Raw genomic sequence first — 52829 nt, 5'->3', positions numbered from 1 at the left:
AGCCCCCAGGAAGCATGGCCAAAGGCACTCCCAAGCAACGCTTCCTGATCCTAGGAACCTAGAAACGACTCAGGCCAATATCAGGAAAGCGGATCAAATGCAAAGCTATACAGTGTAACGTCACACAACCATGAGAACGTATCAGCTCGGGCTACATGCATCGTGTGGATGAATCAGGAAGGATGCTGAGTGAAGAAAGTCTCAGTACCATACCATGGGGTCAAAAGCAACTGTGTTTAGGTATTCGCATGTATGTGGTAAACCCAGCGTTCAAGATAGGAGTCAGTCTGGGGAAAGCAGGGGACGGGATGGGGTGGAAGGACAGTTAGACCACAGCCATCCACCAAACATTCAAAGTGAACCAGATCCATCCATCTAAGAGCCATATTAAAAAAAAAAAAAAAAAAACATATTTTTTTAAAAAGGTTAAAATACAAGAGCATTGTTTGACATCACAAAAGCACAGGCATAAGGAAATTTGCTACTGTCAAAAAGTGAAAAACAATGACCAAAACACCCTAAGAAATGGCAAGGTGATAAAATACAAGAAGACTGCAACATATGTTGCATGAGGATTAGTGTTGAGAATAGTACATCCAATTGAAAATGGGCAAAGGATATGAACAGGCAGTTCACAGAGGATGCAACCTGAGAAGCAAAAAATATGTTCCCCTTTACTGGAAATCAAGGAAATGCAAAATAAAGCCACAGAGACGCCATTTTGGACCAGACTGGCGGATGTCATTGAGAGGTCATGACCCCAGGAAAGAGCTGAATCTCTTACATTGCACGTGTTGGAGGGATGTCAGACTAATAAAACCACCTCAGAGAGCAATCCGGCAGGTACTCAGGTGAAGATACGTGTAGCCTGTGACCCCAAATTCCATTTCTAAGGATCTACCCTAGAGAAACTTGTACATGTGCACAAGGTGACAAGTTACAAGGGCAGTTTCATGAAAAAGTCCAGAAAACTAATAACGTCAATGTCCTTCGGGGAAAAAAAACGGTTAATTACAGTGTGTGCCGCATGCAGTGAGATAATATGCCACAGTTACAGGGCGCCCGGCTGGCTCAGTCCCAAGAGCATGTGACTCTTGATCTCAGGGTTGTGAGTTCGAGCCCCAGGTTGGGTGTAGAGATTACTTAAATAAAAACTTATAAAGGTTTTATTCATTTATTTGAGAGGAGGGAGAGAGAACAGGAGCAGGGGAGAGGGAGAAGCAGACTCCCTGCTAAGCAGGGAGCCCGATGTGGGGCTCCATCCCAGGACCCCAGGATCATGACCCGAGCCGAAGGCAGACACTTAACTGACTGAGCCACCCAGGCGCCCCTAAAAAATTTTTTTAAATGCAGCCGTTAAAGTGAACACAGGAGATGCAGGAGCTTTCTTCATTCATGTGAATAAACCTTGAAAATGTTGAGTGAAAAAAACAAGTTTGCAAAGCAGTATGTACAGTTGATAGTTTAAAATTGTTAATGCCATATATTACAGTGAAGTTATACTACCTCGGGAAAGTGGTTGCCTCTGGGAGGAGACAGAGGGAAGAGAATGAGACAAGGTGGAGGAAAGGGGGCTTCCCACTGCCTGCACTCCCACTTCCGGTGCGTGTGAACCCAAAAGAAGGGAATGGGGGGACCCCAGCAAATACCTGTATGTCCATGTGCACAGCAGCTTTACGAGAGCCAAGAGGTGCAAGCAGCCTAGTGTCCATTAACAGGTGAACAGATGAAATGTGATCAATATACATATTCGGGGTGGCGCAGTCGGTTGAGCGTCCGACTCTTGGTTTCAGCTCAGATCTGATCTCAGGGTCATGAGATCGAGCCCCGTGTTGAGCTCCACACTCAGCAGGGAGTCTGCCTGAGTTTCTCTCTCTCCCTCTTCCTCTGCCCAACCCCCTGCTTTCTCTCTCTCACTAAAATAAATATAAATAAATCTTTAAAAATACACACACACACAGTGGAGTACTGTTCATTCATAAAAAGGAGTGAACTTCGGACACATGCTACAACATGGATGAACCTTGAAGCAATGTGCTCAGTGAAAGAAGCCAGACATGAAAGGACAAGTAGTATGTGATTGCACAGATAAGAGGTAGCTCGAAGAGAGGTTACTAGGGGCTGGGTGAAGACAGGAGAGTTACTGTGTCTTGGGTGTAAAATTTTTGTTTGGGATGACAACAAGGTTCTGGAAATGGATTGTGGTAATGGTTTGCACAGCAATGTGAATGCACTTAATGCCACGGAATTGTACACTTACAGGGTTAAGATTGTAAATCTTATGTAATGTACATTTTAGCACAATTTAAAAAATCCTAAATGTAAAAGCCAAAACTACTGATCTTTCAGGAGATCGTGTGTCGGTGAATATCTTAAAGACCTTCCTTAGTTTGCCATTATAGGGTATTGACACAATGGATACTGTGTAGCAGTGAGAACAGGATTTTGTTTATCAAAAGGTCTCATGGGGGGCGTCTGGGTGGCACAGTTGGTTAAGCGTCTGACTCTTGGTGTCTGCTCAGGTCATGATCTCAGGGTCCTGAGATCGAGCCCCACATTGGGCTCTGCGCTCAGTATGGAGTTGGCTTGAGATTCTCTCTCCCTCTCCCTCTCCCCCTCCTGCTCCTGCTCTCATTCACTCGCTCGCTCTCTAAAATAAATAAATCTTAAAAAAAAAAAAAAAAAGGCATCGTAGGGGCTCCTGGCTGGCTCAGTCGGTAGAGCATGCCACTCTTGGTCTTGGGGTCATGAGTTCGAGCCCCCCATTAGGTGTAGAGATTACTTAAAAATAAAATCAACTCATTAGAAAAATGAACAAAAATGTTCGAATGGGGACTTCACAAAAAGCATATGAAAAGATGCTTACTTTTTTTTTTTTTTAAGATTTTATTTATTATTATTAGAATGGCAAAAGTGCAAAACAGTTGATACCAAGCATTGGTGAGAATGGAGCAATGGAGCTCCCACACTGCTGGGGAAAGTGTAATTTGGTACAAACACTCGGACAAACTGTTTGGCAATATCCATTGAAGCTGAAAATAAGCACATTCTATGGCCAGCAGTTCCACCCATAGGTCTACCCCGACAGAGATGGGTTCTGCTATGTTCTCCAAAAGACGTGCAAACAGGGGCGCCCGGGTGGCTCAGTTGGTTAAGCATCTGCCTTTGGCTCAGGTCATGATCCCAGGGTCCTGGAATCGAGCCCCACATCAGGCTCCCTGCTCAGCGGAGAGCCTGCTTCTCCCTCTGCCCCCTCCCCCTGCTCGTGCGCGCTGACTCCCTCTTGCTCTCAAAATCTTTAAAAAGAAAACAAAAAATGTGCAAATGTCGTAAGCAGCCCTCTTCATAATAGCCCCAGCCTGGAAACAACCCAAATGTCCATCAAGAGTGGAATGGAGGGGCACCTGGGTGGCTCAGTCGTTAAGCGTCTGCCTTCGGCTCAGGTCATGATCCCGGGGTGCTGGGATCGAGCCCTGCATCGGGCTCCCTGATCGGCAGGAAGCCTGCTTCTCCCTCTCCCACTCCCCCTGCTTGTGTTCCCTCTCGCTGTGTGTCTCTCTCTCTCTCAAAAAAAAAAAGAGTGGAATGGATTAATTGCACCATGTGGTACCAAGAAAGCGGAGGTGAGAACGGTCCACCCAAGCAGGGAGGAATATTTTAGCATCAGTGGTGTTTAGAATCACCAGCACGTGATGACAATAAAAAGCAAACCAACTGGGTCCCCTTGCATTTAAATTCCCTACCAACCACACACCCCCTTGTTGCCTGCATCTGGGGCAGATGGCCCTCCGGTCTCCACACCCCCCCCCCCATGCCACTGCTGTGGGATATTTATGGAATGGAGTGCTGAAATGCTATATAAAAATTAAGCAAATTTTAAAAATATGCATCACAGATGAAGCTCACAAACATAATGTTGAATGGAAAAAAACCGAAGAGTGCACACTCTGTGATGCCACTGACATGAAATTGCTGAGTGAAATAAAGCACAAGCCTGTGGTCCGGCACTATTTCTGGTTTAAAAAAAAAAAGATCCACGCAAACTGAATAACAACAGATGCAAATCCACCAGCAACATGGATCTGAACAATCACAGGATGTATAGAAGTTTGCTATGGTTTACATGAACTGTTGCATTAAAAAAAATTTTTTTTGTTTTGTTTTGTTTAAGTAGGCTCCATGCCCAGTGTGGAGCCCAAGGCAGGGCTTGAACTCACGACCCTGAGATCAAGACCTGAGCTAAGAGTCAGAGGTTTAACTGACTGACCCACCCAGGTGCCCCTGTTGCATTTTTTACTAAATGCACATGTGCCCAGGAAGATAAGTATTTGGATGTTGTTTTGCAATATTATTTGTAATAAAATTTTGGAAGCAAAAAAAAAAAGAGGCAACCAAAATCTCCAAGATTAATGGATAAGTAGAGTTGCCACCTGTACACAATGGAATATTACACAGCCGTTAAAATGAACATGACTAAGAAGAATCAGCCAGGATCACTCGATAATTTGATGTTGAGTGGAAAAAAAAATTGCAGGGGCGCCTGGGTGGCTCAGTTGTTAAGCGTCTGCCTTCGGCTTAGGTCATGGTCCCAGGGTCCTAGGATCGAGCCCCGCATCGGGCTCCCTGCTCAGCAGGGAGCGTGCTTCCCCCTCTCCCTCTGCCTGCAGCTCCCCCTGCTTGTGCTTGCTTTCTCTTTTCTCTCTCTGACAAATAAATAAAGCCTTAAAAAAAATAAAAATAAAAAAAATTGCAGAATATCATCTGTACAGTGTTAAACAATGTACGTAAATGTCTAATAAACAGGACACAGTGAACCATTCTCGAGCACCTACTATGTTCCAGGTGCCTTCCTGGGCCCCCACAGCAACCCCGTGAGCTAGTTACTAATACTGCCCGACAGCCCACAGCTGGGAGGGAGCGCAGGTCTGGGACCCACAGGCTGGCCCCGAGATGCCCCTCCCTGCCAGCCGGCCTGGGACCCAGCTGTCCAGGTTGGGCTCTCAGGCCTGGCCCGCGATCCTGAGCCCTGAGCCGGCGCCGGGCAGGAGGCCCTGTAACTCCAGCCACTCTCCCGCCCCTGCCCGCCCCTCCTTCACCTCAGCCTCGGGCTGGGCTGCCCACAATGCCTCCCATTCAGCCCCGTCCCGGCTGCCAGGCCTGCGGGCCCGACAGGGGGGCTCCCGCCGCATCCAGGCTGGACTGGCAGTGTGAGGCGAGGCGGCATGGAGGGGTGAGTGTGTGGGCCCTGGGAGGGTACCAGGGGGGGCCTACAGAAGCCGAGGGGCTGCAGGCAAGCCCCTGGCCCTCTCTGGGCCTCTGACGGGTTGGGGGACAGGGGCTCTGGGATCTGTTGGGGGAGAGATTCTCCAAGGCTGTCCCCGAAGTGGTTTCTGAGGAAGGTGGTGAATGGCAGGGTGGATGCTCCAGCGAGCCGCCGTGGGCGTGTCCTCAACCTCAGCAGGCCTCAACCCTGGACGCTTGTCCCTGAGGGATCTGTCCCCACGGGCCCCCCTTCCCCGGTCCACCCTGAGCCTCGGGAGGATGCCAGCAGCCCCGGCCTTCAAGGGGACGAGACCTCAAGGAGACTGAACAATAGACGGCGAGGAGCAGTGAGGAGGCTGAGGGTGGGGGCCCAGCCCAGGGCCTGGCACGGGCTGCCCGGAGGCCGAGATGCGGGCTGAGAACAGCAGGAAGAGCCGGGGGACTCAGGAGTCACGGGCGGCGAGGAGGAAACTCTGTCGTGTGTGTTTCTGGTCTGGGAGCCAAGGGTGACCCTGGAGAGTCGGAGCACATTCCAGGTGGGATCAGGAGTCAGGCAGTGGGGAGATGCTGGAGGGCTTCAAGTTGGCGGTGTTAGAGCCCGTCTGTATCTTGGAATACCTTGGAAGGTTGCCTTCGGTTGGTGGTGGTGAGCAGAGTGTGGGGGAGCCAGCAGTCACCCCTAAGAGGCAACAGGCAGCGGTTGCGGTTGTGAGGTGAAGGGGTCCCACTGGCTGATGGATGGATACGCTGGGGGAAGATGGACGGGGAAGGGGATGGAGCCGCCCAAAGCAGAGCCCGGGCCCGTCCCCTCAGCCGTCCCGTTCCGGGCTGGTGGGGTGGCATCAGATGGACGACAGGCCTAAGCCTCCTGCTCACCTGCCAGCATGGCTCTGACCAGCCAGTAAGGCTCCTCGAGCCCCTCGGACCCCGTAACACCTGGTCCCCCGAACCTGGCCTGACACACTCAGGCCCGGCCTGGGTGCCCCTCTGGCTGCAGGCCGTCTTCCTACAGCAGGTGCCACTCTGCTCCCTGCCACCACATCTGGGGACGGGCTGCTTCTGTCTCTGCCACCCTCACGCTGGGAGGTCCAGGCCTCCCCCTGGACCCAGGAGCCTCATCACAGCCTGGGCACACCCGCTGAGCCCTCAGGTCATCCTTGCATTCAGCAAGCCCTCCCTGAGCCGAGGGGCAGGCGGTCGAGGAGACTTGCCAGGTCGCCTTTCTGAGCCTCAGTTTCCCCCAGTGTTAAGGCTAACAATAGAAGCTTTGCTGCATGGAGCGTTGTGAGGCTCAGAGCAATGACGCCTTCCCTGGGGCCAAAGAAGGAAGACATCTCAGGGGCTCCGGAAACAGGAGCTGGGCTCGGTGAGTGGACAGCGTGGGACCCTTGCCCCTGTGAACAACAGACCATTCCTCCCTCTCCCAGGCCCCGGAGAGTCTCCTTGGTGCTGCTGCTTCTTCTGCTGCTGCCACTGGGCCCGGCTTGGCATACAGCTGCCCAACGCTGCCCACAGACGTGCATTTGCGACAGTCCCGGGCGGCACGTGGCCTGTCGGCACCAGAACCTCACGGAGGTGCCAGACGCCATCCCTGAGGTCAGCAGGGTGAGGGGGGCAGGGAGGACGGCAGGAGGAGCCTGGGTTGGCACCAGGGGATCTGCCACTGCCTGGCTGGGAGACCTTGGCATGTCACCTTTCCTCTCTGAGCCTCAGTCTTCACATCTGTAAAATGGGAATAACAACCACCACTAGGGAGAGAATCTATTTAAAATTCTATGTGATTGGAACAAGTAGGTGACCTATAAGATAAATATCGAATTGGGATGCCTGGGTGGCTCAGTCGGTGAAGCGTCGTCTGCCTTCGGCTCAGGTCGTGATCCCAGGGTCCTGGGATCGAGCCCCACATCGGGCTCCCTGCTCAGCACAGAGCCTGCTTCTTCCTCTGCCCCTCCCCGTGCTTGTGCTCTCTCTCTGATAAATAAATAAAAAATCTTAAAAAAATACGGAATTAATTACAAACCCTGTGGGAGAGAACCAGAGAGAACAGGGGATGTACTGGAATAAGATACGGTCTCTGCTCTGTGGAGTCAAGGGCTAGGAGAGAAGAGAGAAAGTAAACAGGCAGCGACAGTTCGATGTGAAAAGTGCCCAGGTGGCTAGGGGGGAAGGCTTCCTGGAGGAGGTGTCGGGGAGCAGGAGGAAGAGAATGAGGAAAAGGTGAGGGGGAGGAGCGTCCAGCTGAGGGAACAGCGCGTGCAAAGGCTGTAGTCCTCACGCTTTCCGGCCTCCCCCTGCCTCTCCCCGCTCAGCTGACCCAGCGGCTGGACCTCCAAGGCAACACGCTGAAGGTGATCCCCCCAGCGGCCTTCCAGGATCTGCCTTATCTGACGCATCTGGACCTGCGGCACTGCCAGGTGGAGCTGGTGGCCGAGGGCGCCTTCCGCGGCCTAGGCCGCCTGCTCCTCCTCAACCTGGCCTCCAACCGCCTGAGCTCGCTGCCCCAGGAGGCCCTGGATGGGCTGGGCTCGCTGCAGCGGCTGGAGCTGGAGGGGAACGTGCTGGAGGAGCTGCGGCCGGGCACGTTCGGGGCGCTGGGGGCGCTGGCCACGCTGAACCTGGCCCACAACGCCCTGGTCTACCTGCCCGCCATGGCCTTCCAGGGGCTGGCGCGCGCGCGCTGGCTGCAGCTGGCCCACAACGCGCTCAGCGTGCTGGCCCCCGAGGCCCTGGCCGGCCTGCCCGCCCTGCGCCGGCTCAGCCTGCACCACAACGAGCTGCAGGCCCTGCCGGGGCCGGCCCTGTCCCAGGCCCGCGTCCTGGCGCGCCTCGAGCTGGGCCACAACCCCTTCACCTACGTGGGCGAGGAGGACGGGCTGGCGCTGCCGGGCCTCCGGGAGCTGCTGCTGGACCACGGCGCCCTGCAGGCGCTGGACGCCAGGGCCTTCGCGCGCTGCCCCCGCCTGCACACCCTGGACCTCCGCGGGAACCAGCTGGCCGCCCTGCCCCCGCTGCAGGGCCCCGGGCGGCTGCGCCGGCTGCGGCTGCAGGGCAACCCTCTGTGGTGCGGCTGCGAGGCCCGGCCGCTGCTCGAGTGGCTGGCGCGCGCGCGCGTGCGCTCGGACGGCACGTGCGGGGGCCCGCGGCGCCTCGGAGGCGAGGCCCTGGGCGCCCTGAGGCCCGCCGACCTGCGCTGCCCCGCAGACGGGGCGGCGGCGGCGGAGGAGGAGGAGTGGCGGGCGGCCGCGCGGCCCCGCGCCCCCCCTGCCGCCCCCGACGAGGCGGACGGGGCAGCCCGGCCCTGCCCGCCGGCCTGCGTGTGCGCCTCCGAGTCCCGGCACAGCGGCTGCGAGGGCCGGGGCCTGCGGGCCGTGCCCCGCGGCTTCCCCGGCGACACCCGGCTCCTGGACCTGAGGCGCAACCACTTCCCGTCGGTGCCGCGAGCCGCCTTCCCGGGCCTGGGCCAGCTGGTGTCGCTGCACCTGCAGCACTGCGGCCTCACGGAGCTGGAGGCGGGCGCCCTGGCCGGGCTGGGCAGCCTCCTCTACCTCTACCTCTCGGACAACCAGCTCGCCGGCCTCCGCGCCGCTGCCCTGGAGGGGGCCTCCCGCCTCGGCTACCTGTACCTGGAGCGCAACCGCTTCCGGCACGTGCCCGGGGCCGCCCTGCGCGCCCTGCCCAGCCTCTTCTCCCTGCACCTGCAGAACAACGCCGTGGACCGCCTGGGGCCTGGGGACCTGGCAGGCCTGCCAGCCCTGCGCTGGCTCTACCTGAGCGGCAACCGCATCACCCAAGTGTCCCCTGGGGCAATAGGCCCAGCGCCCGAGCTGGAGAAGCTGCACCTGGACAGGAACCAGCTGCAAGGGGTGCCCACTGGGGCCTTGGAGGGGCTGCCTGCCCTCCTGGAGCTGCAGCTCTCGGGGAACCCGCTCCAAACCCTGCCAGACGGGGCCTTCCGGCCCGTGGGCCACTCACTGCGGCACCTCTTCCTGAACAGCAGTGGCCTGGAGCAGGTGCGGGGCTGGAGTGTAGGGTGGGGGAGGCAGCGTGAGCCCCATGCAGCAGGCACTCACTGGGCAGGCACCGCTGCCCCTGCAGTTAGGCCTGAGGCTGGGCCGGGTGCCCCTGGGATAGGCCAGACCCTATGCCTGCCCCCAGGGAGCTCAGGTGTGGGGACAGATCAGGTGGACTCCGGTGCCACACAGAGAGGCCATCCAGGGAGGGTGCTGCCAGAGCCCGGAGGAACGAGGAAGTGGGTCCATGGGGTTCTTGTGCACTTTGAGGGCAGGGCTGGAGCCACCAAGGGGATCTGCCGTTATGGGGGCGTGTTCGGGCAGAGCAGAAAGAACCATGAGCTGGGCATCCAGGTGACGTGCAAAGGGCAGGCGCTTTGGGATCAGACCAACCAGGGTCCGCACTGCCCTTTCTTGGGGGGCCACCTTGGGATCTCCACTTCCCTTCTGCTGGGGGAGCATGGGGCTACCTCCCAGGCCTAGGGGTGAGACGGGCCTGGCAGGAGCTCACACCAAGGCTTGGCATCTCCTCGCAGATTTCTCCCAGGGCCTTTTTGGGCCTGGGGCCCTGGCTGCAGAGTCTGCACCTGCAGAAGAACCAGCTGCAGGCCATGCCTGCCCTGGCCCATCTCAGCCAGCTGGAGCTTATCGACCTCAGCGGCAATCCCTTCCACTGTGATTGTCAGCTGCTCCCGCTGCACAGGTAGGCGCCTTCAGCGGGCCCCCCCAGCTGGGGACCCACCAGCTGCTCTCAGTCAAGCCCCACCCTCTCCCCAGGGCACATGGCTGCGCCCGCTGAGCATCTTCGGAGGGGAGGGTCCTGCCAGAGCCAGCTGCCGTTCCTGAGGGAGCCAGAAGGGCATGGGGCTTGGGGTGGACTTCTCTGGGCCTGGATTCCCTCACCCATCACGTGGGAATGCAATCCTCACAGCCTAGTGGGGTGGGACCTAATAAATATTTGTGGGCACTTCATTAATTTCATAAGAAAGCACCAAGAACCCTGGAGTCCAGCAGAGCTGGGCTGCAATCCTGCTCTGCGACTAACTTGGGGCCCCCTGCCTTCTCTGCACCATTCCCTCATCCGTAAAGGGGATGGAAGGAACCGTGTCCACCTCATGGGGCTTCTTCGTGAGGATGACACTGTCAGCTCGCATATATAGATTGATTTGAACAGTGTCTGGAGCACCCTGAGCTCTCTGTCACTATTTATTACTATTACTATCCCCTTTTTACAGAGAAGGGATCTGAGAATTGAAGTGACTCATTCGGAGTCCCCTAATTGGTGAGGGGCTGAGCCGGGCTTCCCTCCAGAGTCTGCCCTCGCCCACCAGGCTCCACTGCCCGCCAGTTCCCAAGGACCTCCTCGCGTCCCCCGGGAAGGCTCAGCACAGCGGGGTCCCTGAACGCTCTCCTCTCCTCAGGTGGCTCATGGGGCTGAACCTGCGTGTGGGGGCCGTCTGTGCCGCCCCTCCCAGCGCCCACGGCCAGAGGGTGAGGGCTGCAACTGCTATCTTTGAAACCTGCCCCGGCAGGGCTGCCAGGAAGGCCAAGCGGATGCCCGCCCCCAGGTCTGGTGCCAGGAGAACCCGCGTGAAGGGATGACGATGACGGTGGACAGCAGACAAGGTTGGCCTGAGGCAGGTCGGGGGGAGGCCTCGGTGGGTGGGTCAGGTTCCAGAGAGCCCAGGCGAGCAGGGATCTGACTTCTCTCGGTCCTAATTCAGGTGGTTCCACATCTGGGCAATGACTCTGTTGCTTCCCTGCCGTAATATCTGTCCCCGCTCCTCACCTCCTGCACCCCTGGCTGGGCCCAGGTGGGTTTATGAGGAAATGACTACGTTCTGTGGGACAGTGGTCTTTCCGAGAAGCCACAGGCTACCTGGCCCCAGCGTGTTCCTAAAAGCAATGCCGCTGTCACCGTATTTGCTGGATCATTGTTGATTCACCCCTTCGTGGCCTCGAGGGCCTGGCTCACCCCCGGGACAGAGCAGAGGCTCAGGCGCTGTTGTCGCCGCCTCCCGGGGCTCGTCAGCCACACGCCGGCCCTGCTCTGCGGTGTCGCATCACCCGCCTGGCGTTTACGTTCGCGTCCTTGAGCCCTCGGCTGTAGCAAAACCGTGCAGCACTCAGTGAAGGGCGAGCAGGATATGGGGGCCTTGCCTGTGGGAACCCCTGCTGTGCGGTGAGGGCACGGGGAGGTGAGGCCAGTCCTGAGAGGGAGGATGAGAACAGAAAAGTGGGTCCTGGTAAGACAGGGACAGTGCTCAGCCTGCCTCTGGACCAGCACTCGCAGGACTTGGGTGCCTGGGGACCATGAGATGGTGTAGAAGCGCCCAGGGGCTGCCGTGAAAAAGGACCACAAACCGGGTGGCTTAGGACGACAGACATTTTTGTCTCACTGTTCTCAGAAGCGGGAGAGCAAGGCGTCCACAGGGCTGTGCTCCCTCTGCAGGCTGTAGCGGAGAGCCTTCTGAGCCCCTTCCAGCTTCTGGTGGACCCAGATATCTGTGCCTTGGCTTGTGGCCGCACAGCGGCAGTCTGCCTGACTTCACATGGCATGTCCCCCCGTCCCATCTTCCTGCTTCCAAATTCCCTCTTTCTAGAAGGACAGGAGTCATATTGCATTAGGGCCCACCCCGATGATCTTGTTCTAACTTGATTACCTCTGTGAAGACCCTTTTTCCGAGTAAGGTCTCATTCTGAGGTGTATCTTCTTTGGGGGGGGCCCAATTCACTTCCTAAGTGTTCCTTGTCCGGTAGGCTGGGAGGAAGGAACCCCTAGAAAGACACCAAGCTGAAGGTGAGCAGTTGTGCCTTAGAGGTCAGATCTGGAACTAGCAGTAATGACAACGGCATTCATCTCCGCGGACGCGTCGTGCTCTCCCCCTGCGGCAGCCCTGGGAGCTCACGTGGCTGCTGAGCGTGGCCCTGATGGCGCCAGCTGCGGGTCAGGGCTTTGGATGAAGGGGAAGACCCCGCACCCTGACTCCCGTGGTATGCTGGCTGCAGCAGGCATTGGGACATCTGAGGCCGTTCCATCCAGCCACCCTTTTGGACGTGGAGATCGTCCACCAAATGCTAGCCCTGGGGTTATAGGTTTTTCATTTTTGTTGAAAGTGGCAGTTTCCTCCCAGGAATACGAAGGAATTGATAGGGGCCCTGGGTTCCTGGCTGGCTCAGTTGGTAGCGTGTGTGACTTTTTTTTTTTGAGCATGAGACTTGATCTCAACTCCACGTTGGGCACGGAGCCTACTTTAAAAAAAAAAAAGAAAAAAAAAAAGGACCCTGACCTCGAGGATCACACAGGGCCCTGAGTCCCGTTCTGGGCGTGCTCACCTGGCTCATGGCCACAGCAGGAGCACCCATGCATTGCAATTTTGAGGCCCAACCTCTAGCGGTGCTGTCTGGCACGTGGAAGATGCTTCAGGAAGGACACTGAATGAAGAGTACCTACTGGTGGTAATACGGCAGACCGCCCTGGGCTTAATCCCGCTGCTGTCATTTAAGTTGTGGATTTAAGCCAATGAGTTACTAAACTCTGATAAGATGAAGTCAACGTGTACCTCAGGGTTCCTGTGAAGCTGAACTGTGTCTAGACTGGGGACCAGTAGAGGAAAGGTGTGTGCATTTGCACTCGGTCTAATCCTGCAGCAGGGAGCCACTGCTGGTCATGGAGCGGCGGGCACAGGGAGTGGAAACGGTTCTTCAGGAGGTCCCATAGCCAGCGGCACCCCCGACCCCCGGCTGGACTCCAAGCTCTCCGGTTCTCTCCAAGGGCAAGTGAGGTACAAAGTTGGTCCTGTGCCTGGAGTGGAAACTTCCCAGAAGCCCCCACTTCCATCTGTGATGAATCAAGATCTTTCGGCCCCAGCAACACAAGTTACGTATTTTCAGGTCACACACTCATGGCTTAGTACCAGGCTGCTGCGGCAGACCAGGCCCGGGCTCGGCCTCTGGGCTCAGGGTCTTGCAGGAGAGGAACGGCAGAGACGCAAATACGGGTAACCCACAGTGTGGTTGCTATGGAGATGGGGCGCTCAAATGAGGCCATTTATTCATTGTGCTCATGTGTGAACCCAGCCTTCACAGGAGGTGACAGATGAGAATACACTCAGCTCTAAGAAATAGAAACCTGACTAACGACTTCAGGAAGTCCGGGGTGGCCAGTCGAGGGCGGGAATGGCAGCTGGCCTGTCCCCCGACCCTGCCATCCTCATCAGGGCACAGGCAGGCCTCACTTCATTCAGGGGGAAGGGACTGAAGGTTACAATGCCGTCCAAGGCCAGTTTTCCCAGAAGCTCCAGTCAGAACGGGATCCCCGAACTGCAAGGGGTCTGGGGATGAGGCACTAGCTTCAGCTGGGAGCAGGAGCCTGGAAGAGCTCCACGGGGACACTGTGAGCCCAAATGCGTACCCAGGCCATCTTCCCTGGGGAGGGGGGGGGCTGCGGTTATTGACCTGTCACTGTCCAGGTCTGGGGTGCGTGTGTGAGCGACAGCAGGGGAAGGCATGGCCCGTCCTTGATCTTCACTATGTTCCAAATCTAGTCACTTTTTGGGGGAGTTCAGGCTGCACCAACTGACCACTTTCTGGGCCTGGTTTCTACACCATGTGGGGCTTTCTAGTGCCTTTAGTAAAGGAGTGAGGATCAAGTTCTCTCTGGAAAAAAATGACTGGAAATCAGCTCCCCTTGGGCTGGTCACCCCATCTCTGGGTAACACCAAACAGCCGGGGTCCTGAGCAAACGCACGCCAGCACCCCACCCAGCAAGCACGGGCAGTGGCAGCCGGACAGACCAGCTCCGAGTGTAGCTGGACGCCCACAGCAGCACAGCTGGACCCCCTAAAGGACGACACGGGGACCCACCTGGCAGTGCGTCTCCACCCAAAGACAAGAAATAAGGGCAGCCTGCCTCCACCTTACGTTCCAGGAAAAGTTACTGAAGAGACGGAAAGAGACAGTTTCCAAGGAGACTAACTGGGAAAAATAAAAGCTACTGAAATTTGGGCAGACACTAGGGGAGCTTCTAGAATGTAATTTCAGAGAGGAGGATGGACAGTAAGGGACAGAGAGCCAGGAAGCATGTCCTGTTATCCTCTTCTCCCTTCCTCCCTTCCTTAGGGCCACCTCAGCCAGCAGGGCTGACCACTCCCCTGCCCCAGGACTCTCAGGCAGGGCTGCACCTGACCCTGGTTAACAGGGAGAAGGGGGTGAAAGGACAGGTCCCGGCCAAGCTGGGCTCAGGGCAGGTTAAGCGCAAAGCTGGCGGTGGTCCCCCGTCCAGCTGGGGCCTCCTCATAGCCCTGGCCTCACCTTCCAGTCCTGCCGCCTCTGCAGCCCCTCGGCCACCAAGCCCCCTAGCCAGGAGCAGACCCCACCTCTATTCCACTGTTCCTTTTAGGAAATACGGGTCAGTCCTCTTGCTAACAAAGAAACCAGGTCAAGGCCACCTCACAAGTCACCAGAACCTGCCTCCTGGTCACTGCTGCTTAGCTGCCTGCCAGAGGTGGGCGCGCGCATGGGGTTCCCTGGCCTCCCTCGGGTGCTGGGAGGAGCGGAGCGCCAAGCCCAGAGGTGAGAGGCTGCTCCACGTGGCTGCTTTCAGGCACGCACCACACCACTCACCACCGACCTGCGGCTGTTACAGGCCTGTTACAGGACTTGCTTGGACACACCCGTACACGCCTCACGGACTCGTCTTCCAGTATGACTGGGGGCAGCCCTCGACCCCACGGCAGTCGAGGGGTATGTGGGTGTGGAGGGAGGTTACTGGGAGGAAGAGCTTCGGGAACTGTAGCTGGAGGAGGAGTCGCTCACAGACAAATCTGGAGGCCTCGGGCAGCCGCAGTCACGCAGGCCTGGCCAGAGGTCCTTCGGTGCCCGGCCCTCACAGCAGCTGGCAGAACTTAGGCAAAAAGGCTCAGTCTCCAAACTAAAGCAGGGGGGAAGGGTGGTAGCAACAGAGGAGCCCCGGGCTGGCAGGGGGGAAGGCTCAGTCGTCTGTCTCCTGTTTGATGTTCTCGAGGGGAACAGGCAGCTCTGGACTCAGGGCTTTGTCCGGCGTGGCCATGTCTAGATGTTCTTCCTTCACGCGCACGGCAATGACTAAAGAGGAAGGGGGGGGTTGGAGAACAGAGTGAGTGTGCGTGAAACCCTGGGAAGGGCGGGGCCTCTGGCTCCCTATGAACGGGGGCCTTCGGGACGTGGCGGGGAGGTGGGAATGGCACCTTCCCCCCGTGGGGCAGGCGGTGAGATGGAGAGGGCCCGGCTGGAGATGTGTGGCTCGGTTCAGAGGTGGGGGTGGGTGTTTGGGAAGCTCTCCAGGCCCAGTGGTCCGAGGAGGACTGCTTGGTGCCCGGAAAAGTCCCTTCACACTGGACTCTCCTCTTCTGTGCCCAGGTGGGGGAGAAGGGCCGCCTCTGAGCACTGGAGCAGGCCGGCCCTGGCCTGACCCCGCCCGGGAGGCTCTTACTCTCTTCAGGAACAGGATCCGATGAGATCTTCTCTGCGGCCTGCAGGTCATCCTCCAGCAGGGGCTTCTTGGACCCCTGTCTGAGGGGCCGAGTCTTGGTTGGTGGTATTCTTTTCCCTTTGAATAAAAACAGAATGAAACCCAGCACAGGGCTGTATCCATGGGAGGCTCAACGGCTGGGGGTCATCCAGCGGTGAGCAGAGGCGGTGTAGTGGAGGGGCAGGTGCCAACGTGGGGGCACAGAGCGTGAACTCTGATACTGCCCCTCGGCGCTGTGTGCCTGAGCCTCAGAGAGCTTGTCTGCCCTGGGTGTGCTTGCTGAGCTTCCTTTCTTCACCTGTGAAGTGCCGTTCCCAGCCCCACCACTGTGGACGACACAGGACCTGCCCACATGATCAACTCAAACCTGATCCTGCCCAGGGACCGCACCTGCTTCCTCCTTGTCCTGTTTCTAGACAACCTCTTCTCTGTGTGGTGCCACCTCATGGAGACCATCTCGCTGCCACAGGCTGGCAGCTCTGAAGGATGGCTTTACCTCCCCCCCTCTCCACCCCACTCCACCTGCCGTCCCCTCAAGCTGAGCCCGCATAGGGCTCAGGATCTGTTAAGACTGGGGCCCCGCCTAAGGAAATGACACCAAAGCTCCCACCCCTGAGGGTCCCAAGGGAAGAACGACAGGCTTGAGGAGAAATTGCCACCCCCCATACATCTTACTTTCAAAGAGCAGTTGTGCACTGCCGATGGGGCCGATGGGGCCGTGCTGACTTCTGACCACAGGACAGCAGGGATGAGGATCCCTCCCCCTTTTCTCTCTTATAAATACCATCTCTTGCCTTTTTTGCTTGGGATCCTGACCACTGCCAGAGACTGAAGACTTCCTATTTGTGCTTGGGTCCCTTAAGACACAGGCTGATAGGCCCGCTGGGGCCGAAGGGCAAAGGAGAGGAGATGGAGGCACCATGAAGAGCGCTACCTACGTGGTGACCCCCCTCTGCTCCCAGAAACACAGGCCCAGCTGATCCCAAGTCCCACATCAGCCTGGCTGCTTGAGAGCATCACTTACTTTTCTTCCCAAACTGTTTCTTTTTCTTCTTTGTGGCCTCTTTGGCCTTCAGAGGTGTGGTCGGCTCTGTTGTTGAAAGACGAGGGACAAAGGTGAGGAGAGCCTGCAGAGGACATGGTACAGGCACACCCCGAGACCCCCTGCCCACACCTCACTAGCCTCCCTTACACACGGGACGCTCCAAGAAGGAAAGCCAAAGTGGGGCAGTGAGAATGGGGGAGGGACTGGGAGCAGCTGTCCCTTCTTCCCACCCTCGTCACCTGGGCTGCTCCGGGGGCCTGGGTGGTTTACCTGGGTGCACAAGGGCACGAGCATATGACAGAGTGGGCAAGATCAAGGAAGGCGCTCTGCAGGCCAGAGGGAGAGGGAGACAGACAAGTAGGAGTGGGAGGCGGGGACACGAGGGCCGCTCTTTCATTAGGAGTGGTCCAGGAGACTTCTGGGTCTCATGCCAAAGAATGAGGTAGGTATGGGGCAGGGGGAGTGGTTGGCAAGAAGGAAAAAGAAAAGGAAAGTCAAGAGTCCCCTGGGGCCGCAAGAGCCCAGACCTGCGGCCACAGGTGGCTGGAGCTGGTAGCCGGTGAGCTCACACCAGCCGACGGGGTAGATGTCCGGGGACTCACAGTCCACCCACTGGTCATACTCGCTGTCCCAGCCATCGAAGTGGATGCTGAGGAGCCTGTGCACCACCCGCTTCACCGTGGCCACGCAGATGAGCCGGGGTTCCATCAGGTCCACGGCCTCCAGCTTCATGCCCACCTTGAAGCCGTGGTTGGGGCAGTCCTGGGGAGGGGGGAGACGCAGTGACCAAGGCAGCCAGCTCCCTGCCCCAGTGGGGCCGAACTGGGGAGAGGGAGTGGACTGGGAGTGCCCAGGGGAAGTGTCCCCTGGCAGTGATCCCACTGCCCTCTGTTCCCAGCACCAGCCCCTCTGGGAAAGGGAGCAGGCTGGACTGTTTGGCAGAATGCCTATGGCAGGGTTTGGGACTTCTCCCCTGAAGCAGCTGGTCTCCACCGTCCAGACTCAAGGAAGGAGAAGGGGGTTGGAGTTAACACCGCTGACAGCGGGCAGGGCCACCCCAGGCCCCATGCTTCCTCGCTCTCCTCACCATGTTAAAGAGTCTCGACGGAGCTACTTTCGACTTGGTCTTCTCCAAGTAGGTGTCCCAGCTGAAAGTGTGTGCCTCGTAGCCTGGAGGAGCAGAAAACATAGACGTGGAGGGAAAGGAGGGAAGGCAGGAGGAAGTCTGGGGGAGGAGCACGGGCCAAACGGGCACCTGTAGCTGGGTCAGGACCCAGCCCGGAGTCTCCCCAGCAGCCTTCTTTCCTCCTCCGCAGGCTGATACCTGCTCTAGGACCCTGGTCCCGTCGTATAGGTTGTTCACTGCCCGAAGGAACAAGTGGGAGCTCTGCTCACGCAGACACCCATTAGCCACGGAGCTAAGTCAGCCCAGTGTAAGGGCTGGTGGTGGTGGCTTGGCTGGTTCTGACAGCTCCCCAATCCACTCTAAGACTCTAAGGCCCAGGGTCTGGCTTGGACAGGAATCTGGGCCTGTGGGCACACTCTGCCATTTCCGACTATGAGGACAGTCTTACCTTTTGGGGGTGTGAGCTCAATGTCATTCTTTTGGCAGAACGTGGCTGGGAAGATGGCGTGGGAGGAAGCATGGTAACAGAACCAGTCTGAGCCATCTGTGGAGGGCCCCCCATCCACACAGATCATCAGGTAGCCATCTAGGAGAACCTGGGGGGCGGGCAGGCAGACACCATGGTATCATGAACTGCACCCCCATCCCAGGGTGAGGTGGCTATGGTGGGGACACGAGGCAAATGGATGCAGCCGGAGTTAGATCTCAGCCTTCCCTGAGCTTCTGCTTCCGAGCACTCGGCACCGCTGGAACCCATACTCATGAGGTTCTTTACTTTCCTCACTAGACAGCAAATGCTGTTCCCGCAGGGACTACATCTGTCTCTTCCAGTGTTTTTGGTGGTGAGCACACAGGCCCAGCCGGGAGAAGATCGGCTGGACGCACAAATCAGCATGTCCCCAGGGGGGCCAAGGTGGAGTCATCTGCTGCTCAGGCCACAGCAATAATGGAGGTGGCGTGCAGAGAAATCAGCACAGCTATGGCTCCTGGCCAGGCCGCCACTCGAAGGAGAGGACGTGTGGCGGTGGGAAGGCCCCCAGGGAGGTTGACAGGGCGGGGCCTATACCCGACACAAGACCAGGCTCAGGCCAGGTGTTCAATAAGCACCCCTCCAACGCGCCTGGGACCTGACACGAAAGCCGATTCTGGGCAAGAAGCAGGTAAGACCCCTACTCTCAAGAGTGTGGCACTCCCAGAGCAGCCAGAGTGGGAAAGGGGGGACGGACGTGAAGGGCTCTGTGCCACCTCACCGGCTCCCGAAAGCCACCCTGGAAGCTGCAGGGCCAGGCCCAGGCTCACCTTGCAGATGGTTGCCACGCAGATGTTGCCCAGATTCAGGGGGTCAATGGCTTCCAGTTTCATCCCCTCCTCAAACCAACCACCTTCCGTGTAGACAGCTCGAACCTTAAAGGAACGGGGCAGCTGGGGAAACTGGGTGGCCCAGGTTGGGGGGGGGGGGCTGGCCTCATCTGCCACAGGCCTGGGAAGGAAACGGGGAGGGAAAGGAACGCCCCGGGGTCGTGAGGCCTGGAATGGGCCTGTGGCCAAGAGGAGAAGTGCCCGAGGGCTGCGCCTCACCTTCTTGAACAGGTAAGGAACAGCGTCACAGTAGATTTTCCGGAAGGTGGGATGGTGGGCCATGTCGCTGCGCCTCTCTTTTGGGGAGATGGCAGAGGGAGCAAGGGAGAGAAGGGAGTTGCAGGCTGCTCACAGGGCCAGCTCCCTCCCCTCCCCAGAAATGTGGGCGCTGCCCCGCATGTGTTCTAATCTGTATCTCGGCACCCCGTGCCCCCCACCTAGACCAGAAGACAGAACACGTCAGGAGCTCTCTGTAGGAACTCCTGAACCCATAAGATCCAGATGCTTCCCCCATCATGTAACCCCCAGGTTCCAATCGGTTTAAAACCCTTACAAACTGAGTGACCTTGGTCAAATCATGCAACCGCTCTGGACCCTGGTACGACCATGCACATGCTGGAGGTGGTCACCCCCACCCCACGGTGGTGGTGTGGGGTGCAGAGGTGCTCCCGCCCCGGCCCCGACAGCAGACCTGACAGCTTGATGCCATGGCCGACTCGCCGTGACCAGCCCACTGGGTGGATCAGGGGGCTCCACATGTGGCACCAGAAGTCGTCATCACTGTCGCCGTCCTCATAGAGGAGCCGAAGGCGACCCCCGATTACTGTGTCCACCACGGCCATGCGGGTCCGGGACACCTGGGCCTTGTCCACCACCTCCAGCCGCATGCCTTGTCGGAAGGGGTACTTCATGCTCTCCACCATCTGCAACATCAGGGCACAGGCCTGCTGTGGTCCTGGGGCTCCCCCCGCCCTCCCTGTGTCATCTCTTACTGCACCCAGCCCTGAGTCAGGGAACGGGCGGATGAGCCCTCCCATCCCACCGGGTTCGACCCTGGCCCCCAATTCCCCAGGATGATGTGGAAGGACAGCACTCAGGTTACAAGGTTGGCACCAAAATGCCAGTCACTCAGTATGATGGAAAGTACAAATACCCCTTGCAGACGAAGGAAACAGGTGCCCCAGAGGGCTCAAGTGACTTGCCTATGCTCACCCAGATTCACTGGTGCCAGAGCTGGACCTTGAAACTGGTCCCAGTGTCCAGCCTTGTGCGCTTTCCCACGCCCCTCCACCTCCCGGCTGATGGCACATACAGCTCTCATGTCCAGAGAGCTGAGGCCCCCGATGCCTCCGTATGTCTAATTACAGCTGTGAACCCACTGGGCTGCAACTTGGAACGGCTATCCACTGACCCAGCAAGGGACAGTGACCAAGATGCCCATAAGCTGTTCTAGAGAGCCCTGATGACAGGCCACGGATGAGGGGTAGGAGAGTTTTTCAGGTCACTGTGACTTCAGTGCTGTCCTGCCTGGGGTAGGGAAATGGGAACAGTGAGCTCTGTAGGGCTTTCACAGCCAGGGAAAACCAGCCCCAGCCTAGGGGACCAAGGTGGGGACTAAGCCATGCTATTTTTTTTCTTTTAAGATTTTATTTGTCAGGGGCGCCTGGGTGGCTCAGTCTTTGGGCACCTGCCTTCAGCTCAGGTCATGATCCCAGGGTCCTGGGATCAAGCCCCGCATCGGGCAGGCTCCCTGCCCTGTGGGGAGTCTGCTTCTCCCTCTCCCACTCCCCCTGCTTGTGTTCCCTCTCTCGCTGTTTCTCTCTCTGTCATATAAATAAATAAATCTTTAAAAAAATTTTTTTTATTTGTCAGAGAGAGCACGCATGATCTGAGCCAAAGGCAGACACTTAACAGACTGAGCCATCCAGGCGTCCCTAAGCCGTGCTATTTCCAAGCCCACCAGGAGGGGGAGCATCTCTATGGTCACAAAGCAGCAACCAGGCAAAGCTGATAAGAGTCCTACACCACAGATGCGTCAGACATCAGCTCAAGGCCTGGAATCAAGTCCAAACCGACTGCCTGATTGGCCCATTTAGGAGAGAGACACAGGGTGAGGCCTGGATTGGGGTCCCTCTGCGCTACCTTCCTCTCCTAGCCTTTCCTGACACACTCCTTTCTTTGACGCCCACCCAGGGCAGCCCACAGCCCACCACCACTTTCATGGCCTCTTTGTTCAGTCACGCCCAGAACCTGAGCTCCGTAGGGGTAGAAGCCAGGTTTGGGAGGATTCATCTCGATCGTCTCAGTTCCAAGCACAGAACTAGGCACAGAGTTAGTGCTCAGTTAACGTTTTTTCTCCTCGACAAACACATAGTACACACCTGACCTTGGCCGGTGGGTCATTCATTCAAAACATTTTACTCAGCACTTACCACATTGTAGGCATCAAAGGAACCAGACTGGATTTGGATTAGAGCTTCCTTCACAAACCCACCCCCTTTTACCTTCCCTACCCCCAATCCTCAGAGGCAGCTGCTTTTGTATCCGCTGCAGGACTGGGTACATGACAGTGAGTCACTGTGTGCTTGCTGACTGGTTCACATGGAACCAGAATCAAGCTCTTTTTTTTTTTCAAAGTAGGCTCCATGCCTAGCGTGGAGGCCAACGTGGGGCTTGAACTCATGACCCTGAGATCAAGAGTTGGATGCTTAACCAACAGAGCCCCCTCGGAATCAAGCTCATTTTAATTTAAGCAGAGGAGAGGCCAGCCTGATAACGCCAGTGGCTGCCCCGCCCACAATCAGCTACCTCATCTTCAGACAAGTGCCAGGGGAGGAGTGAACGCTTGTTTTCAACTGCTCCATCTGTCCACTGTGCAAGGCATTATGAGAAGAGGAGAAAGAGCTTATAGTTTTGTTGGAAAGAGAGTATGGGGCCGCCTGGGTGGCTCAGTCGTTGGGCATCTGCCTTCGGCTCAGGTCATGATCCCAGGGTCCTGGGATTGGGCCCGCATCGGGCTCCCTGCTCAGCAGTGAGTCTGCCCGCTCTCTCCCCACTGCTCATGCTCTATCACTCTCTAATAAATGAAATCTTAAAAAAAGAGAGAGTATGAAAAGATAAATTAGCAAAATACAGAGAAATAAAGAGTAAACGGACAGTACCCAGCAAGTTCAACTAAAGCAAAAATCATTTCTACTTTAGGGAAAAAAGCCAGGGAAAGCTTCCTTGAGGTGCTGGAACCATTCCTTGCCATAGGCCCACTCTCCACCAGCTAAGACTCACGGTGGCAACCTCTTCACCAGGCGTCCGGTGCCTTGGGTGAGATGGCCCCAGCTTCTATTCCATCCTTACTTTCCGAAACTCTTGGCTTCCAGACCACCCACACCCTACCCATCAAGGTAGAATTCAAATGCCATTTTCTCCATGAAGCCTTCCTTGATAGCTGCTCCTCTTCAGGCCACAGGGCCAGTTCAACCATGTGCCACACAGCACCCTCTCTGTGTCCCCTGCCCGCTGCTGTGTCGCTTACGGAGGCAACGTGGGAACCAGACCTGTGCGCATCCGGGTCCGGAGACCTCAGACGCTGTCCAGGCCCCTATGTGAGCGAGCCCCACAACAGAGGGTCTGGTGTACAGAGGTGGGAGAAATGAAGTCTTCACTATGTATCCTTGTGTTCTCTTTGAATTTTTAACCACGTGTGTGATTTTTTAAGTTAAGGAGCTAAATTTTACAAAATTAAAATTAAAAGCCACAGAGATGATTTGGAGACACACCCCTGGTTCAGAACCCAGTCTATTTTATATTCCTGGCGTTTCCTCTGCCAGACTGGAGGGTCCTGAATACAGGGTCTGTATTCCCACAGTTCCTTGTACACAAGTACTTAATAAAATCTATGGGACGGGGGCGCCTGGGTGGCTCAGTCGTTAAGCGTCTGCCTTCGGCTCAGGTCATGGTCCCAGGGTCCTGGGATCGAGCCCCGCATCGGGCTCCCTGCTCCACGGGAAGCCTGCTTCTCCCTCTCCCACTCTGCCTGCTTGTGTTCCCTCTCTAGCTCTCTCTCTCTCTGTCAAATAAATAAAATCTTTAAAAAAAAAAAAAAAAATCTATGGGACGAATGCTCCTGAAAAATGCTATGAGCAAAGGTAAGGCTCTGGAGGAGCAAACAGGAGGCAAAGCAACGTGATCAGCATGGCAGGATCAGAGTCTGGGTTGGGTGGGGGAGGCCGACACTAGGCTGGGAAGGCGGACAGCAACCGACATCCTTCCTGGAGAAACGTGAAGCTGCTAGAAACTGGCAAGCAAGGGAATCTTTGAGAAAATACTCCAGTGAGTAGCAGGGACAGAGAAAATGGAAGAGGGGCAGGAAGGAGATCAGTTAGGACACCCAAAGGGCTCAGTGCCAGACCTTGATATGGAAATCCACGGGAAGTGTCCTGGAGCCCACCAACCGTTTCATGAGGTACCCCTTCCAGTCGGTGAACTTGGCATGGATGGCTGTGGAGACACAGCGGAATCCTGGTTACACAGACTGACAACGCTCCCGCCAACAGGGGGCACCAGAGCAACTTATTTCTGCCTCTTCGGGGCCGCCATCACATCTAATAAAACCCGCTGTACAACTTGGATCTGCCACGGGGCTTCTGAGACCGGAGGGGACAGGAAGCAGGCTGGCAAGTGGGTTCTGCTTGGGCTAACCTAAGACAAAGGGTGCCCCTTCTACCAAGGGCTCTGCACGAACCACAACAGGGAATGTTCTCATCAACTCACTCCGTGGGGGCACCAGAATCTTGCTGTTGATGGCACACCAGCCAATGGGGTGGACGTCCACTGTCCCCAGGTTGCACCAGAAGTCATGGCTGGCGTCATTTTCAAAGCCTTCGTACCGAAGCAGCACCCGGTACCCTGAAAGAAGGAGGGCACCGGTGAGGGTGGGTGGGATGGGGAAAGGTATATTCTCAGGCCTTCCTTCTTCTTGAGCCTAACTAAACCTGACTCCTCTTCCAAGAACTCCTTCTGGGCAAGTGGGGTCCCTGTTGTCCTCAACAGTCACAGCCAAAACAAACCCACGCCGCGTACTCGGAAAGCTGTGTGGCACAGCAGGGAGAATTAATTTTCTGCAGCCTGATCGTTCCTGGAAAAAAACCTTAAAAAGGGGACTTTACAAACTTGTCATACTTTGTGGCCTCTTCGAAGCCAGGGAAGGTAGGAGAATCCCAAGAAGGGACTGGCAGAGCTCCAGGGGGTGGGCTTTTTTGTTTTACGAAGCCAATTTCTGTGTGCGATACTGCCCACCCGTGCGGAGAGGTCCTCCGAACCCGGACCCTGCCTTGGCCAGAGGACTACCCACCTGCGGCCTGGATGACAGAGGCGATCCAGTACACCCGGCTGGGGAGCACGGCGTCGCTGTTGAGCACCTCCACCTTCATTCCCTTCATCACATCCTCCCACTGGTCATAGAGTGGGACCTGTGTGGGCACGAGAGCATTCAGGGGGACGGTGAGCTGCCTGAGTGGACAGGGGAGAGTGGCTGGCCTCACGAGCCCTGGCGTCCTTCTCTGCACCTCAGTGCACATCACTCGCTGCATGTGGCCAGCCAGGCATGGGACTAGGGATGAAGAGAGGAGCAAGACGAGTCCACAGTCCCCAAAGAGCTGAGGCAGGACTGTGGGGGTGGGGGGACGGGACGGGAGGGCGGTGCAACAGCCAGACATCCAGAGTCAGTCAGCCCCGAGTGCTGATCTTACAGGACCCCAGCTCCTCACTCCATCATCCAGCGACTACACCTCACACCGCCTAGTGCTCGCCACGTGCCAGGGACTGTCCTTGGCACAAATACCACCTCTTTCAATCGTCACTCAAGCCTGGGCAGTAGTCTCTCAGCCATCACCATGCCGGCTCTCACGTACTACTTCTGGTACATTCTTTCTCCACTTCTCCAACCGGTCTTCTCTTCAGATGCTCTCCAACAGCAGCGCACCCTTCCTGCATGTCTTCCCTATAGCTAATCCTCACTTTGCACCACCAGCACCTTGATTCTCCTTTGGAGAAACTCACCCTTTTTTTCATTCTCATCCTGGCTTAAGCTCATCGGGGTATCCCATTCCATCTCTCTGGCCAGAGAAGAACCGAGAAATGGTTATGCTACCCGGGCACACCAGGGCCAGCGTGGCAGAGCCTATGGAATCAGGTATGCTGAATGCAAGCTCGATGTAACTCCCCTGCAGTGAAAACTCAGGGCAGAAGAGCTTCCCACTAGGAAAGGTGTGCGCCTTCAACAGCAATGCGGAGAAGAGTCAAACTTCCCAACTTTCCTCTGTCCGCGGCGCTCTCCAGAGTTCAGCAGCTACTAGGATGGGACTCTGGTCAGAGGGCTCCAAGAGTAAAGAGGCCTCCTCTCCTCCACTTCCTGGCTTGAAAGACCAAACAGGAGCACCACTCTAGGCGGCTCCCTGGCCCCCAGACAACTGGCAGCATCTCTGCCCGTCCTTCCACTCCAGGCCCAGCCCCCCAGGACCTCACTCTTCTGTGCTTCTCTGTGCAGAAGTGGGCTCCAGGAGGATCCCCATCTGCCTCCCAGGGCCCAGGGGGCCCAGAGCAGTTCAGAACAAGCTTTCAATGGGAAAACATGGACCAATGGGGAAGACAGAAGAGGATTTCTATAAAAAAGAAAGAAAGAAAAAGGATTTCTAGCACAAAGTTCCATTACATAAATAAGCAGAGTGAGAATGACCTCAGAGGGATGCACGGTGCTAGAAGGCCTCGATGAGGCTTTGTGGGAGGATGCTGAAGAAAGGTGGACAGAAAGGTAAACCAGAGCGAGTGGCAAAGCTGTACTGCGCCCACCCCGACCTCACCACTGCTCTCTCCGGGGTGCCGATGCCCAGCCTGGAACGCTTGGGAGGCTGGCGGGTGAGAGCGGTGGCATGCGCCCCGGTTCCCAGCTCTCCCTCCCCTCATCTCCAGGGCACTCACGTGCTTAAAACAGCTGACGGGAGCAGCTTTGTAACTGTGATCCTTCAGGAACTTCCCCCAGTCGAAACCCAGGACCAGCGCTGCAGAGCAGGAAGAGGAAGAGCTGAAAGTCAGCAGCCCTGCTAGGAACCTGGCCCCCAGGAGTCTGTAGACGCAGGTCCTTCCCCACCCGGGAAGCCCCATACCTGCCCCATCAGTGGCCATCAGAACAGGGCTGGACCTTATCCAAAGGGTGACAGACTCTCAGGAGTGGAGGAAACATTCAAGGGGAGTGTCTGATCTTTCTTCCCCAAGAAGAGAAGGAAATCCAAAGACCTTTGGGCTTAAATTCCTTAGACCTCCCCCAACCTCTCATTGGCCACAGCTTATCTGAATGGGTGGGAGGGGTGCACACCTAGGCCCCTCCAACCCTCCTGCCTGTGGAGTTCAACTGCAGTCAGAAACTCAGACCACCTAAAGCAGAGTTGCTTAATGCTTGTATGTTTAAAAACTGCTATACACACTCAGAGAGAAAGGTTCCTTTCCTTATCCCACGACCCCTTTCCAAACCAGAGAGGGGTCTTCACTGTCCAAGGGAAACAGAAACCAAAGGGCCAAAAGCAATACAAGAGAAAAGAAGCTAATTCTTGGCTTCTGAATTATCAGGAGTAGGGGTCCTGGCACTTTAGGAATGACTAAAGGGATTTTCTGGGGTAATTTCCACACTACCTTCTGATGGGGAAGACGCAATCCACAGTGAGCTTGGACCAGGGCACTCTCTAGCTGCCCCATCTTTCCCATTCCTGGCTCCTAGGCAGGGCCACCCCAGAACGGGCACCCCACTCCCACCGATCCCCAGCAGCTTCCTGAGCACCAGTGCCCTGCTGTCTTACCGTCTTGCCCTGTTGGTGTCCCATCTGCTAGCTGTCCTGTCCCTTGCGAGTGGAGGAAGGCTCCGATTTTGGCAGACCAGGCTGCCTTGTGCAAGACCTTGGCTTTCTTGGTCGGCGGCTTTCCCTGGAGGGAGGAGAACATGTGTGTTACCCAATGGCTGAGAACAGGACTCTCGAGTTGGACTGCCTAGGTTCAAACCCTGGGATTCATCCAGTTACTTAACCTCTCCAGTTTCTTCATTTGTAAATCAAGTGGATAACAATAACAATCTTAACTCAGAGGGGGGTGGCAAGGATGAGAGTTACTGTATTATGCCGGCACTCAGTAAGTGCTTAGCTTTTGTTCAACAAGGGAGGACAGGGTCAGAGGAGCTACAGGGCAGGGAGGGACGCTTGTTCTATCTTTTCTATCTTTTAAGCCTTGGCTTCCTCCAGGAACTTTTCCCTCATGGCTTCAACTCAGCCATCTCCTTCCTCCGGAGCTCCTACAGACTTATTGCAGAGAGTGGGCTTCAGAAAGGTCCGTGAACTGAGTCAGGAGGCAATATTTTGTACACATACATGAATGTTCTGGAGCAGGTCCGTGGCTTTCATCAGGTGCTCCAAGGGGGCATCCCCAAAGGTGAAAGGCCACTAATCTGGTCTATAATTTGTAACTTAAGCACTGCTCAGAAAGACCCAGAGAATTTATTTTTATTTTTATTTTTTAAAGAGGGAGGGAGAGACGGGGAGAATGAGGGTGGGGGAGGGGACAGAGGGAGAGGGAGAATCTTTTTTTTTTTTTGAGAGAGAGAATCTTAAGTATGACTCCACGCTCAGCGCGAAGCCTGACACAGTCCATCTCACGACCCTGAGGATCATGATCTGAGTCCAAATCCAGAGTCAGATGCTTAACTGACTGAGCCACCCAGGCGCCGCCCCTCTCCCCCCTACCAGATAATTTATTTAAAAATACCAGTGAAGTAAAAATGTGAGTTTAAATCCCCCAGAGACCTGGGGTCAAATCCTGGCTCTTCAATTTCATTTGTATACCTCTGAGTAAGTTACTAAAAATATTTGAGCCTTTAAAATAGGAATTTAGGGGCGCCTGGGTGGCTCAGTCGTTAAGCATCTGCCTTCGGCTCAGGTCATGATCCCATGGTCTTGGGATCCAGCCCCACAATGGGCTCCCTACTCGGTTGGAAGCTTGCTTCTCCCTCTCCCACTCCCTCTGCTTTGGTGCTCCCTCTCTCTGTGTCTCTGTCAAATAATAAAAATTAAAAAAAAAAAAAATAGGAATTTAAGGGGCACCTGGCTAATGCAGTCAGTAGAACATGCAACTCTTGATCTTGGGGTTTTAAGTTCAAGCCCCATGTTTGGTGTAGAAATTACTTTAAAAAAAATCTTAAATAAAATAGAAATTAAAAAAAAAATTCATTTTTAAGAGATCACTGGTTGGACTCAGTCCAAACACTTAGCAAGTACTCCCAAATTGTAGCTATTAACAATACTCTTATTAGGGCGCCTGGGTGGCTCAGTTGGTTAAGCGACTGCCTTCGGCTCAGGTCATGATCCTGGAGTCCCTGGATCGAGTCCCGCATCGGGCTCCCTGCTCGGCAAGGAGGCTGCTTCTCCCTCTAATCCTCCCCCCTCTCATGTACTCTCTCTCAAATAAATAAATAAATCTTTATAAAAAAAAAAAAAACCTATTATTTGCTGAGGAGAGATTTTTCTGTGCCCTGACTAAAATCTGCATAAGGGAAACAATTATCTCACAAAAGTGAGAGATAAATTGTATGAAGTACTAAGCAGAAACCTGGCACACTGGGACTTTCAATAAATGTCAGAGCAGTGGGTCTCAAGCTCTGCTATGCATTACAGTCACCTGTGAGGGGACGCGTCTTTATTTTTATTTTTTTTAAGATTTTATTTATTTGATAGAGACACAGCAAGAGAGGGAACACAAGCAGGGGGAGTGGGAGAGGGAGAAGCAGGCTTCCCGCGGAGCAGGGAGCCCAATGCGGGACTCGATCCCAGGACCCTGGGATCATGACCTGGGCTGAAGGCAGAGGCTTACCCAGGTGCCCCGACGCGTCTTTTTTTTTTTTTTTTTAATTTTTTTATTGTTATGTTAATCCCCATACATTATATCATTAGTTTTAGATATAGTGTTCCATGATTCATTGTTTGTGCATAACACCCAGTGCTCCATGCAGAACGTGCCCTCCTCAATACCCATCACCAGGCTAACCCATCCTCCCACCCCCCTCCCCTCCGAAGCGTCTTTTTTAAAGTCCCTATGTCCAGGGGGTACCTGGCTGGCTCAGTCGGTGGAGTATATGTGCCTTTTTTTTTTTTTTTTTAAGACTATTCACTTGAGAGAGAGCGAGCATGAGGGGCTCCCACTGAGCAGGGAATGTGACTCGGGGCTAGATCCCCAGGACCCTGGGATCATGACCTGAGCTGAAGGCAGATACTTAACCAGCTGAGCCACCCAGGTGCCCCGAGTGTGTGACTCTTGATCTCAGAGTTATCAATTCGAGCCCCACGTTGGGTGTAGAGATTACTTAAAAATAAATAGATAATAATAAATAAAGGCCTTGTGTCCAGGCCACACTCCATCCCAGTTAAATCAGAACCTAGGGAGTAAGACCAAGCACTGATATTTTATTATTTTTTAAAAGTTCATATTTTTGGTTTTGTTTGGTTTGGTTTTTGGGTAATCTCTACACCCAACGTGGGGCTCGAACTCATAGCCTAAGATCAAGTCTCACCAAGAGTCACTATTTTAAACTCTCCAGGTGATCCCAACGTGCAGGCGAGTTTGAGAACCAGTGTTGTGGATGGTGGCCATAGTTACCAGGAAACCACAAAGCCAGGCACCTGAGATTACAGTCCAGTCCCAGTTCTGCTGCTCTTCCAACAGAACTACCTAAGGTAAGTCATTCTTCCTCTGGACCTCAGCACACTTCTCAACTAATGTGTGGGTTAGACAACACATCTCTTTAAGAATCCTTCCATTTACAGGGCTGTCTGGGTGGCTCAGTCCATTGAGTGTCCTACTCTTGATATTGGCTCAGGTCATGATCTCAGGGTTGTGAGACTGAGCCCTGAGTCGGGCTCTGGGCTGGGTGTGGAGCCTGCTTAAGATTGTCTCTCTCCCTCTCCACCTCTGCCCCCCCACCCCCGATTGCTCTCTCAAAAAAAAAAAAAAAAAAAAGTAGTAAGACTTTCTAGGTGGCTGTCTATGACATGGAGTCAGAGACAAGGCATCAACTTCCTAAACCCACTGTGGTTGGTGAAACATATGCCTATCTCCTAGCTTCCTTTCAGAGCATTTATAAAAGTACTGGGGGGCAAAGACCAAGGGCATCAGACTCCCCAAAGGCTCTCGTTTAAAACATACTAAACACATCAGACTATGCAGGGGGTGAAGGTGGGGAATGAGGGCAGCTCTAGAAATCTGTCATTTATCAAGCTCCATAAATGGATTCCTCTCCCCTCTAAATTTTAGAGAATAGCAGGAAACTTAAAATCTCAGAACGCCACAAGCAAGCTCCTCCCAAGCCCTCTTGGCCCCTTGCCATCAGCCAATTGGTTGCTCCTGTCTCGGCTCCCAGGACCCCAGGAAGGGTCTTCCAAGTGACTGCCTCTCACCTGTAATCTGGCCAAGATACTGGCTTTCTTGGAGTTGGAGGAGTAGCTCCTGGAACAGGAAACGCTGCAGAATCTCTTAGTCTTGGAGAAGAAGGCTTCCCTTGTACCCACGATACCACACATCTCACAGACAGCTGGGAAGAGAACTTAGCACGTGACCCACCTAATACGATCACCCCAAATCAAACAAAATGATGGGCCCTTCAAAATCTGGAACGGTGCATTAACTAGGTGAGTCCCAGCTCCCTGTAAGACTGACGGGACTGGAACAGGAACAGGTTTGTGTACAATTGAATCCGTTTTGTCCAAGATAAGCTGCCTGGCATCCCCTGGCTATATGTCAACAGTGGAGCTAAAGAAAATCCACAGGGCAACAGCTAAGTGTTGGAAAGTCTGTAAAGAGGAAAACGAGAAGAAAAAAAGTGTCTATACCAACCTAACTTCTGCGGATTTTCTCCTCATCTATAAAGAGACTGAACTAGATCAGTGTTTCCATCCTGACATCATATTAGAATCACCCGTGGAGCTTAAAAAATAGCCAAGCCTGAGCTTCTAATTAACTGGTCTGTGGTGGGACATAGGCATCTGTAGTCTGTTAAAAGCTCCCAGGTGATCCTAATGCACAGCCACGACAGAGGACCCCTGGACTCAACGGTCTTCGATGGTTCTAGTTCCAATGTTCTAAGATTCTAAGAGAATGGATGGAAGAAGACAGAAAGGAGAAAGATTAAGAAAAGGGAGGGGAAGGAGGAAGAGAAGACAGGTAGATGGAAAGGAAGAGTCGAGTGGCAGAGTATTTGCAGGCACTAAGGAATAGGAGTGTCCTCATATACATCTAGCCTGTCCCTCTTCACAGGCAGTCCACACACTGGGGGCCCTGACACAGGGATCTAGCAGCTGTCCAAGCAGCACAGCTCGGAAATTAACTGGCTTCCAGATGCTCTACGGGGACTCTCATCAGTAACCCTCTCCCCAGGAAGTCCCTTTATTCTGTATTTTCCACCCCAGCCTCACATCCAACCCACAAGCTATTTCTTGTCCTTTAAATCAGATAGTAAATCAGAACATTTTAGGTGTCCTTCTCAACATCCAGGCTTAAAAATCAACCGGCTATTCACACAAATGTAAAAGCAGCACCATATTAGTGACTGGCATCTAATGTGTGCCAAATAAGTATTAGTTGTATGAAAGACCAAAGGAAATTGCAGTTTGAAATCAGACTGCAGCAGAGGAAATGCCCCTTGGGGCTACTTGGGGTACTTCTGTCTCTTTCACAGGCCCTTAGACATTAGATCAAACAGCTTTTACACCTGGACAGCTCTGCCCACATGGCCTATATCCCCCTCTTCCTTCATAATCTCCTGAAACCTCCCCGTCTTCAGGGGACACTCTGAAAGCACCTGGCTCAGAACCACTGCCATCCAAGGAGCGGGGAGTCCCAGGGCTGAGCAAATGCAGGGGGGAGGTGGGCAGCTCCCCTGCTTCCCGATCCTCATTTTCTGCTTCACTTGACTCCTCCAGATAGGAGCTGCTCTCGCTGCCCGCACTGCTGTTATAGCTCCGGAAACTGTCATAGCCACCGAAGAGCTCCAAGTCGTCCTCCTCCTCCTCTTCCTCTTCCATAGGTTCTGAAGATGGAGTCTCCTAGTGGAAGGATGACACATACCAGGCAGGAGGAATCAGGTCTGCCTTAGTGTATGGGGAAGAAGGATGCAGGTCTGCTATCAGCTTCCTTTCCAGTTCTTGGTCAACACCTTTGGGCCAAGTGGCAGGCAGAATCAAATACCCCTTTTGCAAACACCAGGATCATTACTCTTGTTTATACAATTCTTAACTGCAACTCATCAGAACAGCTTAACAAGACAGAAAATATGTATTAGGAATTCACCAAGCTCCTCCTGTGGATTTGTAAATGATGACATTTCAACATGATTCACATAGAATACAATGATGTGAAAATACTCTTAAGTTATCTCATGAAGACTTTCTGGGGAAGATGTAAATTAGAAAATCATTCTTCCCCCTTCAGCATATGTACACCAAAACAATCTCAATTGAGAAACAATTTCAGCCACAGAAAAGTTAATGTGGGACACAGACTGCCCTGAGGAGTGTTTGGGAAACAGATGACACACTAGTTAGAGCATAGTGGTATGTACCATAGCTCTGGACTCAGCTTCAATCCTAACTAGCTGTGGGTCTTTGGGCAAGTCATTTAACCCCTCTGGGCCTCAACTTTCTCACCTATGAAATAAGAAAAGTAGTTAGCTCACAGGATGTGAAATGTAAATGAGATACTGTGTATCAATCTACCTGCACTTAGTAGAAAAGGTCCTAGACCAGGGCTCAAATACCATCTCTACCGCTGACTAGCTGTAGGATCTGCAGGAAGTCAATCTCTCCGTGCATCAGTTCCCACATCTTTGGGATACCACCTCTTACAGAAGCTTGGAGGGAGAAATAAGGATTAATACAAATATAGCACTCAAAACAGTAACGCACGTAACAAGTGTTCGATACATGTTGGCAACTATTACTGGTTAAAAGCATGGGCTTTCAAACCAGATTTGCCTCCGTTTGAATCCTCGCTCTACCACTTAACTGCGATTTTGTGCAAGATACTGAAGCTTGCTGCTCTGTTTCTTCATCAGTACAATGGAGATAATAGCAAGCCTTCTTTAGATGACTAGAATGAAGACTGACCTATGTAAAGCCTAGCTCTGTTTCCAGCAGTTAGTGACAGCTCTAAAAGCGTGGGCTATTATTCTCCATTTCCCTTATATTTTTGAGCTACTCCATTTTATGTTTACAACTACACACGCAAATGTAGTAGAAAAGAGACCGAATTTAAATACAAGGTGACCAGAAGCCAAACGACTCAAGGATGAGTGGGTGACAGGCTGTAGGAGAGTGGGGAAAGTTCTGGAGCCTGCAGGACTAAGTGCCCATCTCCTTCACTTTACAGCTGTGTGGCCTTCCTGGGGAGTCACCACCTGTCTGAAAGCCTCAGCTACTTTAACCATAACAACGAAACAGTGACGCAGGATTGTCGTGAGTAAACTGGGCGACAATGCACGTGAACGCTCCAGACACGTAGTTTTATGAAACTTTAATCTCCCTCGTCCCACCAAGTTGTCACTGGCCTCCTAATCCCCAAAGAAACGACCACGAGAGAGGGAGGACAAAGAAGATGCAAGAGCTCTCAGATCCTGAACCCAGGGAGCCCAGGGAGGCTGTTCCGCCCTGAACTACTCGCCGGACGTCGGCCCCAGCAGGATGGGGCAAAAGGCAACGCCAATCGCCTCTGGCCCTGCTCAGCCTAACTACCTCAGTTTATCCATCCTTCCACTCTCCACCCTCCAGGCGTCGCTAAAAGGCCTAAAGAACGGTCCCGCGTGCGACGTTCTCGGGGTTCCCTTCCCCCTTCACGATAAATCCTCTCCCTCTCACCTCGACGCCCCGAGTCTTCTCCATGAGACCTAACACCGTTTCTTCAACCGTCACCAGGTGCAGGAAGCCATATTGGCCTCGCGGCTCTTCCTGAGCGCAGTCATTGGCCGCTTCCCAGAGCTGCGGGCCAATCACGCTGCAGGAAGGAGGAAAAGCCGGTTCCGCGCTCGCCCGCGCCCCTGCCCCCAGGGGCGGGGAAGCCGCGGGTCCTTGTGGGACTTGTAGTTCCCCTGCGGGTGCTCGTGAAAGCGGGCGTTGCTATAGAGATGTGAAAATCCCTGCGCGCCGGCCCTGCCGCCGCCGGGGCATATCTCATTTCTGCACGCTAACCTCCTCTCACTCCTACCCCATTCTTTATCAAATAATTATTGAGCACATACGGTAGGTACTGTTCCAGGTACCAGGAATGACATCGCATTCTCCCTGATTCGAAGAATTTTAAGGTGCCCTTGGGCCAGGATGACTAGCAGAGAGACTCATTTCCAATTCAGGCAGAAACTGGAATTTCTGCCCAGTGGTATAAATGTTTCGCATGCTCAAAATCCCGCAACACTGCCCCTCTATCACCATCTCCTGAATAAAATCTAGAATATGAGGCACTGTGCCTCACTCATTTTGGATGTCCCACAACCTCCGTAAACCTCAGTTCTAGGAGCTCTGGCGGAGCTTTACAAACAGCTCAAATCTGGAGACAGCCAATCACCCTATCAAAGATGAAGCGGTGCCTCTTTCCGAGATCATACAGGATTGGAATTTAAGTCCATATTCTTTCCCCGTGCTATGCTGTGCTCTAATTAAGGATCTAAATGTAGGGGTGCCTGGCTGGCTCAGTCAGAGGAGCGTGGGACTCTTGATCTCAGGGTGGTGGCTTCCAGGCTCATTGGGTGTAGAGATTACTAAAGTAAAATAAACTTAAAAAAATAGACAAAAGAAAAAAAAGAATCTAAATGTAGTAAGTGGGGGCTGAATATATGTTAAAAATATTTCTAAATTTGAGGTCCACCACATAGATGTGGAAGTCTTTGATTTTTCCCTTCTTCAACCCCTTCTACCACCAACCCCATATTCATGCTATCAACCAGTATTGTTGGTTCTACATCCAAAATAGAGCCTGTATTCCTCCACCACTACCACCCGAACAGATGTCACCAGCCCACTGCAACAGCCCTCCAACGGTCCCTGTTTGAGTTTTCCCCTTCTTTAATCCATAGGTGATCTTTTAAATCGTAAGCCAGATCATGTTCATCCTCTTGCTTGAAACCTCTACTAGCTCCCCCTTGCACTTTGAATAAAATTCAAACATTCCACAAGACCCTGAATGACACTCTGCTTTCTCTTCAATCTGCTCCTGTACTACCCTCTCCGGCTTTCCCCACTCACTTCTTGTTCATTTTTTTTTTTTTTTTTTTTAGATTTTTTTTTTTTATTTGACAGAGGGAGACACAGAGAGAGAGCGAACACAAGCAGGGGGAGTGGGAGAGGGAGAAGCTGACTCACCACTGAGCAGGGAGCTGGATGCGGGGCTCGATCCCAGGACTCTGGGATCATGACCTGAGCCGAAGGCAGACACTTAACCAACTGAGCCACCCAGGCACCCCAACTCACTTCTTGTTCTTGACTGCCAAGCTTGACTTTGCCTTAGGGCCTTTGCACTTGATGTTCTTTCTGTGGCTCTTCTCCTGGATGGCTCTTCATTTTTCAAATTTCAGCTCAAAGTCATCTCCTCAGGGACCTTATTTAAAGTAACTTTTCCCTCCCCTCACTCTGTATCCCTTCACCCATTTTATAGTTCTTTATAGTACCTGTTTCTGTCTGAAATTATCTTGTTCACTTGTTTATTTCTTTATTGTCTATCTCCCACCACTGGAATGTAAGTGCCCTAAGGGTGGGGACTTAGACTGTCTTGCTCTCTACTGTATTTCCAGAGCCAAGAACAGAGCCTAGCATATCCTAGGTGCTCAGGGACTAAAGAGATAGATAATAAGACTTTAAGGATTAAACAGGCTACTTCTTAAAGGCAGAACACTGGATTAGGCAGCTTGTTGTTCTGACTCTGGCGAACGGTTTTGTTTTACCACTAACAGGGTTCTAGGCCCCGTTCCCTCATGAGGAGACTACAGCCTTCCTTCTTGGGCCTCACCTTCTTTATCCAGTAAACTGGATTAAGTTACTCTCATTCAACTTGAAAAATTCCATGATTTCAAATGGAATATGGAATCAACAAGATTCATCAAGCTTAAATAGAGAGAATCTAGGTTTTACTTTGTACAGTGGAAATGATAGGGTCACCTCACTGGGTTGTAAGAACTAGAAATAAGAAACGTGCAGGACCTGCCGTAGGCCAGGCAAAGTCAATGGTGGTTATCATCATCCTATTAGACACCAGAAGGGCAGCAACTAGAAGAATAAAACAGCCAAGAAGAATCCCCTTCATATGTTGCTTAATCTTTTATTAATTTTCAAAGTACAACCACAGGGGCACCTGGCTGGCTCAGTTGGTAGAGCATGCAACTCCATCTTGGGGTCATGAGTTCAAGCCTCATGTTGAGCATAGAGCTTACTTAAAAAAAAAAAAAAGTACAACCATAAACTTCACAGGCAGGGAATCTGCTCATAGCAAATCATGCTGTTCATCAAATATTTATTTACTGCATGCCAGGCACAATGCTGGACTCTGGGGAGACACAGGTGAACATCTCTGTCCATCCACATGGATTTCACTGCCTCCTGCAGGAGGACAGTGAAAACTTAACATCTAGTTGAGCTGAGAAGGTACTTGGCAGGGTGCAGTGATGGACGCTAGGGAAGGAAGCACCTAGAAGGGGATATGACTTGCCTGATGAGAAGTAGCCAGTTAGGGTAGGAAGGTTGTTGGGGAAAGCACATTCCAGAGACACAGAAGTTAGGGAGGGTGGCAAACAACTCGTTGGCAGGAGAATGTGATGGGAAACCTTTGAAGGGTTTAAGCAGGGTAGTAAATTGATTTGATTATGCTTTAAAAGACCACTCTCTGGTTGCAGTGTGGAGAATGGATTGGAGATGGGTTGAGAGAAACAGCAGTTAGAAGGCTCTTGTAATGATCCCAATGAAGGATGATGGTGGCTTAGACCAGGGCAGACTCAGAGGGCACGCAGAAAAGTAGAATTTTTGAGAAATGTGTTGGAGGCAGTAATTAATTGTATAGAGTGGGTAGAGTGAGGAATCCAGAATGACTCTGGGAAGACATGTCAAATGGGTAGATGCTGGGAGCATGTTCTCTAATAGTTAAAAACTGTAGGATGAATGAATGAGGTTGGGTGGTTGAATATAAGGTATTAAGGACTCTATTTAGCCTGAGATGCCTGTGGGGAAGAAGGCAAGAAGGCGGGTGGAGTTCATTGGAGGGCTCTGAACTGGAGATCTATATCCTGCATTCTTTGGCACCCTCCCTTTAAGACTGAGTGAGAGTCCTTAATTTTCACATCTTGATGCATACATTTATCAACAGTACAAGAAAGTAGAAATTTGAGCTTTCCATCAGTTTCAGAGCATTTCAACAAGAGTCTGAAGTACCAGACTTTGGGAGAGGGAAAGAAGCAGAGTGCGCACCCCAGTGACAGGAAACGTTAGCATAAGTTGAAATGACCGTTAATTAGGAATTCAGTTGAAACGTCTTACTAAACACAGGTTGCTAAGCAACAGGGGCCACTGGAACCATGTGGTCATTCCTTCTGCCACAGAGCTCCTGGGCCTGGGTCTCATACTGTAGCACAGGTACCCTTTTCGGCTGGTCAGAGTCATGCCTTCATACACGTACTTCATATACCCCTCTCTTTTCAGGGCCTCCCTTCCATGAATCACCGTGTCTCTCTCTCTCTCTCTGGGGTCATTGATCTCTCCTACTCTATTGGATCATTCCCAATAGCAACACAAATGTGCTCTTGTGTCACCCAAACTATACAAATAAATCCCTTGAATCCACCTCCTCTGTCCCCTGCATTCCACCCCCATTTTTTTCAAGCCTTGTCTGCCCATACTACCTCCACTTCTGCTTCTCCTCGCTTCTCCATCTGTCCCCATAGTCCACCAAAACTGCTCTGTCAAGTTCACATACAACTTCTCAGATGTGCAGACACACCTCTCTTCTCTCAGCAGCATCTGACACAACTGATCATTCCACCCTTCCTGAAACACTGTCCTTTCTTGGGATCCCTTTGGTCTTCCTCCTGCCTCTCTGGCCAGTTCTCTCCCCATTGCAGGGCCTGAACCCTGAGTATTGGTGTTCTCCAGGATTCTGCCCTGGGCCTGCTTTGTTTCACTTTACTTCTCACCATAAGTGAGGTCTTTTATTTTTAGCATGGTAAATACCATTTATATGCCCCAAATTCACATCTCCAGCCCATGTGTTTGTCATCTGAGCTCCAGACTCCTATACCCATCCTTATAGAGGACAACTGGACATTGCATCATAAACTACACAACAGAACACTTTATTCCCTTACCCCATACCTATTTCTCTTCTAGTTTCCCCCATTTCAGTACACAGCACTACTAAACCACTCAAGGAACTTCTGGATTCCTCCTTCTCCATCCGTCCTTTCAATCCATCTGCAAATCCCATTAATTCTCCAAAACCTACCTCAAATATTTCCCCTTCGTTCTAGCCCTACTGCCACCACTTAAATCCATCATCCCTCCCCTGGATTCCACTGCAGCCTCCTAGCTGGTCTCCTCTCTTACCCTAGCCCATAAATTAGATGGATTAACTCCCCTGCATCACCGATATGCAGGCTGGGTGCTCTTCCCCATACCAAATCACCCACTTCTGCCTGGCCTTCCCCCAATTATTTTACAAGACCTTTGGGGGAGGGGGCAGAGAGGACGTCACAGTTCCTGTCATCATAGAGCTTCCATGTCAATGTGATCTAAAGGAAAGGAGCCCAACGCTTTCGGACCCCGACCTCAGGCCCGCACGGTGCTAACTGCTTTGACGCCAGCCTGCGACCGGTGACTCTGGGCAGGCCTCAGTTCGCCTCGTCTGCAAAATGGGACGACAGAGGGTAGCTCCGTCCCAGCGCTCCCACGGCAGGCCGTGCAGGTGCAGGCGGAGGGGAGAGGCGGTGGTCGCGGGCGGGGCGGGGCCCGCAGCCACGTGGCCGGGGGCCGCGCGCGGGTTCCGAGCGCCAACCGCCGGCAGCCCCGCCCGCCCCGCCCCGCGGTCCGCCCCGGGCGCGCGCCCGACCCGCCGGCCCCGGGGCAGGGAGGCTGCAGCCCTTGCCCGAGCGAGCCTGGCCGGAGCGGGGAGGAGCGCGGCGCGGGCTCGCCTGGACAGCGGGGCCCAGGCTGGGGGGGCGGGGGGCCGGTCAGTGCCGGCCGCGTAGGACCGAGGCGCCGGGGGCGTAGCGGACAGCCGGGCCTCGGGGGACTATTGAGCTGGGGGCTGGCAGAGCCGGGACACCGCCCCGGGGTTGCTCCCCCCTTGTCTTAGGTACTCGGAGGTGTAGGGCTGCTCCCGGCCAGAGCGATTAGCACAGTGCTTGGCCCCGAGCGAGCCCTTAGAGTGCCCGGGCTTTGATTGCAACCACAGTGCGCGGGGGAAACAGGAAAGAGAGTGATAAGTGGGCTGACCAAGGGTAACTGCCATTATTAAGCACCCAGGCTGGCCGGGCTCGGTCACCACCCCTTCCTTCTCGAGGTGGCAGCGAAGGCACATGGGGCACAAGCATGTGTCCTAGGATTGGGAAGAGGCAGAGCTGGGATACGAACCTGGGACCTTTGGCTCTTGGCCCAGTGCGCCAGGCCGAGGAAAACGTGTATTTGAACCAGGCTTTGAAAACCAGGAAGGGTTTGATGAGTGGCCCTAACTGGGCGAGCTCTGCCCTAATCGCCCTTGGGAAGACGTTTGATTTTTTTATAGGCCACACTTTCCTCCTCCGTAAAAGTGGCTGGACTTAGGAAAACTAATAAGTAATATGTAAGTAAGTGCTTTGCAACCCGTAAAGCATTTTCAACTACGTTGTCATAAGTAATGTCTCACAATTAACTCACCAAATAAGCTTTATTTTTTTTTTTAAGATTTTATTTATTTATTTGACAGAGAGAGACACAGCGAGAGGGGGGAACGCAGGCAGGGTGAGTGGGGGAGGGAGAGGCGGGCCTCCCGCGGAGCAGGGAGCCAGATGCGGGGCTCGATCCCAGGACCCCGGGATCATGACCTGAGCCGAAGGCAGACGCTTAACGACTGAGCCACCCAGGCGCCCCTCACCAAGTAAGCTTTTTTATTAGCCTCCTTGGACGGATGAAGAAACTGTCCTAGAGAGGTTTGTTAGATCAGGGAGCAGTGCCAGAACATTACTATGGACTAAATCAGAGGTTTTTCAGGATAACTGCCTTGGATGGGCATAAAGCTCAGAAACCAAACATCCTGTGACCTCATCAAATACTTTTGCTGGATCTGCTTGTCCTCCCGGACTACCAACAGCTCTATCCCAGCAACCCAAATCGCCAAAATGGAGCATTATTATTTTTAATGTTTCTTTCTGGTTTGGGCTGGGCTATGGGGAGTCCTTTAGGCAAAGTCAAAACTGAGAGGGAGTCGGATGGGGAGTTAATTGAATTCTGAAAATTTCAACTGTTTTGGGTTTTCTGAGTAATGATTATTTTGAGGGCATTGGTGATAAATAGTAATAATTTTGTCCTTCCTATTGACAGGTCCACCTCCTAGCAAATTATTTGGAATGAACATGAGAAATGTAAGTAGGGATTTTTAAGTATCAGTTAAAGGAACCTAAATTGTTTGTTTATGAAATGATGGCAGTTAATTTGGCAATACCATTTCTGGATGTATACAGTTAATTGGCAGTTAATTATCAAATGCCCATTTTCGAAGAGTATATTTAATACATGGAGAGGGGTCTACACAGGTCTGTCACCACAAGCACTGATAAGTATCCTGAGAGATACTTGTCCCTCTGGGCCTGTAAAAGGGAAGATGGGCTGTGTGTTTCCTAATGTCTATGATGTATGGCAGGTGTTTTTTGGCCTAAGTGTTTTCATTTATCCTGTAACCTCCTTTGTCCTCAACAAACTTAAAAGGCAGGAGGCATTCTTATCTTTTTAAGAACTGAGGCTTAAGCTTAGGAAGGCTAAGTAAACCAGCCCTGTTGGTGCCAAAAGAAAACCTTTTCACTAAAGCACACCTTTCATGTTGTTGATCCAGGTTTAGAGTCGACAAATATTTAATGAACGTCTACTTAACACCAGGTGCTTTTGAGTATTTTATCCAATCCTCATGACAACCTACCATCCCTTTTGCTCATTTCAGCTGATCACCTTGAAATCAATTAGCAAGCCTTTTTTTTTTTTTTCAAGATTTCATTTATTTATTTGACAGAGAGAGAGATAGCGAGAGCAGGAACACAAGCAGGGGAGTGGGAGAGGGAGAAGCAGGCTTCCTGCTGAGCAGGGAGCTCGATGTGGGACTTGATCCTAGGACCCTGGGATCATGACCTGAGCCGAAGGCAGACGCTTAACGACTGAGCCACCCAGGCGCCCCAGTTAGCAAGTCTTCTAGGAAAATAGCCCACTCCCACTGGTAGGACAGGAGATAATCCATGGGAATGTTATGGCCCCCTTCCTAAATATGATGGGACTTACATGGCAAACTTTGAATTGGAGGGAGCATTTTCTTCCACTGATGACAATTAAGTCTGAAAATGCCGTTGGTTTCCTGTGATAGATGCACACATCGTGATGACTGGGGCTCGCTGTTGATCTGACCCTTGGATCAATTAGGTGTTACTTATGAAAAAGCATCAGGTGGAAATTCTGGCGTGGCTACAAGCCAGGCTGTGAGAAGGGGATGGATAGGTGGGCAGGCAGGGGTCCCGAGTTTGAAGGGCCTTGGATGTTATTCTGAGACATTTGCGTTTTAATCTGTGGGCGGTGGGAGCCACAGCAGTGTTTAAAAGGGAAGTGACATGATGGGTATATGTTGTAGGTGGAGTCCTGCAGCGGAGCTGAGGAGGGATTGGAGCAGGCGGAATGGAAGCAGGGAGGCCAGGAAAAGAACTATTGCAGTTAGTTAATTGGAATGAATGTGGAAGTGTCCAGTAACTGATAAAAATGCTAACTGCTGTCATCGGCTGAGCTCTTCCTGTGTGGCCAGATTCTGTGCAAGGGGCTTTGTACGCATTATCTTATGTACCCTTTGAGCTAAATACTGTTGTCCCCATTTTACAGGGTAGGAGGCGATGAAGATGACTTGTATAAGGTCACACAGTGACTAAATGGTAGAGCCAGAGTTCAAATCCACATCTGTCTGAATCTAAAGCCTTAAGGCTGCAAATCTAAGTCTATGTTGCAAACTTAAACACCTGAGACTAGTACTAGGCAGACTCTCCAGATCTTTGTACAGCAGAACTTGCCATATAAAGTACCAGTCTAGTTGATCTGCATCTAAGACACATCCCAAATCTGTCCTCTTACCTCCTTCGCCTACCACCCCAGATGAGTCAGCATCAGTTTCTGCCCGCGGTCCTACGGTAGTCACCTAACTATTTTCCCAGCATCCTCACTTGCCAACCTAAAACCTATTCTTCACATAATAGCCTGACGGATCTCTGTAAAATCTAAATCAGGGTAGGCGCCTGGGTGGTTCAGTCAGTTAAGTGTCAGACTCTTGATTTAGGCTCAGGTCACGATCTCTGGTCCTGGGATCCAGCCCGGCATCCAGCTCCATGCTAAGTGCAGAGTCTCCTTGAGATTCTCTCTCTCTCTCTCTCTCTGCCCCTCCCCCGCACTTGTGCGTACACGCTCTCTCTCTCTTTCAAATAAATAAATAAAATCTTTAAAAAATATGGGCACCTGGGTGGCTCAGTCATTGGGCGTCTGCCTTTGGCTCAGGTCATGATCCCAGGGTCCTGGGATCGAGCCCCGCATCAGGCTCCCTGCTCAGCGGGGAGCCTGCTTCTCCCTCTCCCACTCCCCCTGCTTGTGTTCCCTCTCTCGCTGTGTCTCCCTCTGTCAAATAAATAAATAAAATCTTAAAAATATATATTAGAATATATATTTTAACATTTAATTAAATTAATCTTATTTAAATTTTTTAAAAATATATATATTAATCAAAGGGCACCTGGCTGGCTCAGTTGGTAGAAAACACTTTTTTTAAAAGATTTTATTTATTTATTTTTTTAACTTTTTTTTTTTTTAAAGATTTTATTTATTTGACAGAGAGAGACACAGTGAGAGAGGGAACACCAGCAGAGGGAGTGGGAGGAGGAGAAACAGGCTTCCCGCTGAGTAGGGAGCCGGATGCGGGACTCGATCCAAGGACCCTGAGATCATGACCTGAGCTGAAGGCAGACGCTTAACGACTGAGCCACCCAGGCGCCCCAAGACTTTATTTTTAAGTAATCTCTACACCCAGTGTGGGGCTCGAACTCACAACCTTGAGATCAAGAGTCGCATCCTCCACCAACTGAGCCAGCCAGGCCCCCCATGTGCCCTCTATTCTTTTCCATTGATCTGCGTGTCTTTTTCTGTGCCAGTTCCATACTATTTTATTTTATTTTATTTTTATTTTTATTTTTTAAAGATTTTGTTTATTTATTTGACAGAGAGAGACACAGCGAGAGAGGGAACACAAGCAGGGGGAGTGGGGGAGGGAGAAGCAGGCTTCCCGCGGAGCAGGAGCCCGATGCGGGGCTCGATCCCAGGACCCTGGGATCATGACCTGAGCCGAAGGCAGACGCTTAACGACTGAGCCACCCAGGCGCCCCATACTATTTTAATTACTACAGCTTCGTAGTGTATCTTGAAACCTGGGACTGTGATACCTCCCGTTTGCTCTTCTTTCTCCAGATTGCTAGGCTATTCAGGGTCTTTTGTGGTCCCGTACATGTTTTAGAATTATTTGTTCTAGTTCTGTGAAAAACAACATCCACCCTCTTAATTAAGTGAAAGCAGGCACCTTATCTTTCCCACCTCTGCATCCTGGCACCTTGGACATGGCATGGCATTTTGCAGGCTCTTAATAAAACTCATGGAATGAAAGGTTGTAGTCACAGTAGAAATACAACTATATTATTAACAAAAAGTTAGGAATTATCCTTGATTCTGCTCCCTGCCACTCACAATTCCATCTGCAAATCCTGAAGCAAAACTACTTCTCACCACTAAACATATCCCCATATGTCCACTTTTCTGCATTCCCACTGCTCCCATCCTTCTGCAGCTCCTGATTGGCTCTCTCTGAAACACCACGACCACCTCCCAGCTGGTCGCCCAAATCACTGGCCTCGGGGCCCCTCTCCTGACTGCAAACTGATAGCTGCTGGAAGCAAAGAATCAGGTGTGTTATTAGGGCAGAAGTGTTTGTTTATGTTTATTATGTCAAATGAAAATGTGCTAGCTGACCTTACCATGTGAGTTTGCTAGGCTGCTATAACCGAATACCACAGACGGTGTGGCTTAAACAGCAGAGAGTTATTTTCTCACAGTTCTGGGAGGCCAGAAGCCTCAGATTCAAGCGTCGGCAGGTTTTCTTTTCTCTGAGGCCCCTCTCGTGGGCTTGCAGTGCTGCCTTCTTGCTGTGTCCTCACATGGTCTTTTATCTGTGTGCACACGTCTGTGTCCTAATCTCTTCTTATAAGGACACCAGTCAAATTGGGTGAGGGCCCACCTAGGTGACCTCATTTTACCTTAATTACATCTTTCCGGGCCCTATCTCCAAATACAGTCGCAGTCTGAGGTACTAGGGTTAGAATTTTAACATACCAATTGAAAGGGGGTGGGACACGATTCAGCCCATCACACAAACGACATCTGTCTGGTACTGCACAGAACTGCCCGCTCACATGACAGTCCTTTAGATAACATCCTCTCTTTGCAAAGCTGAGGGAGGTTGTTGTGATAAAAAGTATTGTGTGTAGATGAATGTGGAACAGGAAATGAGTCCTAATTCCAAGGTTTGAGAAGGTGTGCGGTGCGAAACAGGCATTAAGTTCTTAGGACATACTGGATTTGTTTGGACTTACCTACTTAATGAACAGAACTGTTAGGTATTTCTGTAGGCCTAGGGGGTCATGAAACAATTATGGAAACACTAGATGCACCATGAGTTGTGAAAATGTGGCAACCTCCTTTACTCCAAACAGGTCAGTGGATCCCAGAGATCAGAGACACCAGGGAAGATTTTAATTAAGCAGATTTCTCCAGGTCCCACCCTAGACCTATTGAAAAAATATTTGGGAGTTAAGCCCTGGGTCAGTTTTGGGATCCACTGGTCTAACCTAACCCCTTCATGAAGGCCTAGAAAGGGAAATGTTTTGCTAGAAGTCATACAGCAAGTTAGTGGCTGAGCTGGGACTAGAATCCAGATTCTAATGGAACTATCAGATTCTCTTCATCTTCTCGAGGATTTCTCATATCCACACCTGCCAATGTCATGGCAATCTGCTGCTTAAAAACAGGCATGACCCTGACCTCAAAGACAGCAATTACATGGACAAACTCTATGTTGAATACATCAGTTGCATGTTTTAAAAAAGATTATTTATTTATTTATTTGAAAGAGAGCGAGAGCAGGGGGAGGGGCAGAAGCAGAGGTAGAGGGACAAGCAGACTCTGTGCTGAGCAGGGATGTGGGGCTCAATCCCAGGACCCTGAGATCATGACCTGAGCAGAAATCAAGAGTCGGACGCTTATCTGAGCCACCCAGGTGCCCCACATCAGTTGCATTTTAAAAATTTATATTGTGGGGCACCTGGGTGGCTCAGCCGTTGGGCATCTGCCTTCGGCTCAGGTCATGATACCCAGGGTCCTGGGATCAAGCCCCGCATCGAGCCCCGCATCAGGCTCCCTGCTTGGCGGGGAGCCTGCTTCTCCCTCTCCCACTCCCCCTGCTTGTGTTCCCTCTCTCACTGTGTCTCTCTCTGTCAAATAAATAAAATCTTTATTTATTTATTTTTTTAAAAATATGGAACGCTTCACGAATTTGTGTGTCATCCTTGCGCAGGGGCCATGCTAATCTTCTCTGTATCGTTCCAATTTTAGTATATGTGCTACGAAAGCACATAAATAAAATCTTTAAAAAAAAATGTATATTGTGTAAGATCTATATGAGGAAAACCATGAAACTCTGGTGAAAGATATTAAAGAAGAATTAAGTAAATGGAGAGATATTTCATGTTTTTGGTTAGGAAAACTCAATATTGTCAAGATGTTCATTCTTTTCAACTTGGTCTGTAGATTCAGTTCAATCCCAGTCAAAATCCCACAAGTTCTTTTGTGGATGTTGACAGGTTCTAAAGTTTATATGTAGAGGCAAAAAGAATAGCCAACTCAATATTGAAGAAGAACGAAGTCAGAGTGATGTAGGCAGGCCAGGTCTGAGGATCTGGAGGGGGTCCTGCAGGACCAGCCAAGGCGGTCCCAGGGTGCATGCAGAAGACATCAAATGGGAGCAGCAGGAGGTGAGAGGAGAGTTTATTGAAGGTACAGAGAGAGTGCACGTACAGACAGAATGTCTGGGAAACTCAGAAAGGAAAGGAGAGAGAGTCTCATCTTTGCTCAAATTTTTGCTCTGCAAAGGGATTTTTACTGATGATCATAGTCTGGTGTATGTGGCCTCTTAGGCAACCAGGAACCAGTTAGATGAGGTCCAGGTGTTATTCCTTGGAGCCCGGGGGGTCTTGGTGTCGATTTCTAGCACCAGTGGTCTGGAATATGCATATGATGGCTTGTCTGGTCATTCTCACCCGGTCCTTCCTTAGATGTTGTCTATTCTAGAGAAATCACCAACTCCTTGTCCTTTACAAGGAGGACGTATGCTATTTGCATTCCGAGGCTTGTGTAAAAGTAGGGGTGCAGGTCCTAGCAAGAATAGAAGCAGGAAAAGGAGCAAAAAGCAGATTTCTCTGCAGTCTTTCAGTTTCCCTATGCCAAGAGGACTGATACGACCCAAATTCAAGACTTCCTATAAAGCTACAGTAATGAAGCCAGTGTGGTATTGGTGAAGAATAGACCAATGGGTCAATGGAGCAGAATAGAGAGCCCAGATATAGAGCCACATAAAAACAGCCAGCTCCTTGACCAAGGAGAAAAGGCAATACAATGGAGCAAAGAGTCTTTTCAACAAATGGTGCTGGAACAACTGGACATCCATATGCAAAAAAATGAATCCAGACAGAGACCATACACCCTTGACAAAATTTGGCTTAAAATGGATCATAGACCTAAATGTAAAATGCAAAACTGTGAACCCCCTAGGAGATAACATAGGGGAAAATCTGGATGATCATGGAGATGGTGATGACTTTTTACGTCCAGGAAAGGCATGATCCGTGTAAGAAATAACCTACAAACTAGACTTCATTAAAATTAAAAATTTTTGCTCTGCAAAGGACATTGTCAAGGGAATGAAAAGCCAGACTGGGTGAAAATATTTGCAAAAGACATAACTGATAAAAGACTATTATCCACAATATACAAAGAACTCTTAAAATGCAATGATAAGAAAACAACCTGATTAAAAAATGGGCCAAAGATTTTAACAGACCCAGAACAGATGGCAAGTAAGCGTATGAAAAGATACCCTACATCATGTAACCCCAATGAAATGCAAATTAAAACAACAATGAGATGCCACTATACACCTATTGGAATCCCCCAAATCTAGAATACTGACAACACCAAATACTCTCAAGGATATGGAGTAACAGGAACTCTCATTCATTGCTGGTGGGAATGCAAAATGGTACAGCTACTTTGGAAGACAGATTGATGGTTTCTCACAAAACTAACCATAATCTCACCATACAATCCAGCAATTGTGCTCCTTGGTGTTTACTCAAAGGAGTTGAAAACTTATGTCCACACGAAAACCCGCATATGGGTGTTTATAGCAGTTGCCAAAACTTGGAAGCAACCAAGTCCTTCAGGAGGTGAACGGATAAATAAACTGTGGTCCATCCAGACAACGGGGTATTGTTCACTGCTAAAAAGAAATGAGCTCTCAAGCCATGACAAGACATGGAGGAACCTTAAATGCATATATCTAAGTGAAAGAAGCCAATCTGAAAAGACTACATGCTATATGATTCTGCTTATACAACATCTGGAAAAGGCAAAACCATGGAGGTAATAAAAAGATGAGTGGTTGCCAGGGGTTGGGGGAGGGAGACATGAACAGGGCACAGAGGATTTTTAGGGTAGAAAATATTCTATGTGATGCCGTAACGGTGGATTTATATCATACGTTTGTCTAAACCCATAGAATGTGCTACACCAAGGGTGAACCCTCATGCAAACTATGGACTTTGGATGATAATGACGTGTCAGTGTAGGTTCACTGATTGTAACAAGTGTACTATTCTGGTGGGGCACGTTGACAGTGGGGAGGCAATGATTGTGTGGGGGTAAGGGGGGGTAGAGGAAATCTCTGTACTTTGCACTCAATTTAGCTTTAAACCTAAAACCACTCTAAAAATTAAAAGTCTAATAAAAAAATTTGTAGATCCTTTTGTGGCTCATAGATGTGACGACTGGGAGTTCATGCTATTATTGTGTGAGATGTACTACCCTCCACCCTTATCACGACGCTGGCACGTTACCGGTCCGATATAGAAAAGAATCTGTCTAGAAGTCAATAAACAACTTTATGTATCCCCATTAGTAGCACTACCCATTTAGTGAAGTAAAAAGAGGGTTGTGGGAATTATACAATGCTAAGTAATAAAAAATATTTTAGTAAGTATTCACCATGTACCTATTGAAAGACACAGGGGACGATACAAGAGAAATATAAAATGGGGCTCCTGGCTGGCTCATTTGGTAGAACATGCAACTCTCGATCTCAGGTTTGTGAGTTCGAGCCCTATGTTGGGTGTAGAGCTTACTTAAAATAATAATAATAAAAGAACACACACACACAAAAAATGTTGTTCCTGCAAAGCTAAGAGTCTGGTTCTTTGGCCTGAATTGTGAGAAATCAATAATGCAAATGGACTTTAAACCCTCAGTGCTGTGTTGTTCCAACTCTGTATCTATAATTCAGAGGCGGAGAAAAAGTGTCCACTGTTTTTGTTTTTAAGATTTCTTTATTTGAGAGAGAGAGAGTGTGAGAGCATGGGGTGGGGGAGGGGCAGAGAGAAAGAGAGAATCTCAAGCTGACTCCCCACTGGGCATGGAGCTGGACATGGGGCTCAATCCCACGACCCTGAGATCATGACCTAAACTGAAATCAAGAGTTGGGCGCATAACCACCTGAGCCACTCAGGTGCCCCCAAAAGTGTCTACTGTTAAAGGTGTGTTCTCTAGCAGATATGTAACATCTTGTTTGCCTCAAGTGACAGAAGGAATGTAAAAAAAAAAAAAAAAACAACTCTAAACCATAAAGTGCTTTACAGAGACAGATTATTAATGTTACTTTGTGAGATGAACAGCCTAGTTCCAGGACCTGTTGAAAGTATACAGTGACGCAAAAAGATGGCGTAGAATTTGAACAAGGATTAGAAAGGAGGCCCCTGAGGATTTTAAGTTCTGGTCACTTGAGGATTCCACTAAGTTTCAGATTTGAGGAGCCAGATGGGAGCCTTCAAGCCCAATGGAGAAGAACAGAGATTACAATGTTTTTGGGACCTGGGACCCAAGAAGAAAGACTAAGGGAATTAGAACCATGACACCCGAAGATAAGGTGTCGTTATTCATCGAGAAGAAAAAGCTAAGGGCTGTCTCTTGTTGAAATAGGTCCAGGGAATCTGGAAGATTGCTCGGTCACTGCCGCCTCTGGGAATTGTATCTTGGCTCTGGGAATAAGCCCAAGGCCCTCTTAGTTCTCCCTGGTACTTGTCTGAAGTGTCTTCTGCCTAAGAATAGGCTCAGGCAACCATTCTGAATACAGAGCTGCGGGAGTTCTAAGAGCCAGGCTTGTAAAGGTAGGTCAAGGTTGAGGTGGGCTGGGGAGGAGGTTAGCCAGCGTTCCCCCTGAGGGTCTTTACTAATAGTGGTCTCAGAAAGTGTTCACAGTGCTCCCTTGGCTAAGAATTCTCCAGGAACGTTCACTGGAGAGGCACATGATTCCCCATCACCAGGCACACATGGTCCCCTCAGAAGCTGTGATATTGGTAGTTACACACTCTTTTCAGGGGCAAAAGGAAACTTAGAGCCTTGTTTGAAGCAATTCCTAGTGATAAACATTCCAGAGAGATGCCCCCAGGACTTGGGCAGGCGGCTAAGGGTGCCCGGGGGAGAAAGGCAGAAATAAAATGGTTTTGGCACTTGGGACCCAGGAAGAAAGCCTGAAGGGCTCAGAACAGTCGCTGGCACATAGTAAGCCCTTTGTGTTTATGGCAGAAGAGCAGGCAGATTGCGTGTTTAAATAGGGTGGTCAGGGTAGATCTCACTGAAAGGGCGAGATTTGAGCAGACTTGAAGAAGGCAAGGAAATCTGCTCAATGGGTCTCTGAGGAAAGAGCATTCCAGGCCTGAGGAACAGCCATAGCAAAAGTCTGGCAAGTTCCAGACACTCTGGGGCTGGGGTTGGGTGAGAGATGAGAAACGCAGTGTTCCTGCTCACATCAGGCCTGTGAGGCCCTGGGGAGGATTTGGGCTTCCACTCTGAGTGAGGTGGAGCCACATGAGTGTTTAGCAGAGGAATGACAAGATCTGTCTTCTGCTCTGCTGTACTGGGAACGACATGGGAGTGGTGAGGGGCAAAGGTCAGAGTAGGAAGCTGTGGTAGGAGGCTAGGGCAAAACTGGGCAAGATATAGTGAGGCCAGAGGAATCAGGGGAGGTGGTAGGAGAGTCTGATTCTGGAAATGCTGGGAAGCCAGCATTGACTTCTAAGGGACTGGTACAGGGTAGTGAGAGTGGGCCCAGCAATGTTTGCTGTCTTTCCTTATGTGCTCGAATGACTGTCTTGTTTAGCCTGAGTTGGATGGATGTGGTTGCCATCAAATGGTTGGGAGAAGTAAAGGATCGTGTCAGACAGGCCGTTCTTTCATTCAGAGTCTTTACTGGGCCCGCCCCTCGTGTTAGGCGCAGGATGACGGACAATGCAAGTTAAGGTCATTATCCACATGGAGCAACCATTCTAGTCGTATAATTAGACAGTAGTCATGTAAGCAATGTCAACCAGGGATAAGGGCTAGGAGAAAAATAAAGTGTGGTATTGTGGCAGCATCTTGGGTTGCTCAATTTTAGGGGCTGGAAGAGCCCTCTGTGGAGGTGACATCTGCCCTGACGCCATTTCTCCCGAGACATCAAATGCTTGCCCTTAGAATGATCTAGACCATCAGAGGATGTGTCATGACCTCTCATGGAATTGCTTCAACTGAACTTCATTTCATCACAAGACCTTTTAAACCACAGCCAAATGAAACACTGCGTGGAAATTGAGGCTATTGTTGAGAATCTTGTCCACCATGAGGCTCAGTCATATCCCAGTTCCAAAAACTGTGAAAATACTGAGCTGATTTTTTTCTGATCTTTTGGCTGCAATCACGTAACCAATTGTTTTTCATTCTTTGCTTCTGTCACTAACAAGCTAAAAGTCAAGTCTACAACCCCTCTTCTTACAAGTGTATAGGACTGATGGCATTTTGTATACTAGCTGAATCCCTGTTTCAACTTTATTTTACTTAATCAAATTCATTCATTTTATTTATTTTTTATTTTTATTTTTATTTTTTTTTAAGATTTTATTTATTTGACAGAGAGAGACACAGCGAGAGAGGGAACACAAGCAGGGGGAGTGGGAGAGGGAGAAGCAGGCTCTCCGCCGAGCAGGGAGCCCAGTGCGGGGCTCGATCCCAGCACCCTGGGATCAGGACCTGAGCCGAAGGCAGACGCTTAATGACTGAGCCACCCAGGCACCCCTATTTTTTATTTTTCAACGTGGGGCTTGAACTCATGACCCCAAGATCAAGAGTCACACCCAATACCAACTAAGCTGGCCAGGCACCCCTCATTCATTTATTTTAAGTAAGCTCTAGGCCCAGCATGGGACTTGAACTCATGACCCTGAGAGCAAGACTCACACACTACCGACTGAGCCAGCCAGGCACCCTTGTTTCAACTGACTAAAAAAATTTTGAGGTTATAATTTATATATAATACTTCTACTCCACACTCCACAGGCAATCATTATAATGATTTCTATAATCATAGTTTTACCTGTTCTAGAATTTCATATACATAGAATCATGAAGCATATACTCATTTGCATTTTCTTTCACACAGCCTAATGTTTTTCAGATTTAGCCATGTTCATGCATGTATCAACAGTTTTATTGTGTAGTATTCCATGTATCAATTTGTTTATCCATTCACCTGTTGATGGACAACTTAATTGTTTCCAGGTTTGGCTACTATGAATAAAGCTGATGTGAACATTCCTTTCATGGACAAATATTTTCATTTCCTCCCTTCCTTTCCTTTCCTTTTCTTGAATAAATATTTTCTTGAATAATATTTAATATTTTCATTTTCTTGAATAAATACCAGAAGTAGAATTGCTGGGTCAGAAGAAAAGTATATGATTGACTTTTTTTTTTTTTTTTTTTTAAAGATTTTATTTATTTATTTGACAGAGAGAGAGATAGC

General features: G+C 51.4%; 2 protein-coding genes and 2 non-coding genes across 4 annotated transcripts; 2 read left to right on the top strand and 2 right to left on the bottom strand.

Annotated features, from left to right (window-relative positions):
• The first annotated feature begins 5149 nt into the window (after nucleotides 1-5149).
• Nucleotides 5150-15888, top strand: CHADL (chondroadherin like). The gene is made up of 6 exons (XM_032416627.1): nucleotides 5150-5230; nucleotides 6690-6858; nucleotides 7572-9272; nucleotides 9809-9975; nucleotides 10694-10898; nucleotides 15672-15888. The coding sequence occupies exons 1-5, from the start codon at nucleotides 5223-5225 to the stop codon at nucleotides 10872-10874; spliced, it is 2226 nt and encodes a 741-aa protein (XP_032272518.1). The 5' UTR covers nucleotides 5150-5222; the 3' UTR covers nucleotides 10875-10898; nucleotides 15672-15888.
• On the bottom strand, nucleotides 13144-34402 carry L3MBTL2 (L3MBTL histone methyl-lysine binding protein 2). The gene is made up of 17 exons (XM_032416628.1): nucleotides 34244-34402; nucleotides 32194-32437; nucleotides 30794-30927; nucleotides 27158-27281; nucleotides 26286-26365; nucleotides 24661-24778; nucleotides 24081-24215; nucleotides 23719-23807; nucleotides 20005-20236; nucleotides 19533-19609; nucleotides 19254-19358; nucleotides 18403-18550; nucleotides 17916-17998; nucleotides 17356-17590; nucleotides 16808-16873; nucleotides 15745-15861; nucleotides 13144-15377 (listed from the first exon to the last, which is right to left on the bottom strand). Exons 1-17 carry the CDS (start codon nucleotides 34265-34267, stop codon nucleotides 15265-15267), a joined length of 2124 nt encoding a protein of 707 aa, XP_032272519.1. The 5' UTR covers nucleotides 34268-34402; the 3' UTR covers nucleotides 13144-15264.
• Nucleotides 34403-46196: 11794 nt separating this feature from the next.
• LOC116640147 lies at nucleotides 46197-46299 on the bottom strand. The gene has a single exon (XR_004300974.1). It is a non-coding gene; the product is annotated as a U6 spliceosomal RNA (small nuclear RNA).
• Nucleotides 46300-48740: 2441 nt separating this feature from the next.
• On the top strand, nucleotides 48741-48847 carry LOC116640170. The gene has a single exon (XR_004300995.1). It is a non-coding gene; the product is annotated as a small nucleolar RNA U13 (small nucleolar RNA).
• The last annotated feature ends 3982 nt before the right edge of the window (nucleotides 48848-52829 follow it).

The sequence above is a fragment of the Phoca vitulina genome, unplaced genomic scaffold (genome assembly GCF_004348235.1).
Source record: "Phoca vitulina isolate PV1807 unplaced genomic scaffold, GSC_HSeal_1.0 scaffold19, whole genome shotgun sequence".
Lineage (NCBI taxonomy): Eukaryota > Metazoa > Chordata > Mammalia > Carnivora > Phocidae > Phoca > Phoca vitulina.
Note: the sequence above shows the minus strand (reverse complement) of the source record. Positions and strands in the feature narration are given on the sequence as shown.

Coding starts and splice junctions, on each gene's coding strand:
- CHADL (XM_032416627.1), top strand. Junction 6,859..7,571: donor TGCCAGACGCCATCCCTGAG/GTCAGCAGGGTG, acceptor CTCCCCGCTCAG/CTGACCCAGCGGCTGGACCT. Junction 9,976..10,693: donor CAGCTGCTCCCGCTGCACAG/GTAGGCGCCTTC, acceptor TCCTCTCCTCAG/GTGGCTCATGGGGCTGAACC.
- L3MBTL2 (XM_032416628.1), bottom strand. CDS start 34,267: ATGGAGAAGACTCGGGGCGTCGAG. Junction 30,928..32,193: donor TGGCAGTGGTTCTGAGCCAG/GTGCTTTCAGAG, acceptor TTCTCTTCCCAG/CTGTCTGTGAGATGTGTGGT. Junction 24,216..24,660: donor CTCTGTCATCCAGGCCGCAG/GTGGGTAGTCCT, acceptor TCCTTCTTTCAG/GGTACCGGGTGCTGCTTCGG.